Source organism: Podarcis erhardii, assembly GCF_964252035.2.
Source record: "Podarcis erhardii genome assembly, chromosome: 4".
Lineage (NCBI taxonomy): Eukaryota > Metazoa > Chordata > Lepidosauria > Squamata > Lacertidae > Podarcis > Podarcis erhardii.
In genome coordinates this window covers 92445944-92518032 of record NC_138508.1, presented here as the reverse complement: position 1 = coordinate 92518032, position 72089 = coordinate 92445944, and the positions used below count along the sequence as shown (strand labels likewise).

Here is a 72089-nt window from a genome sequence, read left to right as displayed (position 1 = left end):
GCGCCTATAGTCTGTTATGCATTCTCAGAGCTGCAATGGTGACCAATTCAATCTATCTTGGCACAGCTGTTATTTTTCACCTGAAAGGTTATTTACTGTACAGCGGAGTACAGCATAATGGTCACTAACTCCATAAGGATAGTGAGTGCATTGAAGGCTATGTGCACACTTCACAATGTATAGGGAAATGTCATCAATATTTTTGACAGCCCTCAAGGGCATCATTTACATCAAAACGCTGTGTAGGAGTTATTCTGAAATTACCTCAGATAGAGATAGTGGTTACAGCATGTATTTGTTCTGGTCTTGACATTTACACTTGTAAATGTTATTTAAAGATTTCTCCCCCCCAAGCTTCTTGCTGAAGGTGTCTAATAAATCTTGGCTTATTCAGCTATATCTGGAAAAAAAAGTTGATTATAACAATATGGTCGAGTAAGCATAATAGCTTAAGGGGTGTTGATTTCCTCGGCCTTCGACATGCATTTGGGTTAGCTGGAATTGCCAGTATAATCTAGTAGGGTTATTTTATCTGCAGTAACAATTGCTGCCATGGCGTTTGTCCCTATGAAAATAAATGACTACTTATTTTTCATATGGGCATTTCTGAGACCATTTTTGTTTGTTTTGGGCACCTATGTCAAGGCTTCTCATATCTACACAGGGCACCTCTCAATCAAAACTGCTTAAATATTATAGAATGATATGTTTTAACAATAAATAACAAGACCTTGCTTTGACACAATGTTTCGAGTGTTCAAATATTTCCACAATTCTTTCTGACTCTGCCCTAGGAGTTCAGGATGCATTGCAGTCTTGTCTCCTTTTAGCCTTACAACTTGATCAGATAAGTTAGCTGTTCAACATCATGGAGCAGGAGGGAGAGACTCATCTTTGAAAGCCCATACAGCCCTTGGTGAACTTCAAGGCACTCGTGCATTTTATCTTCTTTGGCGATCACTCGTAGCGGAGTAATATTGTCTTCCATAATCATGGTTTTAACAGTGAGTCCATAAGTGACTGTGGAGGCCAATTCTGGATCCACACGTCCTTCCACAGTGGGGTTATGGGTTTCCAGGTTGGAGTTGATCATGGTGAGGGTTTGCCAAGTATGCCTTCCTCTTAGCGCATTTCATCCTGTGTTCGAGCATCTTCAAAACCCCTGACACCTTTGGTAAAGGCTGTTCTCCGATTGGAGTGCTCGCAGACCAGTGTTTACCAGTTGTCAATATTTACAGTATATTTTTAAAGATTTGCCTTGAGAGAGTCATGAGATTATCATATCCCAAGTAGCAAACTCCCTTGATATGAGCCCTGTGGCATTTGCCCTCCTAGGTGGGTCATAAGGAAAGGGTTAAATGAGTGTGAAGTGATTGGCCAGTGCGAACCCAAGGGGAGGAGTTAGAGTTGGAGTTGTTTGGAAGTCAGTTGGGAGTTGGAGAAGGAAGAGGGAGGATAAGTCTGTGGGTTGGTCGAGTTGTGTGATGAGAGAGTGAGAGAAACTGATAGGAGAAGTCAGATAGACAGTTGGGATAATCAGTTAGCAGTCATTAGGAAAGGTATAAGCCGGTGTAGAAACTAAGATCAAGAAACTGACAAGAAAAATGATCTGAAACCATAAACTTGTTAAGGCTTATAAAATAAACTTGCTTATTTGATTTAACGTTAACAACTGTCTGTACGCTGTGTGGCAGCGGGAAAGCAATCACAGTGGTGGGACAGGGATCAATAGACCATCAAACGTCCGGGGACCCTGTGTGATCGCCACAAGCCCCTTCAGACAAGAAGATCTTGCAACGCCTACAAAACGTAGAAATGAAGACATCCTCATTGCTATGTCCAAAACAATCTGTAGGATCACAACGTCAAAGTCTGCCAAAAGGCGATCAAAGGTGCAAGTCGGACGTGGTAAAAGTCAGCCCATGCACCCCAGGGACCAGCAGCTCACAGTTAGTGGACTAGGGGAACTAGTCTAGTCTCCTAAAGAGTCCAAAAGCCATCCCACCTCCTTTCCAAAGCCTGCCTGGCTTTGAGAAGGAGGCAGCATGGCTTCAGCATCCTGTCAGAGACCTGGCACCTCCTTCCCAAAGCCGGGGAAGTTTCTGTCTGGCTTAAGGAGGAAGGTGCAATGCTCATACATATGACATCAGGACATCGTGACGTCATACATGCAATGTTGTCCCAGCCAATCGCCCTCGCAAGCTGGTGCCTCTGGCCCTAACTGTTCCCCTGTGAAAAAATTGATCACACACCACTGCCAGGGACAGTGATATGCAACAAGAAGGTTACACTGCTTTATTCCACATTTTTGAGGAGTTCAGTCTATGTCCTGGCTTTTAAATCCAGCACATTTGTTGTTGTTTAGTCGTTTAGTCATGTCCGACTCTTTGTGACCCCATGGAACAGAGCGCGCCAGGCATGCCTGTCTTCCTCTGCCTCCTGCAGTTTGGTCAAACTCATGTTTGTAGCTTTGAGAACACTGTCCAACCATCTTGTCCTCTGTCATCCCCTTCTCCCTGTGCCCTCAATCTTTCCCAACATCAGGGTCTTTTCTCATGAGGTGGCCAAAGTATTGGAGCCTCAGCTTCACGATCTGTCCTTCCAGTGAACACTCAGGGCTGATTTCCTTCAGAATAGATAGGTTTGATCTTCCTGCAGTCCATGGGACTCTCAAGAGTCTCCTCCAGTACCAGAATTCCAAAGCATCAATTCTTCGGTGATCAGCCTTCTTTATGGTCCAGCTCTCACTTCCATACATCACTACTGGGAAAACCATAGCTTTAACTATATGGACCTTTGTCGGCAAGGTGATGTCTCTGCTTTTTAAGATGCTGTCTAGGTTTGTCATATACATATACAACCATTAACCCAAACATGCTTTCATGTGTGCAGATTCATTTTATCTGTGTACAGCATAACATGTCCATAGCCCTGTAGTGAGCATTTTCAAACAGACACCCCACAATTTCAAGCATCTTATAGTGGTGTCCACAAAGTTTCTGGTAAGTGCTTTTCACTCATCAAGGTTCTTCATACCACAGACTAATAGTCTGTACTTCCTATTATTATTATTATTATTATTATTATTATTATTATTATTATTATTATTCCACAACTGCCTGGAAGAGAGAGAGAGAGATTCACATAAGCTCCCTTCATTTTCATCAAAAACTGGTACCTTCTCTAGAGGAAACATTCCTACGACAAAGAAATCAATCAAATCTTACTAAAAGTCAGTTCATCCCTAATAGTGGCTCTTTTAATTATCTTCATTTCAGCACATTCAAGTAGCATCTACCTATGCAAGAAAAGTGCATTAATAAAAAATAGACATTTGCACAAATGGGTTGTTAACAAGTATCTGAATCTTTACACCATTTCATTTCAATCTCTCTCCCTCTTCCTCCCTCTTTTTAAAAATCCATATGTGCCTATTAAGGAGTATTGGTTCTCCATGTTCTTCTAGCCAATACCATAACCAACATGTAAAGTCACAGAAGTCATAATTAAACTCGTTCCCGCCACTCTGAAGATCCCAGAGCCCTCTGAAGGCTTCACAAAGCAAATCTTCACAATGGGTTTTCCACAAATAGGTGCAAGCTCTCATGCTGCTGGGAAGGTGTCTTTTATGCTAGGGTGTTATGACAGGGGACATTTATTGCCACATATTCCAGTTAATGAACCCTGTTATAAGGGCTTTCTACACATCTCCCAAATTGGTTAATAAGGAAGGCTCTGAGCAGTGTGTTATGGCTGATGCCATTTGGTTTCCCAAGTTTTAACAGCCAGAAGGAGATAAAAATGGACTGAAATATAGTCGCTGCCTGCTTTTTCATAATAACATCATTTTGTAGTAGGTGAACATCTTGACAAAGGAAAGTGCTCTTTGAGGCTGAAGCTGTTAGGTCCATGCCTAGGAAAATCAGATGATAAGCCTCTGGTTTGTCAATTTGCCAAGACAAATTACCCCTTGTCTTTTAATGTTAATCTTACCATAGCTTTGAAATATGGAGACTTTTGACAGTATTTAATAAAAACATTTGCTCTTTTGATTGATTTTCCCCAAACCTGCAAGTTCTACATTATATTCTTCATCACTCAGGTTTTTAAAAACTCATTAGGTGGATGTAGCTCTCCATGAAGTCCATTGAGGTATGCAGTCGCAAGTCTATTGAGACCTTACCCACTACGCTAGAAATTTAATGATATGTGGGCCATATCATTATGGGCAGGACATATAAAGTTTCCTAACTTCGAAGGCTTTGTCTTGCTTGGTGTATTATGAATGAGAGGGAAGGGTTGAAATTCAGCTTCTGTAGTGGGCTCACTGGACTGCTGTGCAAAAACCAGTCTCCCAACCTCAAACAATGAAGCTTCCTTATACTGAGTCAGATGATTTATCTATCACAGTATCAAGTACACCCACTGGCATAAACTCTTCAAGGTATCAGGCTGGGCTCTTTCCCTGTCCTGGAGACAGTGGGGATTGAACATAGAACCTTTCATCCTAGAACATGCGCTCTGCCAAGGAGTGACATCCCTTCGTGACATCCCCTTTCTTCATCATGGATGATTAAGAATTTGAAAACAGGTCTCCCAAATGCCATATGAATCGAGAGGCAATGTATCTGAGCTTTGTCTTCACCTCTCTTTTTTGTGCAAAATCAAGTGGTAGATGGGATCCCTCAAGTAGTGTTAGATATTGGGAAGGGCAATTTTTAATGACTTCTCTGTTGCAAAAGTTAGTTTGTGCTCTAAAGGTTTTTAAAAGGTCTGAAGCAGAATGTTGGACTTCATGGATCTTATTGTGTTCCATCAACACAACGCTGTGTTTTCCACTCCTTATCACATTCCACTTTTCCATGTTGGAATGTACTGCCACCTATTGAAAGTAATAAATAAATAAGGCCCATGATCAGATTTTTGTAAAAACAAAAAAACTTAAATGGATATCAATTTCCTAACTAAAACATGAAAATACTTTAACTATTTTGATACAGTTACAGATAGGTAGCCGTGTTGGTCTGCCATAATCAAAACAAAAAATTCCTTTCAGTAGCACCTTAAAGACTAACTAAGTTAGTTCTAGGTATGAGCTTTCGTGTGCATGAAGAAGTATCTGAAAACGTGTGCATGCACACGAAAGCTCATACCTAGAACTAACTTAGTTGGTCTTTAAGGTGCTACTGGAAGGAATTTTTTATTTTGATACAGACTTCATCCTTCTCATTTCAAGAAAGAAATGTGCAAATGTTCCAGTCCACCCTCCTACACACACCAGTGTGGAATGATGTGTATCACACTGAAGTTGTAAATATCCCAAGTGTGTCAGTTGCATGCATTTTTATTGATATAGTACCGCTGAATAAAGTGGTTGGCTTGTCTAAAAGCTTGGGACCAACTGCCATTGTTTCTCATTCCCCTAAAGTCAATATTGAATTACAGCTTTATCATCATCATCATCATCATCATCATCATCATCATCATTCTGGTTGCAGCTATGTTCTATTATAGTTGTTCTCAGAATGAACTGAAATGAAAATTGAGTTATGTGTGTGTGACTTTTCTGTCTCTTAAGATAAGGTTCTATTGGCCCTGCGTTTGTGTTTAGGAATTAAATTGGTGAAAAACTTACTATGTGCATCCCCCCTCCCAGTAGCTCCATTCCAGAATTAAGCCGTTGTGGTAGGAGAAATCAATTGCTCTTCCTTTGACTAATCCAAGCAGGTGCTTCATGCTCTCTTCTCCCAAACTGTGAACAATTGGTTGGGCTATTTTTATGTGAGCTATTGTGTATATCCTTTGGAATGCAAACTTTGCCTTGCTATTGTTATCTGAGCCTCTGGCATCATTGCTAGAAGTATTGGGAACTGAAGGATCACACAGGAAGCGAGTTTATTTAAAATGCAGCTGCCTGTTTATTCAGAGCAACTTCCCAGAGAGTATGGCATGCCTGCTTCCCATAAGCCATGTTCGCTGCTAATGGCTGCCATGTGGAATATTCTGTGTGCAATACAATATAATTGCCTGGCTGGTTCCATGGAAAAAGAGACACAAAGTAGGTAGGCCAACACTTGCACGGGCATAATTTCTCTCGGCAAATATGTACACAGCATTCTTCTTCTGGTAAAAAGACAAGAGATAAAACCAATTGCATGGCAGGAGGGTCCACAGGCGTGTGAAGAATTCCCTTCAGAACTTCCTCTGCAATCCAAGAAGGTCAGGAATATAATTGCTGGGGTCAGAGCTGGCATACTCAGCTCCATCCACAATTATTTATGTCCACATGCACTGTTTGAACTCATGAACAGTGCTAAAAACATAAACATACCTGTTTAAAAACATTCAGATGCATAAGGACAAAAATGACCGCTTTCTGTACTCAAATTTGTTTTCCTCAACATGGCGCCCTGCAGATGTTGTTTGACTCCAACTTAGGGTTACAAGACGTTCCCAGTTCCTGGGGACAGTCCCCAGATTTGCAAATCTGTCCCCAGACAAATTCTTTCCCCAGAATGTCCCCAGATTTGCAAATCTGTCCCTGGGAAACATGGCAGCAGCATCCTCAGCAGCCCAGAGCCAGCCTGGTAGCACATTTGGCTCTGGCTGGCTTCAGGAGCTGCTCGCTGCCGCCGCCACTGCTGAAGGGGAACCAGGGAAGTCCAGTGGTACAGATCTCCTGCCCCTTTCCCCCTTTGTTTTGACAGATTGGGGGAGGCTCAGGAGTCACAGGTGGGGGGCTGTTGCCCAGGAGGGGTGCGGAGTTTTTTTTAAAAACTGGGCAACGGCGCACCGCCTGCCCATGATTCCCAAGCCTTCCCCGATCTTCTGCCCCCTTCCCCCTTTGTTTTGACTGATCAGGGAGGCTCGGGAGTCGTGGACAGGTGGCCGTTGCCCAGACTTCAAAGAAGTGTGACTAGCCCAAGGTCACCCAGCAGCTGCATGTGGAGAAGCGGAGACGTGAACCTGGTTCACCTGCTTACGAGTCTACCTCTCTTAACCACTACGCCACACTGGCTCCAGGAAGTCTGCTAAAAACCCTGTGAAGGATTTTCCAAGCTCCACCTCTTTTTCCAAAGCAATGGATTCATTCACTTGTAGAAGAGACAATGATTTGGGTTTGAGGAGAGATACAAACCATTGCTGAGTTATCCTAAGTTGCAGAAAGATGGAGATAGCCATAATAATAATAATAATAATAATAATAATAATAATAATAATAATAAAAAATTCTATTTATATCCCGCCCTCCCCAGCCGAAGCTGGGCTCAGGGCGGCTAACAACAATCAAAATAATCCAACGATTCTAAAAACATTTCATTATAAAAATTAATTAAAATCAAATTAATGGCAACCAATAAGCAAAATTCTATGCAGATTGCCAGAGGAGGGGGGTCAGGCTGCGCCCTGACCAAAGGCCTGGTGGAACAGCTCTGTTTTGCAGGCCCTGCGGAAAGATGTCAAGTCCCGCAGGGCCCTGGTCTCTTGTGACAGAGCGTTCCACCAGATTGGAGCCGTGGCCGAAAAGGCCCTGGCTCTAGTTGAGGCCAGCCTAACCTCTCTGTGGCCTGGGATCTTCAAGATGTTTTTATTTGCAGACCGTAAGTTCCTCTGTGGGACATACCAGGGGAGGCGGTTCCGTAGGTGTAAGAATGGATTAGTACGAGAGAGGGAGTCCAGAAGCAAGGCAACTAAAGAAAGGTGAACATTAAGCAGTGGACTGGAAAACATGAAACCATGGCTAGGTGAAGGAGAAAAGAGCTTGAGGAAAGGAACAGATGGGATATAGGGAATGCAAGCATGAAGAGCTAATGAGAGGTGGAGAAGTGAATTTTGCAATGATTTGAATCAGGGTTTAAAAATGTGTATATGTGTGTATGATTCCCATCCCCCACTCCAAAATATCTATTCCTGCACTGCAGGTGGTTGGACTAGATGACCCTTGATGTCCCTGATCCAACTCTACAATTCTGTGATTCTATGATTCGATTTTCCTACTTCAGAGCTAAGACTGCATATTTGGTGTGGTCTTAGAATATGTTTACAGACCACCCTTATGGGTTAATTGTTTAGAATTCCGAACCAGTAGCAATGCTTGATAACAGACATTATGAAGATTGCCATTCATTATCATGAGTGTCTAATCTCTATGGCTTAGTGAATGCTAATATGAGAAATTAGGGGTTTTGTAAGGTTAAACGTTTTCACCCGCTTAGATATCGTCCTGTAACGGAAGATAAATAATTCTCAGATTTAACATGAATACAGCATTAATTTCCCCTCCCTGAACCTCCAATTCACATTGCGTATCCATCATACAATTAGATTAATTGAAATAATTGAATCTCTGTATAAAGAGTAACTAGCATAAAGTTTTTGATGCAGCTCCTACAAGAAACAGTTAAGTGAATACTGGAATTTGTTGACCATAACACTGTTTTTGATGGTTACTATATATTTCTCCATTCATGGAGGATGTGTTGTATGATTCAACTGAATGTAAAATCTACATTTTCTACCCATGTCCGTCAAGACCTCCTCAGTGTGGGTAAACCAATGATGTAGAAATATTCTGAAATAGAAAATAAGTTACTCTGCTTGAGAATTAAAGACTGTGAATCACTATCCATATCGGGACACCTGGGTCTTTTTGCTCTTCTCATTTCTGGAATTCTACATGTATCAGCCAAGCTGTACTTCTTGGATCAATTGGTTGAGTTCCAAATCCACAGTCTCATTCAGTTCAGATTGATCTACAGCTACTTTGTGGACAGGAAGGTAATAGAAAGGAGGCTAAAAAGATAAAAACCAAAAAACCAAATGGGGCATTATTTCAACGTAGTCTCTTCAGCAACAGCAATTTCCCCTCTCTTTCCATTTGTTTAAACTATAGGGGTTTGTGTCAAAGGAATTAAAAAGGATTTTAACAGATTAAAAGGTTTTGAAGGTTTAAAGTCCTTACAATAAGTTTTAAAAATGTGGAGGATGTTTTAAAAACGTGGAGCCAACAGGAAACCAGGGTGGTGGCTGCAAGGCTGTTAGGCTTTGTTAAAACTAATTTGTCATGCTGGCTTCACAAAGTTCTATGGTGCAAATTCCTGGGGTTGTCCGAACACATAAAACAACCTTACCTTGGATAAGAGGGATTTTAAAAAGAACAAAATGGGGGGGGGGGAGAGAAGCCAGCAAAGCAAAATCCCATCATGTAAGATGCAGAACTCTGATAAGCACGTCTTACCTTGGCGCCATCTTGCCCCGGTCAAGATAACTTAGAGAATCACTTCTGTACAGAATGCAAATAGAATGGACCACCTTGTTTTGTTAACCTGTCATGGGGCATTAAAAAAATATTGCAAGCCCTTCAGTGGGCTTTTTGATGATTGCTTTCAAAGTGTTTGTTGCTTCAGGAAACATTTCCATTGCTGTCAGCTGAGTTTGCTTGTCCTTACGGATGTCATCCTGTGGCTGGATCTGCTATGGTTATGCAGCGTTGCGATGTCATTCTGTTTTCTCTTTAATTCCCAGTTGACTAGGAACAGCCATATAACTGATCTGGTAAGCATCAGGGATTTTTCCCTCCAGCCGGAACTCACTGGAACTCAGTTCTGACACCTCTCGAGTGTCAGAATGATTATAGCTGGATTTATAATAGGCATGATTGTCATTATACGAGAACAAGGGAGGCATTCCTGGTGAGTTCCGGAATCTCTTTTACAGCACTGCTCACTCCTATTTAGCCTCTCTTGTTCTCAGCGGTGTCTTTAGGTGGGTATGCTTTTGTTGGCTACAGAGCATTGCAATAGCATCTCGTTCATTACCTAAATGGAGGGACCAGTGTGGAGGACCCCCACTGTATACCTCACTTCATGGCAATGATGTCCTTGCTGCTTGCCATGAGAGAGAGAGACAAGATGATGGGAAGACCAGTGCTGTGTGGGAGCATTGGTTGGTTCCACCAGTGTGCCAGCAGAATGCTGATGTCCTGCTGCCTCTCCTCTGCTTTTCCCAGTAAGCGGCAGCAACAACCCTTCTGGGAATCCAGGTGCACAGCATCACGCCTCCTACTGCCCATTCCTGCTTATACTAAATCCAGGTAGGAATCACTGGAGGAATTATCCTTCTTTTAAAATCCATTGATACTGCAGCAAATTGAGTGAGGTGGCGGAGTGGCACTATACAGAATTATTTAAAAAGCTATGTTATCACAATTAAAAGTGTTTTTGTTTTGTTTTGATTTATTGGATTTCTATACAAGCCCGTCATCTTAAGATGTCAGGAGGGTGGTTCACAGAATAAAATACAGGATAAAACCAAGTAAATCAGCAAAACAAATCAGCAAAACAATACCCACCCCTACATCCTTTCCCACCCCACAGCAAACGCTCATCCCAGATGCAGCATTAGAATAACATTCTGTGCAGCTCTGAGCTTAAGAACAGGGGACCACCACAGGCAGAAAGGAAAATGGCACAGCGGTGAGAAGAATGTTGATGCACAGAATGAAAGAAACGGGACTAAATTACTTTCAGACTATTGTACTCTGTCTTGAATTGTTTTGCCTAAAACCTGCAATCAGGTTCCCAAAGGCTACAGTTGCATCAGGAGACATTTCTGACATTTTGCTTAAGGGCATGCAGTTAACGAAGCCTTTGCACATAAATGATATGTGATCAGCACCTGTGTCCACCAGCCCCATGCATCTTATTATTGATGCCACAGTGGGAGATAATCAAATGGGGGGTGGGGCTGGTGGTCTACTATCCAGTGTGCTTTGGAGCTGCCACAAATGCATCTTTTCCAGGTCCTGAGAGAGAGAGAGAGAAAGATGTGTCAGTTGTCAGGTGGCATAAGGGCCAGTAGGGTTTACCTGGTCCAGCGAACCTCAGATTCTTACCTGGTTCCATAGTCTTCATTGTACAGTGGTACCTCAGGTTACAGATGCTTCAGCTTACAGACGCTTCAGGTTACAGACTCCCCTAACCCATAAATAGTACCTCGGGTTAAGAACTTTGCTTCAGGGTGAGAACAGAAATTGTGTGGCGGCAGTGGGAGGCCCCATTAGCTAAAGTGGTACCTCAGGTTAAGAACAGTTTCAGGTTAAGAATGGACCTCTGGAACGAATTAAGTACTCAACCCAAGGTACCACTGTAAAGGCCAATGTACTATCAGATTTCCAGCTAAGATTTCTTAATGAACTCAACCTTTGTGAATTTTAACATGGACAGATCTCATGCACACCACCTCCAGATTCATGTCTCAGTCAGATCATAGTTATCCACTAGAACTGAATCATCTGATGAAGTTCATGGCTCAGATAAATAAATATCAAAATCAATTAGTGTATTTTGGCAGTTTTATTTTCAGTTCCTTTCCTAATGATCTCTGGCATGGATTTTTTCCCTTTTTCACCGCTGCCACACACTGGGTCAATGTCTTCATTTATCTACTACGACCCTAAGGTCTCATTCTTGGTCATCCATGGCTCACCTTCATGAGCATATAGGTGAAATTAAGTGGTTTTTTTGCCCCAACATGCATCACTTTACACTTGTCGAAATTTAATTTCATTTGCCATTTTACTGCCCATTCACTCAGTTGGGAGAGGTCCTTTTGGAGCTCTTCACAATCTCTAATGACCCCGAACAATTTAGTATCGTCAGAAACTTTGGCCACCTAATGCTAAAAGCAGCAGTATTTCTTTGCAGTGGAGGGAGGTGGGTCAAATAAAAAAAGCAAAACACGTGCAATTTCTGTTGCACACTGAGGCCCAATTACCTGGGACTAAGCCCCATTGAATTCATAGGACTTCTGAGTAGACATGGTTAGAATTGTGCTGTGTCAATCTACTTTTTGCAGTCTTCTGTTTTTCCCTCTTCCTTGCCAAAGAGAACAAGTGCTTATGAGCATTGATAGATGCCAAAGTGCAGCACGGAAAGAAATCTGGATGTCTTCATGCTCTCATCTGTTTGTGTTCTCATTTGATTTTATGCTTGCTTGCCCATGCACAGTGCGCTCCCTCAGTGCTTGCTTGTGCACATCAGTGAGTTGCTTAGCACAGTGTTGAGGAGAGACTGGAACAAATGGATGGAAATGAAAGAAGTGGCCAACTGCACATGTGCCAATCCAGAAATAGTTTTAGGAAGTCTCTGTGGAGGAACAGAAGGATGGTGAAACTGAACATTGGGCTGAGGAACCCAGAAAACAATTACAGAATGTAACTAGAGAAATCCAGCCATCTATCTGGAACCCAGTTTTTACAAGAGTCTGGAAATCTGGAATGAACTGTTTCTGGTGTCCTCTAATCTCCTTTTATGCCATGTTCCAGATCCTGGTATCCCAGTTTCACCTACTAAACTTCCCCCTCCCTGATACAGTGACAAAATAGAAGGATCTCGCAACACGCTGAGCCTATCAATGTCCATCCCTCCTCAGAAGCAGTCGCAGGTTCTACACAGTGACAGCTGCAGGAGCAACAAGGTATGAGATGTCTAATTGCAGCAAAATGCCTTGCGACTCCATCTTTGCCATTTGTATTCACTGTTTCCTTTGAGCATGAGATCAAGGCACTTGATCTCATCCTTTCTATGGGGAAAAGCGCCGCTACTGTTTTATTTCCCTTCTCCGTCTGATTAAAGTGTCTGTGAAGACACAAGATTTTTGACGGTGGCCTAGCTATCATTTCCCCATATGTTGGTGCATGCTTAATGAACCAGCCAGGTGCTGATCCTGCTGGTAGCCATCTGTCTTGTGGCAAGGAATTAACTACATTGCCAACTCTTGCACTTATAACTGGGAGTCTGTTGCTATTTGGAATTATTGTTCAAGTCTCAGGTGCCAAAGTCAGGAGCCAATTTTTCTCCTCTTTCATTTATTTGCAGGTGTGAAAGTAGTTTAAACAATGCAACATGAATAATACAAAGATTCAGAAGCCGCACTTTTATTTTAAAAATGTTGCCTAGCAATGCGGAATATCTGTGCTATATATTCTAAATCACTTTTAAATCTGGGGGTGGTTTATTCTAAGGTCTAAGCATGCTCACAGATCAAAGTTCTACAGCATAGTCCAAGGATTGTGTGTAACTATTTGAGCTGTGGATTCCCAGGGCTTTTGGTCTCTGTACAAAATAATGCAGAGAATTTAGCACCTAGGTGTGCACATTTAGACTCCAACTCCCCAGTGCTTTGGGTTTTGATCATTCCTATGTCATTCTTACCTGTCATTGACATACAAACATCTGCTATCATGTCTGGATCTTGTCATTAAATTGGAGAGAAATGGCAGAAGTGTGTTCTCATTAGATTTCAAAAACTTCTCAGTGTATTATACAACCCCAAGAATTCATAATCAGGAAGAAAAAGGTGCAATCATGGATGAACTAGACATAATGGAGATTTCACCTTTTATACTTGATGTTGAATTTGAGGTCTATGCAATACATTCAGAAGGGTTAAAAAAAATGTATGCACCTTAATTCAATGCCAATTAACACTGGTTTTTTAGTTAAATATTGTCTTATGTGCCTGTATTAAAACCTTGAAAGATAATTGTATACTCACAAACTATGTCTTCAGAGAAACTGGGAAAAGTTGTTTTGGGTTTTCCTTCCTTCACTCTTCTCGTGTATTGGGGTATTTATTATGTCCACTTTGAGCTGAACTTGACCTGGCACATATTTCATGGGGATGGCAGCCCAGAAGAAAGCATTCTCTCTGGTAGCTCCAAAAATGTGGAACTCTAGATGCCAGCAGAGGTCAATGATACAATTCCCTATTCCCAGCAGCAAAATGACACAACAATATATATTTGCCTACATGACATGGACTGGTTCCTTCTTGTACATGTGATTCCAGGGCTGCATTGTATATGAATAGCCCTCTTGGACTGGCTTTGTGGAGTGCATGTTGGGATCACTGTTTTATCTTGGTCCCTGTCCTACTGTTCAGGCTCAAGTGCAGAGAGCAGCATTGGGGAAATGATATTCACTCCCTTGGCATTTGTGTTATGGGATGCTGCATGCCACTATTTTGTCCCCAGTGCTGTTCAGCCTCTATATGAAGCAGCTGGGAACTGTCATTAGGAGATCTGGAGCTCAATATGTCCTCAATATACTAATGAAACACAGTTGTATGTCTTCTTAATATCTGAATATGGAGTGGCTGGGCAGGCTCTGGGCTAGGCGTAAAGTGCAGGGGTGGACTGGATGAGAGCCAATAAACTGAGCTTAAACCCTGGCAAGATGAAGGACAAGCAGTTCCTGTGCCCATAAATCAGTTACCCTCCAGCCCTCCAGGTGTAAGACACAAATAATATAATATAATATTTAGAGCATTCAAAAACTATTAAGAACATCGGAAAATGCTTAAGAACAACCACACGCCCTCACAGCTCATAATTTAAAGGTTGCCAGGAGCAGTGTCTTTCTTTAAAAAAAAAAAAAGAATTATATTTATTCGAAGTTTAAGAATTACAAAGAGAAACAAAAGAAAAAAAATACAAAATACAAGAAAAATATAACAACAACAAAACAGAAAATATACTCACTTAAAAAAAAAACAACAGAAAAAAAACCAAATTAAACCTTTGCATCACTTTCTTCCTTTACTTATTTCCTTGACCTCCTCACACCTCCCATTTTTGTATTCTAGTTCAAATCGTTATTTCTGGGGTGCAAGATATTGGACATAACATTATGTTTGCTGACTGGGAAAGGTTGTGGACCACCGGCATGAAATTCACGGCATGTAATGCCTTGAGAGAGAATATTATGAAAATGATTTATAGGTGGTACATGACCCCAGTCAAGCTTGCAAAAATTTACCACTTATCAGATAACAAATGTTGGAAATGTAAAGAAAATGAAGGTACATTCTTTCACCTTTGGTGGACATGCCCAAGGATTAAGGCTTTCTGGGAAATGATATATAATGAAATGAAAAAGGTATTTAAATATACCTTCTTGAAGAAACCAGAGGCCTTCCTCCTGGGTATGGTTAGCCATGTGGTGTTAAAGAAGGACAGAACTTTTTTTTATGTATGCTACAACAGCAGCAAGGATACTTATTGCAAAGTATTGGAAGACACAAGATCTACCCACCCTGGAAGAATGGCAGATGAAGATGGTAGACTACATGGGACTGGCAGAGATGACTGGCAGAATCCGGGACCAGGAGAAAGAGACAGTGGAAGAAGATTGGGAGAAATTTAAAGACTATCTTAACAAACACTGTAAAATTAATGAAGGCTAGAATGACATGGGTTTAAAAATCAAGTGGTTTTCAGCGGTGTTGATTAAGGAAAAGGAAAAGAAAGATCAAAAACTATGGGAAATAAGGGAGAGGATTTGCTGATTGGATAATGAAATTAGAATACAGAAGGGGGAGGTATGAGGAGGTCGGGGAAATAAGGTTTAAGAAAATAAGGATTGAAACTATACTTGGTTTTTTTTTTTCTTTTTTTCTTTTGTTTGTGTATGTTTGTAATGTAGTTTGTGTTTATGTGCATTATTGGAAAATTTAATAAATATCATTTAAAAACAACAACAAATCGTTATTTCTGCAAATTCTTCCAACCTTATTTTCATTAAATAATTTAATTTATTTCGAAAACCACTTTTACTTTATCCAATTTTAGCTCTCATCCAAACCTATATATCAATACTTATTCTTAAGACATTTCTCTAAGGTCGAAAAAAAATTCCCTTCCACGAATTTCCCAACTCTCATACAAAACAAAACAAAAAAGCAAGTTATATTATATACCCTTTGAGTTCCCAATTTCCATTCCACCCATACCCATACCCCCTTCCCGGTTTCAGTCCCCAACGTAAGTCCATCAATCTCAAGAAGCCCTCAGCCCGGAGATCTTACATCAGAGGCTCTCAAGTCTCTCTCATGTACCCTCTGCCAGTCTTTTTGATAGTCCTTAGTACTGAAAACCAAATCTCGGGGAAGCTCCAACCCAACAGCATCCACATTCCTTCCAGCCAAACCTCCGTGCTTAGAAGTAAGGCCTATGGGGTATTCCAAATCTTGTTTCATTCTCCTTTCAAATCTAAATGTCCCCAAAGCTCCAACTTCCACCTGAATCATATTTGTAATCCTAGGGTCATCTGATCTCCACATAAGATGATCTCTCCATCTTTCACTTTCCAATTCAGGCCAAACTTCCATCTTCAAAAATTTATTTCCCTTTGTTGTCATCATATCAGGCCTCAAGTTGCAGCTCTCCTTTCGCATCTGCAGGGTTACAGCTGCCAGGAGCAGTGTCTTTCAACCATCCCTATCTATGCCTGGGCAAACAGTGTATATATATATATATTCCACCTTAACATGAATAATTATGAGAGTTCACCAATATCTGGAGGGCCACCTTATGGAAAGGCTGAGAACATTGCCAGAATCTCCTCCTCTTCCTTTCCCTGCAACATGAGATGCTAAACATGTAAACATATCGAGTCACAGGAGCTCTAATTAAAAAATGCCGAGGTTTGAGCAGATCTGAAGAGCAAAACAAACCACAATAGAGTAAAAATAATAACAGAAAATGGAGGAAACCAGAGTACATGACATCTTGACATTGCACTGGGAAGTACACCTACCCTTGGGGCGTAAGCAAACTTTTATAAATCTAACTAGCATTTGCTTCAGTGCTGATAGTTGTTTTCACCCTAATTTGTCTCCTTCCTGAACAAGCTTTTGCCTCTTGGCTATAGCTTATGGTTCCAATAACTTTCCAGTCTCCTTTCGTATGAATTGTGGGAAGGGGTGGGGGGAACGGAGGAAGAGATGCAGTTCTTTTTTATGATCCTTCCCAGGCTCTGCCTCTGGAATTTAAAGGTAAAAGAGAACATGAGGAAGGAGCGTGAGATTTATTAGGTTGTGAAAAAGTCTCCCGGGGGAAGCAATAGAGCTCCATCACCTGCCATATTAGAAGAAAGGTGGTAAGTGCCTTGTTGGAGGCTGACTTGCACTGTCAGAGGGTGGACAGAGACTCCTGAAGTGACTGAGCCATCTTTAGTAACTGTAATTGAGCCAGAGGGAGTTTTCAGGTATACAGCTAAGCTGGCATTAGACATCTTTTGCATGGCCAGGACATCAGAGAGCAGACTTTAAAGTTCAAGCAGATTACTGACACTATTTTCACTTCTTTCATTCCTCTTCTTTTTAATAGAGACGAACATATTCCATGAAGTGTAATAGGAATGAATGAAATGTGTGATTCATCAGTGCTTCTGGAAAACATTACATCAAAATAGGGGATGGTGCCCTCATGGTCCTGCTATCCTATATTCATGTCAATTACCCTTTCACATGATCAATGTGAGAAGGGGGCTTTGCTAATCTCAGGAAACAGGGGGGATATTCCCCATCCCTGGTGTCATGAACTATGTTTTTTGTGGTCAGCTTGCTTCTGTGTGGATGTTTGTGAAACTATCTTCATAGAAAGGAAATAGATGTCTCTAAAATGTGCAAAACTGCTTTCAGAACTAGATAGTAGCCACTCATATCCCTGTTGTTTTATGCTATGTGTGTATCCGTTCTCATTTTATATCATTGTGCCGATGGTTATTGTTTTTAACTTGTTTTATAGCACCCTGTCCCTGGATTACTTTGCAATGAAGAAGTGTGGGTTCAAAATATTTTAAATAAATAATGGTCACTGCCGATGGAAGCTTACCGACCAATGCATTTCATTCAGTTAAATCCATTGCAGAGGAAACAATTTTGAGTCATACTAAATTAAGAGTGGTCGTCATAATTTTTACCTAACTCTGTTGTGATGGCTGTGCCCACAAACTACTTTTGTGCCATTAGTTTGCACCCTGTTTCTGTGACAGTAACATGCAAAAACACAGATATATTAATTATTGCATTGGTGTCTCTTATAGAGCATGCCTCAGGTTCTGGTCAAACCCAAGCAATCTAGAGTATCCATAAAATGGCTGCAATCCATCTAGTACAGGAATTTATCACAGGAAATAGCTGTGCAGAAGCTATTACGCCACAAAAGTACTGAGTAAATTGGGCCTTGGAGTTTAGCATTGTAAAAACAAGTGTATATCGTGATAAAATGTAGAGTGATATTTCAATTTTTACTGCATATATACTTCTAACGAAATAGATGACCTCATGTTGTGAATAAATAAATGCACATTGATAACTGATCAGGCAATTTAAAATGCTATAGCAGGTGCTTGGGAATGTGTGTGTAAGCATGAAGAAGCTAGAGACTTTCTATGTAACGAAGCAGGAAGCATCAGATGTGTTGCTATTTAATTATAAAATATGAAATATTTAGGAATGTTAATTGGTTCTTTTCCAATAGTGATAAGAAGAAAGAAGGAGAGGATTTATTTGAATAGCAATTCTATACTGTCAGGTTGATTAATTGTCCAATCCTTCTTCAGAAATAATTTTATGTGGTTTGAGATGAGAACCTGCAGAAATAATAGACTGCACCAGCCCTTTAGAAACTCTGGAAATAAACAGTGATGTATTTTGCTTCCGAATTTTAGCTGCGTCTTGTTTACCAATATTTATGTAGACGCAAGCAAAACTTTGGAAAGGTAATGTAGTCATATGTGAATGATAAGTAGACTGTATATTTAGTCGTAAATTTGGAATGGCTAATATGGACACTGAAGGGAGGCTATTTTTTATAAGCCCCAAGTCATCGCTTCGGTCAGTCATGGCAAATTCAAGGATGCCACCAGGAGCAATGATAACAAAGCACCTTCTGGTATGTAGGCTTAAAGAATTACAGCTGAGGAGCACAAGGTTAATGAAACATAAGAGGAGATATTAAAGTGAAGAACTGGAGATGCCCAGAACCAGAAGCTTGTAGGTCATGTTTACAACAAGGGGTACCAAGTTCAGAGTTAGAATCAAGAATTGTGCTAGTATTAGCACAGGTATTGAGCCAAGTGAGAATTTGTGATCCAGGGAAACATGATGAAGAATTGACCTCAAGCGTCCAGGAGAAAACAAGTGAAATTCAGAGGCATATCATGAACAGAGACATAAAAGAACCAATGGCTTTCAGAAACCATCAACAAGGTCAATTTCAAGTTTAATACATGACATCAGCATTAAGATAATACGTGCAATTGGAAGGTAAGAAGAAGGAAGGGGAATACTTTAGGGGAGAAAAGGGCAAGTGAAGATGAAAAAGGCTAAATAAAAGCTGTGTGAGGGAATGTGGCTCCTGAGACAATGTTATTCCATGACGTGCGGAAAGGCTGGGCAAGGGTTCCCACAAACCCATGAAATGAAATTTGGGAGATACATTTACTGGGTAGTATCCAGCTAAATAGTTCAAGGTGTTTAGCTGTACTGTGGAACCTCCCCATCCTCTGTACTCTCTGTGCCCCTATAACTGATTTAGGTAGTTGCATGGGATGGAGGGAGAGGGGAAGTTCTGCTGTGCAGTCAGCCCTCCGTACAAAATTTCCTTGTACCATTTTGAGTAGGACTGGCCTCTAGACCTGGCTGGCTTGTGCTCATTCTGCCCATTGCCCAAGGCCATTGGTACTAGTATTCATCCTCTTTGTTTCCTATGAGCTGGAAAGGCCACACTCTTAACAACCCTTCCCTTGACATTCCAAGCTCCCACTGTTTACAACTGTTATATAAATTTCACTGCGGGGCTATGCGTATTCTACGAGTATAGAAAAAAGGCAGAAAATGGCATTTGGCTACAGGCTTCAGCTTATGAAGAATATAGGGTTCCATTTTTAATAAAGCAGGTTTGCAGCCTTTGTAAATGTATGCTCACAAGTGTGTTGGCAGCACTTGTTAAAATCTCAGGGTAATTGGCTGAGCAGGTATTTGATGCCCTCCAGAAGCTCAGTGTGCCACCTCTTGATTAGCAGAACCAGGGAAAAATAATAATACGTAACATCTAAGGTATTGAATACTAAATCACACACAATGAGTGAAATCATGCCAATTTTGTTCTATCTGCATAATTTATACAGGGACATGGATGCTAATGGTTCAATATTCAGCCACTATTGTGAACTAATAATATGAACTAATTGAATACAATAGCACCAAATGCCGCAGTTCTTTTATCAACATGCAAACTTCTTGTATGAATAATGAGTAACACCCAAGTGAGTTTCCCAGCAAATCTATGAACTTCCAATAAACTGGAATGCAATAGGCAGCTTGTGCATCTGCCTATGTGCTGGTCCTGATCTTTATTCGTATAAGGTATATGAAAATAGGAGGGTGACTTATGAAGGTCATTCCAGGCTTGTAAAAAGCAGCATGCAACATAGACCCAGATCAGCTTTCATGCAAGAAGATCAGTGAATGTGAATTGATGTGAGTCTAATTGCTTCTTTCTGTTCAACTCTAGCAGAACCATGGACAGTTCCCTGGAGGTGAAAGAATGGTATAAGCCTGCCCTCAGCCTGCAGACAACTGGGTTGTAGCCTGTCAAGATTTCACATAATCAAACAAATTTAAAGCAGGCAACTATAAAAGCTATCACTCAAAGTAAATAAGATGTCACGACTTTCAGGCCTTTGAGCAGATTTCCTTTTGAGATGATTCTGCTTCTTAGATGTGGTGATTCCCTCCACCCCACTATATGTTACCAAGAACATCAGCCACCCCAGAAGCATATTCCTTTCATGCTGATATAAGTTTGGATTGAGTTCCTCATATTACCTGACAACAGCTAGTGATGGAGACAAAGCTCAAATTGGGCAAATTTGGAAGACAAACTCCTCTAAATTGAAGTTTCTCACATCCACACTATACATTTAACCCACATCTAGAACTTATGGATTTCCTTTAGGATTTGGTTTGTTAATAGTGTTGGGAATTGTAGCTCTGTGAGAGATAAATTACAGCTCTCATTATGGTTTGGGGGAAGCCATGTGCTTTAAATGTGTGCTAAATGTGCTTTTCACATTCACCCAGTGCTATACCCGCTGCACTGGCTCCCGGTGGGGTACAGGATCAGGTTTAAGGTGCTGGTTTTAACCTTCAAAGCCCTATACGGCCTAGGACCCTCGTACCTACGGGACCGCCTCTCCTGGTATGTCCCACAGAGGACCTTACAGTCTTCAAACAAAAACATCTTGGAGGTCCTGGGCTACAGGGAGGTTAAGGCTGGCCTCAGCCAGAGCCAGGGCTTTTTTGGCTGTGGCCCCGATCTGGTGGAATGCTCTGTCACAAGAGACTAGGGCCCTGCGGGACCTGACATCTTTCCACAGGGCCTGCAAGACAGAGCTGTTCTACCAGGCCTTTGGCCAAGGCACAGTCTGACCCCCTCCTTTGGTAATCCTCACAGAACTCTAGCCCAATGGATGCCATTAATGTGATTTTGAATTGATTTTAAAATGAATTGATTTTAGAATGCTGTGTTACTTTTAGTGTTGTTGGCCGCTCTGAGCCCGGGTGGGCGGGATATAAATAAATTATTATTATTATTATTATTATTATTATTATTATTATTATTAAAATATATGATGTGCCTGGGAGATTCCATTTCTTATCATGTTATTGTATAAAAGTGTATGAAACCTATACTATATCCTTTGCTATTATCAGTTGGATTTTATTTATCTTTTGTCCCAGAGCACAGACAATGTTCATATTCCTCCTTACTTTATTTCATACCACTGGCTTGATCTTCTATCCTTGTTTTTGCCAGTAGCGACTCTCTCTCTTCCTGGGCTACCCTTTTGGCTTCTCTGACGTATTTTTAGTACAACATGAAAACTTCTACATCTTAAGCAAGTTAGAAAACAGAAACACCACAATTGTCTCAATTATTGATAGTTTCTCGAGGGACCTTGATGTTTTGTTCATTCTCAAGATACGCAGCGGCATGGTTTTCCAGTTTCTCAACGCTTCTGTGAATAAAAATATTCAAGAAGAAGGAAAGGGGAGAGGGATACTGGTGATAAGTGAATTCTGTAAAACTGTCCTTAAATCTTTTAATTTGTTGCCGATGTTATGAGCAATAGCTGTCTTTTGTAACAGAAAGGGGGCTATTAAAAGGCAGCTGGTGTCATTATACACAAAACACTCATACCAATCTGCTGTGCAATTCTAGATGGATATCATGAATCTTGTACCAACAGCTTTCTTAAATTGTCATCTTATTTCATTTATTTTTTTTAAAAAAGGTCATTTAAAAATTAAGATGGTTTGAATATCTTAATGTATTTTGTTGCCCTTCTAAATATTACATGTTATAAAATGTGTTATGTCCTCAGTGAGCTATTTTTCAGGAGCCCTTTAACTTCTATGCCTCCTAAATATATTTATAACTGCTGAAAAGCTTAGGGTTCCCTCAAACCTCTCTCTCTCCTGTTCATAGGTAGCACCATCAGCAATAACACTCACAGCCTGAACATCAGAAATATAGGGAACAGTTGAGGTCCTGCAACAAAAATACGTTGCATTTGGGGTGGGGTGGGGGGAGGTGCTGTGGAAAATCCCAGATGCGCTACACTCTTGAATTTCTCCATGATTGTCTATGAGAAGCTAGGTCTTCTTCCCCTAGGGAGAATGTGGATGGTAGTGAATTGGGGCTTCTTTTACCGATACAAGGAAGTTCAGACTCCCAGGGGCTCTGTTGATATCAGGCCCCATAAGAGAAATGTGCAGGAACTAGAGGAGCTCTTCAGTGATCAAGTACATGCCGTATTTTTTGCTCTATAAGACTCACTTTTTCCCTCCTAAAAAATAAGGGGAAATGTGTGTGCGTCTTATGGAGCAAATGCAGGCTGCACAGCTATCCCAGAAGCCAGAACAGCAAGAGGGATTGCTGCTTTCACTGCGCAGTGATCCCTGTTGCTGTTCTGGCTTCTGAGATTCAGAATATTTTTTTTCTTGTTTTCCTCCTCCCAAAACTAGGTGCTTCTTGTGGTCTGGTGCGTCTTATAGAGTGAAAAATATGGTAGTTTCCACATTTTCCCCTCCTTTCTGAATGTGCCTTTAAGAGCCAGAAGCTAAAAATACAATTATTGGATTGATCTGCTGTATATAATTATGAGAGTTATATCCAATACTACTCATACTCAGAAAAGACCCCATGAAATTCTGTTGAATTCACTGGGTCTACTCTGCACATGTTAGATATCTTCCTGAGAGTTCTCACTCTCATTTGGCTATTCAGAAACCTACACAAGACATCTGAAATGGCCCTTAGCCCTTTTCTACCTCTATCTCAAAAGCCTGAGTTACTTGGATGCTAGTCCCACTTAATCCAATTGAGAATTCTTCCAAGTGAGCATACTTTTGTACCTTTAATCTTCTAACCAATAAAGAAGATTGAAAGCCCACGTATGTGACCCTTTTCGAATTTAATTAGAGAGATCCTTCCTGCGTTCATGTCATTTGCCGCGGTTACACACCAATTCATTCTTAGAGAAAAACAAACACAGACAATAGGAGGACAGAAAAGAAGGACAATTAAATGAACTCCATCTCTCTGGATTGCCATCCACTTCATTCATTCTTCATCTCAGTCTCTCTCTCCTCGTGGGCATGGACTTGGCAGCCGCTCTTACCACTTCTGACAGGGCTGGCAGGTTCCATTACCGACTCAGCTCTCTGCTGATATCCATCCTTGATTCTGCAGCATTGGCAGGCATGTATAAATGGCACTGGAGTCTTTTAGTACATAGCAAAAGAGTCTTAGCCTAAGTGCACACAGCTCTTGGAAGATAAGTCCATGATGAAAGAGTCAGCTGCGCATTTGAATGGTGTTAACAAACACAAGCATGGGATGGTGTCTGGGCTTGTACAACTTCACAATGCCCTGGGGTTGTTGCAGTTTGACCATGGTATCAAAAGGTTTGCGGCATTTATCATTGCAGTGTCTTACAGGAAAATGCTTAGAGGGATTGCAGGTTCCAGAGATTCGAAACATTAAACAGTTATTTTGTGTGTTTGAATGTTCTCACATTGTAAGTCCTTTCCTCCCCTCCCTGTTTCGGAAATATTTAAATATCCCCAAGGATGTTAAAAGACAATGGTTTAGACCTAAGATGTTAACGTAAGGAAATTCTGAAACAACCGCCCACCCACAGGACTCAGGGCTGTCCTGAACAATGGGGGATGGGTTGCCAGAATAGGAAGGAATTACTCAAAAGTAAACCTGAATATTAAAGTAAGTTGAAGGAAGGAAGGAAGGAAGGAAGGAAGGAAGGAGAAAGAAAGAAGAAAGAAGAAAGAAGAAAGAAGAAAGAAGAAAGAAGAAAGAAGAAAGAAGAAAGAAGAAAGAAGAAAGAAGAAAGAAAGAAAGAAAGAAAGAAAGAAAGAAAGAAAGAAAGAAAGAACCCTAAGCAGGGTATATAAAATAGTATAAAATAAATATTGATAACACAGGTATAACCAGCACAAATTTTAAAACAAGTACAGTGGTACCTCCGGTTGTGCATGGGATCCGTTCCAGAGCTCCGGTCAGATCCAAAGGTGTCCACAACTGGAGGTGCCTGTTCTGCGGCACGATAGAACACTTCTGCACATGTGCACACATATACTTCCGCGTTTTCCACGTGTGTATCCCGAAGGATCCATAACAAGATGGGCATGTAAGCAGAGGTACCACTGTGTACATAACTAAATTATTTGTCTAGGGGATCTTACTGAAATAAAAAGTATTTTAGCAGGTGTGTGAAATAGTTATGACAAGGATTAGGGCTTTTATTCAGCCAGAACTTGCCAGAACTCAGTTCTGGCACCTGTCAGATGGGTGCCATTGTCTTTCTAAGATAATGAGGAAGGTGTTCATGGTGAATTCTGGCACGTCTTTTTCTAGAAAAATGGCACTGATGAGGGTATAATAGATATGGTTATTCAAACCATAGGTGCCCTTGACAGAAGGCATTATCCACCCCTGCCAACCTTCTCCAACTGGCTCCACAAAGGTTCCTAGGCAAATAAAATGATCTCACTCTCATTCCTAAAAAGGATGCAGTAGTGTAGCTTATTTAGGCAGTGTTGCCCTTCTTCCCACTACTCCCCTAGCTCTTGCTTTATTGCTTTGTAATGATCCCTTCAAGGCCTTCAGAACTATCCGTAAATATCTGAGAGCCTCTGTTTATTCTAGCAACCCTCAGATGAGCCTGAGCGAACTTGACCCCCCACATACATTCACTTATGCCATGTTTTCTCCATGCTCTGCTTTGCAATTTGATATCTTTGGTCAGAGTGCTCTTTTAAAAAGTATTACTCCAGCTTGGCAGCTCAACTTGCTTTTCGCAGATAGTCTGCACTTTCATTTTCTCCTTCCCCTTGGCTTTGGGTTTACACAGAGGGGCGGGAGTTCCCTTTGCTCGGCAGGCACGTGCGGAAAGCAAATATAACATCTCATTTCCCTGAATGAAAGTGCCAAGTAATGAACTAAGTAATAACTAGTGTGATGTTAATCACAACAAAGACAAACAAACAGATAACAGCATTACAATAAATGTCATACTAATGAATACATGAATCCAAAATTAAGTTTGAAATATGTGCGCGTATTAAGCATATGCATATCTGTCATAAAAGGCAGCTTGAACTATTAAATTAGAAAACTTAGAGAAATTGCGGCGCTTTTGATCTACATCCATTAGTATTCCTTGAAGCTACAAAAGGCATATCTCCCCTACCTCTTTATCAAACTTCCCACCCTGAATCGCTAACAGCTCTTTTTCGCAATAGGAAGATTGCGGATGACAACTTGAGGAATGCATCAAAGGAAGTAATTTAGATGCTGCTTTATATTCTTCCCTTTGATTCCAGCTGCAGCTAAAGTCTCCCACTCCGTAGACCATAGTCTCTTGCAACAATTGATGCGCTAAGAAGCCAAATTGCTGCAACGTGCTACAACCGCAGCCTCTTGCGCTGCATGCTTAGAGAATTGGGAGGGGGGAGAGGGAGTAATCAGGGCACCAAGGCTTAACAAATAGCCTCAACTAAATCTTTCAAGCGCCAGCCACTATAATTAATTATAAACCTCAGAGGAAAGGACATTGCTAGGCTGGAAATCCTCCAAAAATGATGTTAGCAGTTATTATCCTTCCAGCCTTTTCACATGCATGACATTTCCCTTTCTAGTGAAACAAGAAAAAAACCAACCCATGATGTGAGTTTATTTATTTTCTATTTAAATGACTTTTGGGCTACTTTTCAGGATCATAGATTGCAGACAAAACAGCTTGTAGTGAAACATCACAGTGCAGTGATATTAAGCATCCCAGCAGTTCTGATGGAAACAGGCTAGGTGTCATCTGTGAGTGAGATAAAAGAGTCATGTCTTACAGCAGGGTTGTTGAACTGGCTGTGGCTGGCAGACTAGATCCCACCTCCACCCCCAGTAGGCCAAGATTGATAGGGGCTGCTCATCTGTCAATCACCTCCCATGACAGTAACCCCAGGTGGCCTGTTTTGTCCATTCGCTTTGAAATCCAAGTCCCGTGGTTTGCAAGTCCCATCCATCAGCTTTCAGTCCCTGTGGCTTAGCAAGTCCTGGTGATCAGCTTCAACCCCCTTTTCGGGTGCTCAGGTGCTGGCTGTGGCCGGAGGCCCTCTTTGCCAGTGTTGTCTGGTTCACCTTGGCTCAGCTATCTGTGCACTAGTGACCTCCAACCTGGATGACTGTATTGATGCCTTTAATGATAGTTCAGGAACTTCAGCTGGTGCCAAATGCAGCCACCTGCATTTTCGGGCCAGGTGGTGAGAACATATTACTCGTCTATTGAACTGACTGCACTTGTTACCAGTGCTTTTCCACGTCCAACCAAAAACTGTGGATGATTATCTTTAAAGCCCTGAATGGTTTGAAAGTGGGTAATTCAAAAGGAGTGCTTGCACCCATATCAGCCCACCAGGACTGGGCGAGATCTGGTTTTCAACATCACAATATATCACCAGCTAAGCATCGTGATATACTGATATATCACAATGTCTGTAATAAGGATGGATCTATGTAGAGGCACTGGCTGGCTTCACATTTTTTCCTGCATTGTGATTTTTGCAAAGCACACACACACAGCATGATTTGCAATATATTGCCAGGTCAAAAATTATGAAACTGATATCAAGATATGGGCTTGCAACCAGTTATATCGGTATAACGATATATCGCCCAGCCCTAAGACATGTAATGATTTGTGATATGTTGCCAGGTCTAAAATTATGAAACCAATATAACAATATGGACTTCAAACCGGTTTTGGACAATATATTGATGTATCACCCAGCCCTACAGCCCACTTGTGTGCTACAATTTGCTTCAGAAGCCTTGCTTAAATGCCCACATGCTAAGATAGACAGGCTCACAAGCACATAGAGCAATTCCTTCTTGATGGTGGACCCACAATTGTGCAATTCAATTCTGTGTGCAATTAGGCCAAATCCACTCCCCCTACTTTTTAAAAAATAAAATAAATAGTGCTGTTGTTAGTAGTGTTCTGAAATGAAATGGTTGTTTTGGCTCTTCCAATATTATACTATATTTTTTATTTTGGTGTATATTTCTTTTCATTTCAAAAGGTGGTCTACAGTTGGTTAAAAATAAAAATAAGTGTATTCTGCTGAACACACAATCCTCCCTAAAATTAGGAAACCTGTATTATAAGGCTTCATGGTTGTGAGGAGGCTTCTAAGCATTTTCAATTCTATAACTTTGTAGGAAGAAAAAAAATCATTAGGGAACAGATTCTCTGTATGAGAGATAAAGAGAGACTAAAAGCAGTTTGCCAATGTTTCTTATGATTTTTTTTCTCAGCGTCTCACCAAAATGACACATGTTGATGAGAAACTTACCATTTTAATGTCAAATTTCCCAGCGAGTTTCTCCAAGTTGACTTGATTTTAGACCCTCAGGGATACATGTTCAGCACCGTATCAAAAGACGTTATGTAACTTCCATTACTGGTAATGAGAGGCATGCAGCTATATCACCCTGTATTGTGTGAAAAGCATTTCTCTTTATGTTAGCTTGATGCAGTTTAATGTATAGTTGTGGGCTTTGAATTGCAGGTGATACTGAGATGGTGAAGCAGAAGAGAACTAAAAGAGACAATGAACTTGCAAATCTGGTGCGGAGCCTTTATAGATTTTATATTAGAAATCTTAAAAGTTCCATTGAACCAGCACTATTTCTCTCTGGATAGAAGGATAATTTTAAGAAAATATAATATGCATCATAAAACCAAGAAAATGAATAGAAATGTAGCTGAACCCAGGACAGCAAGTTTCTTTGCTTCTGCTTGAGTGTGAAACTATGACAACAGAATGAAAAAAGACGCAAGATGCACTTAGATGAGATGTAAGGATAAGTCTGACTAGGAATCAAAAGTCATTCAAATGTTACTCAATGGCAGTATACAAATGATTTTTTAAAAGAAACCCACACAATTGCTTGATCAAGTATGAAGAGAATAAAAGCAACGAAGAGAACTTGAGATATATTTTCTATGATATGTTATTACAGAAAAGAAATGAGGATTTGTTATGCAGCTTTTGAGAAGGGCCCCTTCCCTTCCTAGGTTTCACAGTCACTTTTCTGATTCTCACCATCAGGGGTGACACCTTGAATAAAATATTGGGGGGAAGGGGGGAGGACCAGGTAAGCTCTGCCCCACATAATCAATCACAAGATGCGGCACTCAAACACCTTTTGGAAGACAATGCCCATCAAAGTTTGGGGCCCTCGGTCCCCTCAAATATTATAGGGGGAGCTGAAGGGACCTCAGCCTCTAGAAGTTGGCTCCTATGTTCACCATAACCATACGTGGGAAGACAGGTGAACTAATGCCAGTGTACTGGAAGAAGCAAAGATCACCAGTGTTGAAGCAATGATTCTTCAACATCAGCTTCATTGGACTGGTCATATTGTGTGGATGACTGATTATCGTCTTCCAAAGCAACTACTCTACTCCGAACTTAAAAATGGAAAGCATAATGCTGGTGGTCAACAAAAAAGGTTCAAAGACTCTCTCAATGTAATCTTAAAAAATGTAGTATAAACACCGACAACTGGGAAACACTGGCCTGCGAGCGCTCCAATTGGAGAACAACCTTTACCAGAGGTGTCATGCGCTTTGAAGAAACTTGAACTCAGGACGAAAGGGAGAAACATTCTAAGAGGAAGGCACACTTGGAAAACCCTCACCGTGATCAACTCCCACCCAGAAACCTATGTCCCCACTGTGGAAGGATGTGTGGATCCAGAATTGGCCTCCACAGCAGTGGCGTAGCGTGGGGGTGCAGGGGGGGCCGGCCGCACCACGCGCAACATCTGGGGGGGCGCTCGCACTTGCAGCTCTCTGCCCCTACTAAAATCCACGGGTTAGGGGGCGCAAATTGCTTGCCTTGCCCCGGGTGCTGACAACCCACGCTACGCCACTGCTCCACAGTCACTTAACGGAATCACTGTTAAAACTGTGTTCATGGATGCCAGTCTTACTCGGCTATGAGTGATCACCAAAGAAGAAGAGGAAGAAGAAGAACGTGCGAGGGGAAGTCATGTACCAGCTTCACCTCCAAATCCCATTGCCCTCCCTCCCATAAGTTGGGAGAGTGACCATCTGAAGGGTGAAACTTCCTATACTCAAAGGGATCCTCTGCCCTTGGGGAAGATTAATAGAATGATGGTGGGAAAGTAATGCTGGTGCATTTGTTCCTCCACTCCTCTTTCACAAGTTTCCTCATGTCTTTGAAAAGGGCTTAGGAAGAGGCTTCTAGGATGCTGACCACTGACCCTCACCTCCTTCCCAGCTGCCAGGACAGCCATTTTAAAAAGAAGCATGGAACAGTAAAGATCAGTGACATGTACCAGCAAAAGACAAACACAAGAAGGATAAGAATGTGCTTATTTTTAGGTAGAATTTTGGAATTTTGTGATTGAAGCACCCACTCTGAACCTAAAAATCAAGCCATACTTCATATTACTATCCCCCACAAACCCACACGCACACGCACACCCACACCCAATCATTTCTTCTTTTTTAAGTTCTAGAAACCATAAAAATGATCTGGGGGCAGTTGCAAAAAGCCACCACCCAGAGGGTATATAGAATATATAAGGTAAAGGCAAAGGGACCCCTGACTGTTAGGCCCAGTCGCAGACGACTCTGGGGTTGTGGCACTCATCTTGCCTTACTGGCCGAGGGAGCCGGTGTAGAGCTTCCGGGTCATGTGGCCAGCATGACTAAGCCACTTCTGGCGAACCAGAGCAGTGCACGGAAACGCCGTTTACCTTCCTGCCAGAGCGGTACCTATTTATCTACTTGCACATGCTTTCAAACTGCTAGGGTGGCAGGAGACAGACCGAGCAACAGGAGCTCACCCCGTTGCGGGGATTCAAACCGCCGACCTTCTGATCGGCAAGCCCTAGGCTCTGTGGTTTAGACCACCGTGCCACCCGCGTCCCATATATGGGATATATACTACTGGCCAAAGGGCTACAAGATTCAATGGAAGATAGAGATCACTTCAGATATGCTGACAGAGCACAGGGGGATTTGAACCAGTGGCAAGCACATGATCTGTGTGGGGGAGTCGTCACCCTGTAGCAAGCACAGGGTGATGTTGCTCAGCCGGCTTCCCGATGCTGATCATTGCTGCCAGGAGTCAGAGGCAGGTGAGAGAGGTGATGAGGAGCTAGGTGCAGTCTGGGTGCACAGCAAAGCCAACTGAATGCACCTGCACCACAACAGACTCAGCACTGGGATGCCAGGTGAGCAATACTGCTCCAGCCACAGCACCTCAGTTGGCTGAGCCACCTCAGAGCCACCTTTTGTGCAATAACTGCATTGCAAGGCAGTTGCAATAGGGTATCTAAAGTTGGCATGTGTCAGAGCCACCCGTGGTCCCAGCTCACAAGAGACCAAAGTCCAGTCCGGCTTATGTACAAAAGCTTTTATTGAAGAACATTCTTAGCTTTACATCCGAGCTCCGTGACTCTACGTCTGTTACGCTTAGACCGCTGAAGTCCCCTCTGAGTCAGTCCCGCCTCTACACCAGTTTAAGAGGCTTGTACTGGTCCACCTCTTCCTCTCTTTCCTTTTCCGCAGGGTCTTTCTGCCCCCCTGTGTTCTCTCCCTTCGGGACTCTCCAGAGGCTGAATCCTCTGCCGCCTCCTCCCCCCTCCTTCGCGCTTTGGGACCAGGCTCCTCCCCAGGACTCTCTTCACTTCCGCGCGCCTCCAATTTTGAACTTGGCGTGCGTACGTTGCTTCTGACCTTCCCTCCGACCGTTACACTGCTCTCGGTACTACTCTCCACCCCTTCTGGCAGGACGTCTTGCCCCGATCTCCTTCCCCTCTCTGCTTCCTGTTCTGCTCCTTCTGACACACTGGTCACTCCACCCCCTTCACTCCGTTCCGGCGGAGAAGCCGGTCCCGATCTCCAACTCCCCCTGGGGGTTCCCCCTTCGTTCCCCTGCTCCTGACTGCTTCCCCCTCTAGCTCCCCTTGGCTTGCCCAGGGGGGCTCCCTTTTGGGAGTCCTCCGATTCACTGGACGGACTCAAGGACAATCTTGGGTCATTGTCATCCTCTTCCTCGTCACCCTGGAATCCTTCCCCCTCACTCTATGTCTCCTTCCTCATCTGCGCCTCTCTCCTTGAACCCCTGACAGCATGTTTATTATAACATTACTCCTGTGCTGCACAACAACTTGGAGCATGTGACACGTTCTCCTTCTGTATCTCTATCTGGGGGTAAAATATATATTTGGGGAAAGCTCCCTGTTTTGTCTATCGGATGGCTATTAAAAAAAAAAACCAAAAACCACCACAACCACTTTTACAAGATAGATCTGGAAGGGTTCTTGTCCCTGTTCCTGTTCTTTAGTCATTTATTTTAAATCTTCCATCTTGAGCAGCAATTAGATATCACAACTAAATCCATTTTTTTTTTAAAAAAAATAAGGCACTGATCCTAAACATATCCATATAGATGTACATCTAATTGAAATCAGTTTATCTACCTTATGAGTAAATACATTTGCAATCAGAAATTATGTGTGCAGATTATTATAATTTACTATTTATACTGTCCTGCTCTATTTGGGACAGTTCCATGTGCTTTATAATTGCAGTGGTTTTATTTCTTTTTATAATTGTATACTTTATTGCTATAACCTGCCCTGGGACTTTATGGTGAAAGGCTGGGTAAATAAATGTTATAAATTAGTGTACAAACACAGTGAAGCTTCTGTTTTGGGAGGTTCAAGTAAATTACGGCTTGCCCCATTCAGTATCTGGTTTGCCATTTCTTTTGTCTCCTGTTTCTGGCTCTATCCATGCTTATCCTATCCATAAAGATTGTTCTTTTGAGTTTTTCAAGAACCATTTCTATTTAGCTGTATCCGAGACGTGTACGTGAATATTATTGTCTTACTAGTTACAGTTATGTGTGTGTTCATGCATTTGTGTGCTATGGCAAACTATTCTAATAATTATTCAGCTGAAAGATTCTTGCCTTGGCCTAACATCCTGATCTTTCAAAATATGACATAAAATAATTGTACAAATAGAGTTGCTCAGAAGATGTGTTCTTTTGCTTTCATCTCGCAAAGGTCACTAGCTCATCCATCAAAATATTGGTTATAATTTCAATCTCTCTGTTCTATTTTCATCTCTTTTGCCTCCCCTGCCATATTGTGTAGACACTAGCTATAGGGTAATACAAATGATGCTAACAGCTCTTCACTTCTAGTACTTCATAACATCAGACACCTATTCCTTCGAGGTAGCTGGCCATAAGCAGTCTTTCTTATGAACTGCTTATTTCATCCTCTTAGTGCTATAAGGGCATGAATCTGTCATGCATTATGTGTCAATACATCCCATGGATTTCAATGGACTCATGCATGAGTAACTGGGCAAAGGATCAATGAATGCAGAAGTCCTTGTATTCCTAGTAGGTTGCTGCTACGTACTGAGTTGAATAGGATCCAAAATGCAGCAGTGTGATTGGTCCTAGAACAATAGGATCCAAAATGTAGCAGTCTGATTGGTCCTAGAACAATGCAGCAGTATGATTGGTCCGCAGGAGCCACCAAATCCAGCTCCAGGTGGAAGTGAATCCGCAACCTGATTGGCCTACAGGACAATCCCGGAATTAGCCAATCACGTGCGGCCCATTGTGTAAATAATGTATATAGAGCAGATATTTTGGGAAAACTTTCATTCCTCACTACTATGTGCTGAATAAAGAGCATGAAATCCACACTCGACTCCGAGTATATTTCAGTTGCATAGAAAGGTATGCATGTTCTCCTTGTTTGGAAAACTGGCATTTTAAATTTATCCAGTTTCATTTTGGAGCAAAAGGACTGTGACCTCAATTCAGTTCTGGTACCTAAAACAGATTCGTACCATAATAATAATAATAATAATAATAATAATAATAATAATAATTTATTATTTGTACCCCGCCCATCTGGCTGGGTTTCCCCAGCCACTCTGGGCGGCTTCCATAAAAACCAAAAATACACTAAAATATCACAGATTAAAAACTTCCCTGAACAGGGCTGCCTTAAGATGTCTTCTGAATGTCAGGTAGTTATTTATCGCTTTGACATCTGATGGGAAGGCGTTCCACAGGGCAGGCGCCACTACCGAGAAGGCCCTCTGCCTGGTTCCCTGTAGCTTTGCTTCTCGCAATGAGGGAACCGCCAGAAGGCCCTCGGCGCTGGACCTCAGCATCCGGGCAGAACGATGGGGGTGGAGACGCTCCTTCAGGTATCCTGGGCCGAGGCCGTGTGCTTGGAGGCACCATGGTCTTTTCCCCAAACTTTAATTCTTTTGCACCAGGCTCTGGTTAGTTGATTGTGGGCTTCCAATAAAAAGCAAAGTAGGTCTGGCCACTCTAAAGTCTGTGCACTCCTGTACAAGACTGACAGCAGTCTGCCTTGTGACAGAATAGAGCCAGAGCCACAACAGGAACAGATTCCTTTAGCACATGAGTTGTTTGTGCTCCAGAAGGGTTTATTTCCTTCTCTGACCCAGTTAAGCTTATGGTTTTAATGGGATTACCACATAATGGGAGGTAAATAACCTTCAAATCTCTCATTTTGCCATTCTAAATTTAATTTGATGGGTGTTAAATCCAAGTTATCCTTGCTCAAAAACGCCTGGCATCACTGGCTGCTAAAGTTATAGCTGCTACTGAAACCTGCCCAGCACAAGGCAAATATGGAAGTTCCTGCATAAGCAAAACCACTAATAATTTCCAGAAGAACTAAAAGAGTTTCATTAAGGCAAGCGCCAAATTGATGAACAATAAAACAACATGATAAACATACCCATGTAAGAAGATATACCTGGCCAGAACTTAAGCAGGGGCCTTTCTCCAGGTTCTCCTGCCTAATGAGATCAGTCAGCTGGTTATTAAGGAGAAGGACTTTTCAGAAATGGTACCCCAGTTGTGGAATATCCTCACCAGAGAGTCTTGCCTTGTGATCCATATTAGGTCTTATTTGATGCTTCCAGGCATTTAGATAATTGAGGTTTGGTGCATTTCAGATCCCTGACCAGTTTTGCCACTACCACTTTGCTTTCATCTAACTTGCGTCACTTCGCAATGGTTTTGCTCTGATTTGATGTTTATATGCAGTTTCTGTAAGCAATAGATTGGTTTTGGTTTCGCTATATTTGTATTTTATTGATTTTTTACTTTTAAAAGGATTGTAAATGGCTCAGGGAACATGGTTAATTGGGCAGTATAGAAATGTTCAAAACAAACAAATAAACAAAATAACCACAGCATGACAAATCAATTAAAAGCTCCTTTACTCAAACACTATTGACCCCGGATGATAAATACAGAAAGAAGACCCAATGAGGCAAACAAGCAAATGAAGAGAAATCGCATGCTTGGAGTAGCCAATCAGCTTACAAGTTTAAAAAGTTCTGCAGCCCTGCAGCAGAAAGTAGAATTTGTGTGGTTTCTTTTTCCAAAGCTGTCTAGGAGGATTTACTAAACTTTTGCTTGCCTCTTTCCACCTACATGTGCTTTCTTTGACAAGGGTAAGAATGTTCTCTTTTGGTTGGTGTGGAAATTTCTCTACTAAAGATGTCTTCAAAAGCTTTCATCATGCTTGCACCTTGCTCTGATTAGTTTAGGCTGAGAAATGTTCAACAGAAGGACGGCAAAGCCTTCTATTTGTTGATTACCCTCACTTTCTAATAACATTTCTCAACAAGCAGTGACTGCCTATGTATGCTGAAAGTCAATAGCTTGCCGAAAGTTAATGAGAATTTGGTCTCCATTTAAAATGTCAGCCCCACTGGGGATCCACTATAAAAAGTGCACATTGGGGTTAGCACATCTGTTTGCTTCAGCTCCACTTACTAAAGCTTGTACATATGAAATATGTTCTGGGTAAATATTCCAGGAAACAGTTTGCCTAACAGTAAAAAAAAGAAAAGAAAAAAGAAGTAACTTTGGAAAATAATGCAAAGACCCCTGGAAGTGAAAAGTAGCAGATGTTTATTGTTGATGCCAGTGTTGCTGGCTGCTGTCAAGATGACACATGAGTGTCTTGCTCTTTCTCCTTCAAAATCAAAATGTATCATTCTGACGATGCATGCATTTGCTCCTAGTCTTGTGACTCTACCCTGAAAAATCTCTAGTTGCAAGGAAGTATTTCTTGTGATGTTTAGTTGATTGATCGGATCGAAATCCTTGTTGTTGGCTAAAAGGGTGCAATAATTAATCAGAAAGTTTTTATTAAATAATATTTTTGGTACAAGTATTTCTATCTGGATGTTACAGGCAGCCCCGTTAAAAGGGGGAGATAAAGCAATAGACTCACAATCAAATAATCAGCAACTTCAAATTGAACATCTACACTGTCTTAAAACTACTGATGGTGATCCCATCATTTAACCATTGGACATATCACCTTCAAACTCAAGAAAAGAACTATGTGAAGAGATATGTTTTCAGATGGTGAAGAAAGGTAAAAAGAGCCAGCACTAACCATACTTCAGAGAGGGGGGCATTCCATAAACCAGGTGCCACCACAGAGGAGGCCATTGCTCAACTTGCTGCAATATGTATCTCCCCTAACAATGAGACAAAGAGAAGGTCCTGTTCGAAAGATTTTAAGGCACAGGTAGGTTGGGAAAGAGTAACATTCCTCCAATTTGGGGAGTCTGAAGGTACTTAGGGCTTTATCAATAAAACTAGGGCTGTGCATCCTGTCTGGACAAATCCCAGATCCTGAAGTGAATCAGGCCAATCCAGGATTAGTCCAGAACAGGTTGAAGCAGTCACATATTGACACAGATCAGCTTCAGTCCACCCAGAAGGACCCAGAGCTGTCAAAAGGGGTGATGGTATTAAATATCTGGTTGGGTGCAGGAGCAGAGGAGATGATGCAGGCAAGATTCTCCTCCTGCACTCTCTGCTTCATTCTCGCTCCCCTGCCCCCTGACCCTAGGGATTTATAGTCTCCCCGATTTTAGGCAATCAGTGCAGATCCTTCAGGACCAACATCACAGAATCCCAAAATAGCCAAAAGCAGTTTGCTTTGGGAGAACTTTTGGGATGCATTTCAGGTGTCCCCAAAGGCCTGTTTTTCATGCCTAAAGCTTTTGGTTCAGTCTATCAAAGATGGGTTTTCCAAACAGAGGCTCTGTCCTTCCTCATTTTGAGATGGGTACTTATTGTCAGAAGGTCCCACACATGAGTAGGAACCTGGCAGAGACACATGCATGACTGGCATGCTCTCTCCCTCCTGGTCATTCGTCCGGGAGCTTCAAAATCTTTCTCCAGCCCGAACACCACAGCGACTGATACCAAGAGGCATCAGCACACTTTAGGATCAGCAGAGTGTGTGCAGTCAGCGTACAGACTCAGCAGCGCAGCATTTTGGCTAAACTACTTTATTTACACTCGGAGCATTCTAATTCAGCTCCTTCCCCATCAGCATGAAACAGCAAAGAGAAAGGACAAAGGACAAAGAGTCCTACATCATGGAAATACAGTAATACAAACATCCTGTCTCCATCACTTCCCACAATGTGGAATGAAAACATACACCGTCATGTGCTAAAAACAATCCCATGACTGCAAGCACGGGAAAAGAACCCTATCTTGCTGCAATATATATCTCCCCTGATAATGGGACAAAGAGAAGGCCCTGCTCAGAAGATTTTAAGGCACAAGTAGGCTTTAGGCATGAAAAACAGGCCTTTGGGGACACCTGAAATACATCCCAAAAGATCCCCCAAAGCAAACTGCTTTTGTACACTACATTGCTGCTCAGTGCTAGTCAGGTGTAGTGTCAGTGCCCTTTTTTACCACTGTGTCAGGGACCGCGCTGAGGAGTGCTGCACTGAGGAGGAATGGTGGGAGCCTCCCCCCTTCATGCTCCTGATTTGGATTCTGAATTTTCCCAGGAGCAGAAGGACAGTATAGATTTGGAACAGTGGTTTGCAGAGGGACATAGTTCAGAAGGCAGAAGCTGGGAAATACTGGATGGGGAACAGCTAGCAGAAGAAACACTGGAAGTGAGAGTGTGTTAACAGATTCACTGTCTCTGGAAAGCATTTCTCCGCTCAACCCAAGGTCAAGAAGAGCTGAGAAGGTGGCAGAAGACAAAGCACTCAAAGCACAGAGGGTACGAGCTCAGATTACAAGAGTGACATGAATTTATAGGGACGTAAACGGGAGTAATCCTTAATTGGGAGCATCGCCATTTCTAGGATTTGGGTTCTTTGTTCTCTTGCTGAGATTATTAAAGTTTCTAACAGGTAAGAAGACTCCTTTTCCTTTGCTCTGCTTACCTATTGCCATGGGGGGAGGGAGCTGATTCCCTGAAGCTTTACAATTGGTTTGCCAAATAATAGTGATGCCAAATAACAATTATGGGGCTCAACACAAGCCCCTCCGCACCCTGAAAGAGTGTTTGGACAAATGGTCTAGCCCCATTTGCCCCCCCCATTATTCCCCATCCACCAGCATGTGCCTCTGCCATGCTCCCCCAATGGCTGCATGCTCAGTAGGGCAGTTCATAAAAAACTTTTTGTTGAAAATGCCTTCTCCAAAGGTCTTATCTTACTACACTAGGGATTATATAGCTATATCTGAAATTTCATGCCTATCAGTTAATATATTGACCCTGCTCCACTGAATTGAAATTTCAGCCTTCACGACATAGGAAAACGGCCAAGTAAACAGCTGTTTTCATGGAGGAGGGTCAAGATATTAACTGATATGCATGAAATTTCAGATATAGCTATATAATCCCTAGTGTGGTAAGATAAGACCTTTGGAGCAGGCATTAAAAAAAAAGGTTTTTTTTTATGAACCACCCTAATGCTCAATGGACATTGGAACTCCACCTTGCACTGAGAAGCTCAGCTTCCATACACTTTCTGATGCCTGTCAAATTAATGTGGCAACAGTGGCCTCTGTGCTTTCTTTCCAAGCAAGAGTTCATGAGAACCCCCTGCTTGTCACGAAGGCACTCAGGACTGGGTAAATGGAAACATCCCTGAGAGGAAATGAAGCCAATTCAGAGTGGTAAAGGTAAAGGGACCCCTGACCATTAGGTCCTGTCGTGGGCGACTCTGGGGTTGCGGCACTCATCTCGCTTTATTGGCCGAGGGAGCCGACGTACAGCTTCTGGGTCATGTGGCCAGCATGACTAAGCCACTTCTGGCGAACCAGAGCAGCACACGGAAACACAATTTACCTTCCCACCAGAGTGGTACCTATTTATCTACTTGCACTTTGACATGCTTTCGAACTGCTAGGTTGGCAGGAGCAGGGACCGAGCAACAGGAGCTCACCCTGTCACAGGGATTCGAACTGCCAACCTTCAGATCGGCAAGTCCTAGGCTCTGTGGTTTAACCCACGATGCCACACGTGTCCCAGTTCAAAGTGAGGGTGTTTCTATTAATAAAACACTGTGATGGATATTTTAAAAATCCAGGTTCTTCCAGACTGCTTCAACAATACAAATTAAAATCAAGCCTATTTTAAGCATAGGAATTCTTGCTTTAGTTTCTATAGAACTGGTGGCTTTTTCGTGAGAGAAAAATGGAAATGCAATTATAGAAACATAACCAGCTAATATGAAATGAAGAGTGAAATTGACATGAAAAAAGAAGACAGGTATGTCAAGGAGATGCCAACATTTACTTTTGCAGTGGAACAAATCAACATCATTCCTAATAAAAAGAACACGGACAAAGCGTAGCAGGTTAATAATAGATACATAACATAAGGTAAGATCTTTCATTACCTCACATAAAAGAGTACATAAAATACACGTAATTGTAACAGTAAAAGGGGTTTTTGTTTGTTTGTTTCCAGTGGGCAGGAATCTGTTTTCTTAAAACATAACTGAAGAACTAATATTATGTATACAAAGCGTATGACTGGAATATGTAAACTCCATATTCAGTTTTCATGGAACAAAGATTATAACGGAACTATATACTACTGTTCCCTAAACTAGACACACTAGAGAAGACAATTTTTTTATCAAGTAAAATTTGAAGTGCATTTCAATATTATGCTCAAACCGATATGTTATTTCTCTATCAGCTCTCAGACAGATATGCAGGCATCCTCCTTGCAACTGCAGGCCAGACCAAATTTTCCTCTTGGCACCTCACTTTTTCCCTTTCTGATCAGGCAGGGTTGAAGAATAGGATATGCCAGTTTTGCTTGCTGGATGTGGGCCAAATTAGAAGTTTGTGGGGATTATAATAAGCCTCCTCTTCCTGGAGGTGAACATTAGGAGTCCTGATTTTTTTTTTCTGCCTTGGTTTAAAAGCCAAGTGAAAGAATAATTTCTGATTTAGTCACAACACCCTGAGAGCTTCCCTCCACTTCACCTGCTGGGCACTGATAATAATAATAATAATAATAATAATAATAATAATAATAATAATAATAATTATTATTATTATTATTATTATTTATACCCCACCCTCCCCGGCCAGAGCCGGGCTCAGGGTGACTAACACCGGTAAATTACAGTAAAAACATAATGGGGGGGGGGATACAGTTTAAAATGCAGTTTAAAATGCAGCCTCATTTTAAAAGTAGCCCATAGATCAAAACCATAAGGGGAGGGAAACATGAAGGTCAGACTGAGTCCAAACCAAAGGCCAGGTGGAACAGCTCTGTCTTGCAGGCTCTTTGGAAAGATGTCAAGTCCCACAGGGCCCTAGTCTCTTGTTACAGAGTGTTCCACCAAGTCGTTGTGGGGCCAAAATGGCGTCCGGCATTCTTCTTAGCTGCGTCACTGCTGCTGTCCGTGCCGGTAAAAACCTCTTCCACCTTCCTTAGCTCTCTTAGCAGAGTTTACACAGCGGGGAAAGCTGTTGCTTTGTGTGGGTAATAATTCAGACTGCAAAGCAGGCTTTTCTCTTATCTCCAATAGCCTTTAATGAGTAGCATAACAACATAAATCAGCCCGGAGAATTTGCTGCCATCCCTCCGCTTTCCCGTCAAAGCGAAAGAAAAAAGACACACAGAGAAACACTCCCCTATGTGAACATAGCCACGCCTCAGAATGTGAGACGTCACTCAGAACTGTTTAACCCTGTAAGTTCTGATTCTCCTCACACACCCTCTCGTCTCGCATCCTGAGGGGAACTGTGAGCACACATCTACAGACCTCTTTAGTTCAACTCCTTTCCCATTGCCTCTTGCCCCTTCCTGGCTTTTGTTTCAGGCAACTGTTGAACCTCCTCAAAACTTTCAGGTTCGCACTGTGTGAAACCAACCCTCATGCTGGTGACCTGAAACATCTCAGGTGGTACCCCCTTCGTGGAGCGTGCGGAACGTCTGAGCACTGTCTCAGGTGCTCCCTCTGACCCACTGGAGCCAGCAAGTGTTTCACTGGTACCAGAAGGCTCCCCCCTGACTTACTGCATCTTCGGGCCTTCTGAACTTTGCTAACGGGAGACGAAGGCTCACTCTTGGGCTCTCTTTTAACAACCTGTGGAGATGCCCAATCCTGTTCTTGACCCTGGTCAGCGACCTGGTCCTCATCAACAGGTTCAGCTTCTGCCTCTCCCTCCTCCTCAGAATCAAGCAGACATTCTGAGAGAACGTCAGGATTCGCATGGATCCTTGACCAACCATTCTGCTCACAGAACTCAGCATTTCTGCTGACTAGAATCCTGGACTGATCACCATCTGGATATGCAAACCTCCACCCCTTTGTCCTAGGCTCGTACCCACAAAAGATCATTATCCGGGACCTCGGGTCATCTTTCTTTCATTGACCCTTTGGCACAAGCACCCACGCTTCACAACCAAAGACACGGAAGAAATGCACCTGCGGCTTCTTTCCGTGGAGCAAGAAATACGGGGTGTCACTTACCACTGAATTGTAGGACCTGTTCATCGTGAAATTGGCTGTCTTCACCGCCTCCCCCCCAAAACTCTGAGGCAAACCAGAGTCAAACAGTAAAGCGCCAGCTGCTTCAGCTAGTGCCTTGCTCCTGCGCTCCGCCACACCAATCTCCTGAGGAGAGGTAGCAACCGTCAACCAGTGACGTATTCCCTTCTGGCGGAAGAAACTCTGCAGAGCAGACCCAGTGAACTGTGCGCCTCGGTCACTCTGAAACCCCTGCACCTTGGTGGAAAACTGTAGTTCCACTACCGCAACCCAATCTTTGATCAGTTGCGCTGCCTCGCTTTTCTGTTTCAGTGAAAAAACCCACCCATTCTGGGTAAAATCATCTGTCAGCGTCAGTGCAAATCTGGCCCCGCCCAGACTCTCTGGCATGGGCCCAAAAAGGTCTGTGTGCACAAGCTCAAAAGGCTCTGTGGTTACCCTCTCCAATCTGGGATAACTGCACCCTTTTACCTTTGCCCTTCTGCATGCCCTACAATCTAGGGATCGGTCACATGCTTTTATCCTGCAACCTACAGTGCACTGGGGCAACTTCTGGATACCTTCCCAACAGTCATGTGACATTATCCTGTGCCACAAATGAGCACATGAATCATGAGTGGGAACGTTTGCACACTTCGCCTGTGCTTCCTCAGTCAGGGTCACTACTGAAAAGGCCCTGGCCCTAGTTGAGACATTCTCACTCTTTTCTTTACATGGCACTTGTCAGGCAACTAGCACTAGTAGGGGCAAAGAGAAAGAGAATGTGGGAGGTCATTTCTCTAGGTAGACCATCAGAAAGCATAGTTTTCCCAAGGACTACTAGAGTGTCACAAGAACTACTCACACCTTTTGACCAACCAGCTGGAGAAGGGAGGGACCTCCATAATTTCCTATCCATGGGATAGGACCACTTTGGCTACTGCTGACTTGACTTAGCAAGTCTTGTTTTATAGGGAAGTGGGGGTTGAGGATGGGGCCCAAATTCAGATGAAAAATAAATTGATCTGTCCCCTGCTTGTGGGGAGATGTCTTGTTGTTACACCAATCTGTCACAAGTTAGTTTTGGACCCTCTCTCTAGACAGAGCTTTTAAAATTCCTAATGCATTTGGTTCCAGTTCATAAACTGGGTTGTCGTTGCTGCTGCTGTGTTGCTGTTGTTGTGATAATAATAATAATAATAATAATAATAATAATAATAATAATAATAATTTATTTATACCCCGCCCATCTGGCTGGGTTTTTCCAGCCACTCTGGGCGGCTTCCAACTGAATATTAAAAACAGTACAGCATCAGACATTAAAAACTTCCCTAAAGAGGGCTGTCTTCAGTTGTCTTTTAAAAGTAAAATAGTTCCAGTTACAGATAGGTAGCCGTGTTGGTCTGCCATGGTCAAAACAAAATAAAAAAATTCCTTCCAGTAGCACCTTAAAGACCAACTGAGTTAGTTCTAGGTATGAGCTTTCGTGTGCATGCACACTTCTTCAGATACACTGAAACAGAAGTCACCGGACCTTTCTATATAGTGAGAAGGTGGGGAGGGGTATTACTCAGAAGGGTGGTGGGAAAATAAAAAGTAAAATAGTTGTTTATTGCTTTGACATCTGCTGGGAGGGCGTTCCACAGGGCAGGCGCCACTACCTGATGCACTTGTGATGCATTTTATTGTTGTGACTCATCTGACAAAGGGTGTAATGTAAGTTTTATAAAAGAAACAAAGTGCACAAATGAAATTCGGAATGTGAAAAATATGGGATAAATTGAGATGCAGCAAAATGTGAAAGCATGTTCATTAGTGATAAAAGGAAAGACTGAGGTGGAATCTACACACATATAAAAAAAGTTGTGAAAATCTTTTTTAAAAAAAAGCGATTTAAAAAATACTTTTAATTTTCCATAAGGCTTGCCATCGCCATGTAGAGTCACATTGTATGTTGCACTTAAAACACACTTAAATCGTTTTATTTGCAGCTGTATAGCCAAGTCCTGTGTTTTATCAGGCCATCAGTGTTTTTCTGTTCCTCTACAGTTCGACAGGATTACTCCTGTAACATCACCTGACCTAGCTGAACACCTGATGTTTACTTTCTCGTGGGTCATTAACCAAAAAAACTACTTGACAGCATCTGCTGAAACGTTACTACCATGGCAATGTTTACAGATCTAAATTATATCCTTTATTTTGCTCTTCTAACCTAAAGTGGCTAATTTCTTAATCTCTGCTTCATAGCATATCTAGGATTGATGGGAAATCATATGCCACATGGGGTGTTACAGCCCACCATAGAGAATCGTTTCACTTCCGCACCCTTTGGATCCACATGTGTGCCTTAAACCTGTTTATGTTTCAGTGTTCATTTTAAGCTCTGACGAATATTCTGTCCAGTTTGGTATCTCCGGTTGCCTTGTGTTCCGTGAAAGAGAACTGGATAGAAACACAGCAAACTCACTCTCTCTCACTCTCTTTTCGTCTGTGTGTGTTTTTAATGTGTGTAAGTGAAAGCTGGACCATAAAGAAGGCTGATCACCGAAGAATTGATGCTTTTGAATTATGGTGCTGGAGGAGACTCTTGAGAGTCCCATGGACTGCAAGAAGATCAAACCTATCCATTCTGAAGGAAATCAGCCCTGAGTGCTCACTGGAAGGACAGATCGTGAAGCTGAGGCTCATGAGAAGAGAAGACTCCCTGGAAAAGACCCTGATGCTGGGAAAGATGGAGGGCACAAGGAGAAGGGGACGACAGAGGACAAGATGGTTGGACAGTGTTCTCGAAGCTACTAGCATGAGTTTGACCAAACTGCGGGAGGCAGTGGAAGACAGGAGTGCCTGGCGTGCTCTGGTCCATGGGGTCACGAAGAGTCGAACACGACTAAACGACTAAACAACAACAACAAATAAGTGCCTACACTTCGGCCCTATTCTGCGCAACAGTTTTTCTCCCCTGCACGAAAGACAACCAAGGAAAAATATCCATAGGATACGCTGGTACAAAAATCTATTTTCCTCAGGTATTTGTGTAGCATTGTTATCTCATGTAGAGAGCCATGATCCAGCAAAGAAAAAGCAGCTGCAGAACTGTTGGCTTTCCTCTCGTTGGTTATAGACAGACTATGCTGCTTGAGTAAATGTTCTGTTTTGCTATTCTGTTGCCAGCAATGGAAAAACCTGCATGAACAGACTTTAGGACTGCAGTCCAAGGCTTAGCAACACATTTTGACTATGCTGGCTTTCATCCCTCCCCCCCTCTGTTTCATCACCAGAAAGAATGTAACTAAATGACAGACTTGTATCTGAGATGTTTCATCATGTATTATAGTCACTGATGTAAAGTTGCAATTTCTAAAGGCATAAAAATGATGAAAATGTAGATGCATGCATTTCCCCTTGAAATAAAATTTCTTCCATATTTACCTGTCTAATGCTGAAGGAGCCCTAGAAAACAAAGAAGAAATTAGTGATGCTCAGATACAGAAGTAACTGGAGAATAATAATTTGGAGAATAACTGTAGAAATGGCACAATTTGCACACACACAGAAAAATGTGAATCCAAAGCTTCTTTGGGCACCTGCAGAAATCATTGTGTGAATAAGAAAACACAGTGTAGCACAAGGCGAGAAAGGAGAGAGAGACGAGAATGTGAAGAAGAAAATGCAGCGAGCTAACCACTTATTTCTATTAAATGTCCTGACTGTTCATAAAACCTCTATTGCACATTCTCACGTACAGAGCAGGCCTGAACATTTTTAGCTCCCGTTGCCAGTTATATAAAGCCAAATTTATTATTTATTAATTAAATCCACTTCCAACTCTTCCAACAGAAAGAAGCAATTATATATAAGCCCCACTGGCTGTCACTAAGTCGGATGAAACCTGCTTTACTTTAACAATGTAAAATCACAGGGCCTGATTTTCTCTCTCTGAGTGTTTCTCTCTCATATATGAGATGCATCGTAATAACTTAATGATATAATTATAATGATATAAATTTGCATGTAACTTTTTTGGGGGGACTGGCTATGAAAAAGCAGCTCAGACTCAAGCAGGAGCTTCAAATAAAAGGCAGTTCAATACAGGCACAGCTTGATCAAGTTGGAACCACCAGATTCTGTGTACAAATTGATTCAACACTGATTCCTCCCTTGTCTGTACAGCTGAATCACTCATATAAAAAGGAAAGTATCATGATGTTAAATTAGCTCTTCCCTGGAATCCATTGCCCTTTTGTCTGTGTGTATTGGCGTCTCCTTTCCGATGCATTTAAAAACATTTGAAAATGGTCAACATATCCACCCCACCCCCACCGGAAGCTTTTCTTCTGGCTAAATTTTATGAAATACCTTCATGTTATCATGTGTCTCCTTGCAGACCCTTTATTATTCTCACAGCTTTCTTTGGCTAAACTCTTATTACAAGTGGGAAGGTAGAGTCTTCTGGGTGATTACCTGCTTGTATGAACCCATTTTCCTTTAGGTGCATGTAAATTAATTGTTGATAGATTGCTTTGATATCTTCTTGTTTCTGTGGGTCTGAGACTCTGCCAGGTCTATATATGACCCCAAATATAATAGCAATTGGCTCAGAGGTTATATCAGCTAGAATCCTTGGTCTCATTGCTCCTCTATAGGTACCTCATCTATCAGTTTTCTCTCACACGCTCTATGCAAAAACAAACAGATAGCTCCAGATGGCTCTAACAAAGCCTCCGGCATCATTACTCAAGATGACCCTTCTGAAGACTCCTTCTGGCGTCTCCAGCAGATATTGAACTTACGACCCTTACGTCTCTTGTTTTGCTTCCTGTCTAACAACCCTCCCATTCGCAGACTCCTCAGACTTATTGGATCAGCTCCAACCTCTTCCGGGTCTGAGAGGCTGTCTCTGAGTTTATCCATGCCTGATTGTGCTTCTGACAAGCTCTGGCTGTGTTCTAGCCTGCTCTCAGCTACTGCCTTATCAGCTTCTCTGTCAAGGTCAGGAAGAGCCGAAGTCTGCAGCTGCCGGCTCTCCCCTGTCTAACTAACATCAAAGTCTCTCTGTTCCTGGCTGCTTTCTGCAGTTGACTGCAAACCTTCACTGGGAGCTGGCTCGTTCCTGACACCAGCTTTGCTGCTGGCTTCCCCAGCCTGTAGAGGCAGGAAGGGACTGGCAGCATAGGTCTGCAGAATGCAGAGGCGGCACCTTCTGAGGTACATTGAGGGGGCCCAAAGTGACATGATGTGTTGATGTCTCTTGCATGATGTTGCATGATGTCCTGGAGTTGTTCTGTGCCCAGCTTTGTGTTTAGCCTCAACAATGGAGGCACCCACCCACCCTTAAAAAACTGAGGGGCCGCAAAGTGCCTCAGCCCCCAGGAGTCAGCACCTAAGGCAGAATGCCTCTCTTCCTGCCAAGTTAGTGAGAGGGGATGCAGTCCACCATCCAGCTTTGCCTTCTCCCCAGGTGCTAAAATGCCTCAGTCCACCCCTACTAGAGACCATGAGTAGGAGAGTGGTCCTGCACTCATGCCTTGCTTGCAGACTTCCCATAGGAATCTGGTCGGCACTGGCCACCATTAAAATATTAAGAAATGAATTGGATAAGCATTAAGTCTTGACCTAGCAGGGCTCTTCTTTTAGTGTGCTCTTAAGGGACTGAAATTTGAAGAAACCCCCACATTCATTTTGAATTTCGCTTGAGGCAAAATCTGGTGCTTTCACTAGCATTCATCAAATATTCTCACAACGATCAACAAACAAACCCACAAACAGGATCCGAATTCAACAGCATTCTCCCTGAAGACTGGGAATCTCAGCAAGTTGTGAATTCTGGTAACAGGGGAGGCATAACACAGCCATTTATTCACTGATATTCAAACTGATTTTTTTCTTCTCTGCTTATATTTTGTGAATGTTGCATTGTGTTTTTAATGAAAAGTTGTTGCATTGTTTTATTACTGATGTTTACAGCCCGGGGGGGGGGGGTGTACTAATAAAAGTCAGCATAGACACATATTTAACAAACAAACAAACAATGATAGAATGAGAAAAAGGGTAGATGAATGCTAATCAGAGTTGTCTACATGTCTCAGAAATAAAACCTGCCTTACTTCATGCCTATCCAAAGTAAATTATGGGGATACATAAATGCTGCCCCTTGATTTCCACATATATTTCTGCCTTCCACCAAGTAGGGCAGTATATTTGAGACAGTTACCTGCTGAAGTGAATCTGTATTTTTTCACAATTAGCATTGCAGATTCCATTTGCATTGCACTGTACTCTTGTACGAAAGGATAATGTTATACTCTTTGTTTTCCACAAATGGCATTGTTTCTTGTCCAGTTGTTTCTACGGAATAGCTTGATTTCAAAAGCAGAGATATGGATTTCGATGGCAGCAAACTTTGCTAACATGTTCTCTTTTTGCCCCCTTAACCTCTCTGATATGCCAAGGAAGGAGGAAAAATATATTAAGCCAAAAGCAAGGCAATTTGACAGATGTACTTGGAAATTAGACTCTCCAAGAGAAACCAGCCCACTAGGTGAACAACACAAACCTCAGTATGTGAACAGCTGCATTTCCTGTGATGCTGTAAATATTGCTACTCCTACAACACGCCTTTTGCTTTTGCCCAGCAGATGGGTCACTACAAGTGGGTGGCAAAGCCGACCACAATGCATCTTTTAGATGGCAGATGGTTGTATTGCACAATTGTTGCCAAACCATGGCGGTGGAAACAGGGTCTTATGGGGCATGTTCAATTTGGCTACGCATAACATGAAAACAGATCAGGCATTAGCATGAGAGGAGGCTGAGATGCAGCTCATTTTCACATGGTGAAATAGCCAAGATACCAGCTAAGTGCACATCAGCAATCAATAAGTCTAACCAGTCATGCATCTCTAAGGGGCGATAGCTAATGTTCCTCATACATTGCATTGAAATCAATTGATTTCACTGGGTATATTCGGAGGATGACTTAGACTGCAATCATAATCCTACTTACATAGGAGTAACACCCATTGAATTCAATTGAACATACTTCACAGGTTGCCTGTTTATGATTGAGTTGTACAGCACCCATTATTTTAAGGGGGCTGAAAATAAAACATGAAGCATCAGAATGCCTTTGTATATATCATTGGTGCACAAGAATTTAAAATACTATGTGCAGTTCTGATTGCTTCAAGCCATAAAAGTTATCACACATGGAGGGGGGGGGTACTGGAAATAGCAACTAAAATATGACCTTTAAATAGAGCCATTTGGACCAGCACAACTATCACTGTGAAATTAATCATTGTGGGCATTCATTCACCTTGTTTTTACATTTCTGTTCCACAGTGGAGTATCAAGAGAATAGTTAGACTGAAACAATAGCACACTGATTATTGTAAGAACTGCATTTGGTGATGACTGTTCAAAGGGCGGGAGGGGATGTTGTGGGTGGGGGAAAGAGAACAGAAACAAGGGCTAATCTATCAAAACGCATGTCTGAATGAAGATTAATTTGGGGCAATCTATCCAAACTTTTATTAACAATTCATCAATAAAACATAAGGACATAATTTGGATCTTATCTTCTCTCATGTTTCTGATCTGGAAGTGGTGAAAAAGGAGAATTCACAGGGGAGTGGATACTATGTGATAGAAATTCACAATAAGACGAGCTTTTATGTTTGAAAGAAATCTAGTGACAAAGAGAATGTTGAGAACTTTTGAGCTGAAATCCATGGACTGTTCCCAGGGCTAGTTCTATTCAGAGTACCATCTTATTTTCATCCCTCTGTGGGGGCAGCCATGTTTTTACTCATGCAAAATGTCTCTAGGAACAGTGGGGCATCATCAAGTCCTGTTTCTTCCAGGTGGCATTGCAATATGCAGCAGGAGACCTTGTCCTAGAGGTAGATTTAAGGCAGTGCCAAGGAAACACCTTCCCACCTCCTTCCCACCCGAGAGCCAGTGTGGTGTAGTAGTTAAGAGCGGTAGTCTCATAATCTGGGGAACCGGGTTCGCGTCTCCGCTCCTCCACATACGGCTGCTGGGTGACCTTGGGCCAGTCACACTTCTTTGAAGTCTCTTAGCCCCACTCACCTCACAGAGTGTTTGTTGTGGGGGAGGAAGGGAAAGGAGAATGTTAGCCGCTTTGAGACTCCTGAAGGGGAGTGAAAGGTGGGATATCAAATCCAAACTACTACTACTACTACTACTACTCTTCTTCTTCTTCTTCTTCTTCTTCTTCTTCTTCTTCTTCTTCTTCTTCTTCTTCTTCTTCTTCTTCTTCCCAGCTCTGACAGGATCCCAGAGTCCTTCTGCTTCCTCCCAAAGCCTAGTTAATGCTCGCCCAGCCTGGGGAAGAAGGTGGGAGGGCTCTGGGCTCCTGTCATGCTTCCTTCCCCAAACCCAGAGCCTTCCTTACTCAGCTTTGTAAAGGCACAGTGAGGTGTGTGTGTGTGTCAAATTTTGACCTTGCACAGGGCACCATATTACCAAAGTCTGCCCCTGCTAGCATGCCACTTGTCTACAAAATGCAGAGAGGCAACCTGCAGACCACCTAATACTTGAAATCTGTCAGTGACATAGGAATTTGCCAATGTGCAGGTTCAAAAGGTTAGAAGTGAGCCACTCCTCACATTGGTGTGGGCCGATGATATGAGATTCACTTTAGAAACCCAGCTCATTGGATTCCTATCTCATCCATACTTTGGTCCAGCCACCTTGCAGTTCTTTGCTGTTGTGTACCTCGGGTCTTTTTTTGTTGTCTACCACAATGTTCAACATCTGCATGAAACAGTTGGTTCAGGTCATGTAGTTTTGGGGAGTGCAGTTGGGGCTCGCTTTTCAGTAAAGATGTACAGGTTAGGAGGGTTCATTCTGTGTCTGTTGTATTGCTTTTTCAGGCTGTTATTGTGTGTCTGCTGGTGCTGTTTTTGTTTTGATGTAGTTTAGACTTCTTTTATTTTTTCCCCATTATAATTTATGTGAGCTGCTCTGAATGATAGTTATCCAAAGTGTGCCATACAAATCCTTTCAATAAATTAAAATGATAGTATATGGGCCTTGCATCGTCAGATGGTACCTAAGCAACAAGGTGGTTTAAATGACCGCTCCCCGCTTAAAACGGGGGGCGCCCTTTGCGTGGACGCATGCAGCCCCTAGATCTGGAGTGGTCCAATCAGCATAGGCTTGGCTTTGCCTTCCCTCAGGTGGGACACCTGGAGGTCTCCGCCTACCTCAGTCAGTTGTCCAATCCCACCTGGGGGAAGCGTTGCCAAGGAGACCAGGCCAGGTAGGGGAGGGATTACCTGTCCACACAATAGAGGGAAGATCTTACCTGGGAATCCTCACTTGGCTCCAGAGCTTCTACCACCCTACCCACCCTCAGTTAAGTCTTATTTTGCAGGTTAACTTTTCTTCATAGGTTTTGCAGGTTAACTTTTCTTCACAGGTATGCGGGCGCTGCTACGCTAAGGTCGCTGTTAAAGGTCCGGAAAAGAATTTCCCTGCATTGGCAGGTTTCGCCTTTCCCGTAGCAAAACATCACAACTTTGGCGGTATCAGGCCTTGGGCGGAATCCTTTAGTCCATCTTCCTCTTTGCGGCAGCGATACCAGGGTTCCCCGTTAAAGGGGTTTCTGAAGGGAGGCTTTGACCGTACGCCGAAAGGTCGTCATTGCTCTCCCCTGTGGTGGCAGCCTAACGGGGGCGGCTATCTCTGCTTGAACATATGTTCTCCAGAGCCGGCCCTTCCCCCCCCCCACACTGGATAACCCTGGAGCTCTCTAGGCCCCGGCTGGGGACTAGGGAGGGAGAACGCCCAATGCCTGAGCCAAGGTCTACCCACATTTGAAATTTAATAAAGTTGTGTCCAATTTAATCCCATAGCATGTTGTCTTGAGTCGTTATTCCACATGACGGGGGGGGGGGGCGCTCAGGATCTGGGGACTCCGCCTGTCCACACAAAAGCGCTTGGCTGTATTTTACATCCATCTGTCTTAGCCTTTCTGATAAGTGGAAACTCATGATTCCCTAATATCCAGTGAAACCACAACTGCTTAAATGAACTCCACAACATTGTCATTTGCTCTATAGCAACAGAAACAGTTTGGTGACCTAAAATGAAGGCCTTTTGTGCGTGAAATTTAAAATGCATCAAAGCTCAGTTATAACTCAAAGGATAAAGAATGGAGTTAGTCAATGAAGAGTTTTATTTGCAGGTGTTTGATAGAGAAAATGAGCGATAGGCATATGACAGCCTCTTGCATTCAGGTATCTGAAAATGATATGTTTTTCTCTCCCGCTGTGCATTTGGCACATCCAAGGACAGGAGTGAGCAAAGCAAATGTGGGGAAATTGCAAGAAAATTCAGAAGAAATGGACAGAAAAGTAACTGAAAGAATGACTGTAGGATGGCATTTCTCAAGACGTGGAGCCAAATCATGTCTTGTTGCGCACAACATAGTTAGATGCGTTGTTGGAAAGGAAAACCAATACAAATGCAATTCCTCTTCATTTTGTTCTCATAAATTTTATGTTATTTCAGAGAAATGAAATCTGTGCACAGCTTGTCGAGACAAAATGTGGTAAAATGAAAAAATAGATCATCCCCACAAGAGAGTGGACACACACCTACAAAATGTGTTTTCTGCCTTCTCTTGTTCTATCAGTATTATGTACTGGCTCGATACAGTCACTAAAAGAACTTGTAAATTATATAGAAAATAACACGCCACATTTTTAGGAATGGACAAGGGTATGCAAAGATAAGACTAACACCAGCTATGAAGCCCAGTGAAAAGGGGGGATCACTTTTCCCTGCTACAGTAGTTTAGATAGGAAGTTCAAGTGCAGAACTTCTGCACCTATGAGCAGTCTTGCCACAACATTCTGGACTAGTTGCAGCTTCCAGATAAGATGAAAATTCCAGCCCCACATAAGACTCAGCTACATTAGTAAAAATGGAATGTCATAAATGTATTATAACCCCGTGACACCAGACGGCACTATAGAGATGGAAATCGGAAATCAGTGGAATTTTCCATTGTGAGGTTTAATTTTTTTTCCCAGAGGATCTTCAGAGCGTTTTATTTTATAACTGTGTAGATTCAGTCTTAAAGTGTGCCCAAACCTTCCAACATTTCCCCCATGAAAATAGGGTTGTCCTATTCCATACCCTCCAACATTTCTCCAATGGAAATTGGGATGTCCTAAGGAAAAGTGGGACATTCCAGAATCAAATCAGAAACTGGGACGGCTTCTGTAAATCGGGGGCTGTCCCAGGAAAATTGAAGAAACAAAAAAATAGGTTGCATGATGAATCAGCATACAGTGTTCTGGGCCTCCCCGCTCCCCAAAATACAGTGTTCTGAGCCCCAAAAAATCCTTTTGGCACCCCTGCTCCCCCTCCTGCAATGTATGAACACATGTACAGTGGTGCCCCGCAAGACGAATGCCTCGCAAGACGAAAAACCCGCTAGACGAAAGGGTTTTCCATTTTTTGAGGCGCTTTGCAAGACGAATTTCCCTATGGGCTTGCTTCGCAAGATGAAAACGTCTCGCGAGTCTTGCGAGTCTTGTGAGTCCCCCCCCCTTTTTCTAAGCTGCTAAGCTGCTAATAGCCATTTAGCCGCTAAGCCACTAAGCCTTTAATAGCCGCTAAGCCGCTAAGCCGCTAATAGCGCTAATCCGCTAAGCCGCTAAGAGGGGTGCTTCGCAAGACGAAAAAACCGCAAGATGAAGAGACTCGCGGAACGAATTAATTTCGTCTTGCGAGGCACCACTGTATCTTCGAGGCCAAAGGCATAGTTTTGCATGTAGGAAGCACTCACACATCAGGGAACCTTGTAAAAGAAAGGTTGTGTGAGGTGCTGCCAACACATGCATACACATTGCAGATTTTCCCACCAACATCGCTATTTCTAAAACTTAGTTTCTGACGAATGGATTTCTCAACTTTTAGGTGTTAAACTCCGAAAACAAATGAAGTTTCTAAGTCCATTTAGTTCCTTCTGATTGTATCAGCACTGATATAAAAGGTTGCTCTGTATTTTATCTTCCTGGTTGCTCTAAAGAGTTTTTCCCTCTGCTGCTTCAACAGATGAAACTACATTTATATAGGGGATCATTTCAAGGATATATGAATTGCTTTGGAAACGTGTTATATGGATGTAAAAGCCAAATTACACCATGGTATTCTCACCTGGAACAAACTGAAGCTTATAGTCTGTGAATCTCCTGGCAAATCACCAGTTCTTCAGTGTTAACAATTGTTTCTGTTGTACATTTAATTTTGTTCCTCTACTCCTGAGCAGTTTTTATTTAGAATGGACAGGTTTTAGTTTCCTATCAGGTAGAAACTCACATGCCTTCCAACATTTCTTTGATGAAAACAGGGACAGCCTATTCCATAATAATAATAATAATAATAATAATAATAATAATAATAATAATAATTTTATTATTTATACCACACCTATCTGACTGGATTACCCCAGCCACTCTGGGCAGCTTCCAACATATCTAAAAACTTAATAAAACATTAAAAAAAACCTCCATATACAGGGCTGCCTTCAGATGTCTCCTGTAGGTTTTAAAGTTCCTTATCTCCTTGACTCAGGGGTCACATAACTTCATACCCACCAACATTGCTCTGATGAAAATAGGGACATCCTATTTGCATCCCCAGTTGCAAGTATTTACATTTGAGTAAATCTAGGTGTGATTGTTGGAGCTACAAGCAGTTAACTATATGTACCAAAATACACATTTTAAATAAGTTAATACAAACTGCATACAACCTGTTTATTTGATTTGTTTGAGGGAAAGCTATACAACGTTGCATCAAGCAATTTTACCCCACATTTCCCAGTGCAATTCCACATCACTTTGGTTATTGCAAGAAATCCTTTGGGGGTGGGGGGTGGTGTGTGTGTGTGTGGAGTGGGTTTGTTGCTCATCGGCACCAAATCAACATTAATCATGCAACATAAATCTGACAGTCAATGAGTAAATCTGTCAGTCAATGAGTAAATCCCATCCGAAAACAGTGACAGTCTGGAAGCACCCACAGTTTTCTTTAGAGACCACAGGTAGGATCTCATGCTGATCACAAGCTTGCAGACAGTGGATTTTGTTTCTGGACCGATCTTTAAACAATATACTTGCAATTAGTGACTGCCCTTTTTTCTACCTGGCTGAGTTGCCAATGGCAGTGGTGTAGCGTGGGTTGTCAGCACCCGGGGCAAGGCGAGTAATTTGTGCCCCCTAACCCGTGGATTTGTGCCCCCTAACCCTAACCCCCAGATGTTGCGCCCGGTGCGGCCGACCCCCCCCTGCACCCCCATGCTACGCCACTGGCCAATGGTCTCACCTGACTCATCTGGAATGGAGAACCATGGTGTCCCTTCCATTTGTCTATTGTTTTTAGCCCTCCAGATGTTACTGGAGCAATTTCCGTAAGTTCTAGCCAGCATAGCCAATGGCCTGGTGTGATGGATATTATAGTCCAGTAAAATCCACAGGGCCACAGGTTAGCTACCTCCAACTTAATTTGTTTTCCCATTGCAGGCAGGTCTCTAATCCTGTTGCTATCAGATCCTTCATAGGACTCAGTTAAATTCGTAAAGAAAAAATGTTTTATGTTTGTTGTACATGCATGATAACACAATGACACCAGATAGCACTGTGGAGTCCCATCTTTCCTTACTGGATTTCCCTGTATGAGTTTACAATGCGCTTCACTGAATTGCTTCTTTGGCGTGTCTAGATCCAGCTATAGTTTGGCTTGGATACAATCTTAAAATGCTAATCTATCATAATTGACAGCAAACTGTGCATTAACCTTTATCAGTTGTTTGAGATAAGGTACGTGGAGGTCTATCCTTCACAGTATTCCTTTGGCAATCACTGCTGTTGCATGAGCTCATACTGATCTTCTAGGAATTCATCCCACAGTTTGAATGTTTACAACAGCTCAAGTCAAGGTGAAATAAGATGTGCCCTAAAAACTAAGAGCATCTCACAGAGTTACAACGGAAGAAAGCTGTCATGGTTTTGTCTGTGCACATGCTCGAAATAATAATAGGCGCTGCCAAGCCTGCTTCTTCTCTGAAATACAGCCATATGATTCAGAAATATGGAAACTGTTAAAGGCAAGTAACAACTCTAATGATGCTAAGTGAATTGTGATGGTTGCATAAACAATATGGGTCTATATTTGCTTTTTTTAAAAAAAAAAAACACAGAGAGGGAATGGCATATGAGGAGCTGTCTGTATTAGCTGAATCTTGCTGAAGATTGAAGTGTTTCAAAACTTGGCAACTGGCAATCGTGTAAAAGTCTTGGGAGTAGCCAGGGGTGCCAACTTGAATAAAATATTTTGGGGGGTGGGGCAGGCAAGCGCCGCCCTGCATAATCAATCACAAGTCATGGTGTGCACACACAATTTGAATGGCAATGCCTATCAACTTGGGGGGAGCCTGACTCCCTAAATATATATATATTGGGTGGGGGGGCTGAAGGGACCTCAGTCCCTGGGAGTTGGCTCCTATGCAAGTAGCTGTAGGGTGCCATTTCAGATTTGGATTCAGGGTGGCTTGAGAGCACCTTTTTGGGGGGAGCAAAGGCAGCACAACATCTGAAGCAAAATCCTATAGTCAGAGTTTTGTGCATTTACCTGGGCAATTCAATGTTTGCAGCAAGAGAAGCTGGCTTCTGAAACCTGTCCACATCATGCCAGTGTGGGGAATTTGCAGCTAATAATAATAATAATAATAATAATAATAATAATAATAATAGGGACGCAGGTGGTGCTGTGGGTAAAACCTCAGCGCCTAGGACTTGCCGATCGTCAGGTTGGCGGTTCGAATCCCCGCGGCGGGGTGCGCTCCCGTTGCTCGGTCCCAGCGCCTGCCAACCTAGCAGTTCGAAAGCACTCCCTGGTGCAAGTAGATAAATAGGGACCGCTTACTAGCGGGAAGGTAAACGGCGTTTCCGTGTGCTGCGCTGGCTCGCCAGATGCAGCTTGTCATGCTGGCCACGTGACCCGGAAGTGTCTGCGGACAACGCTGGCTCCCGGCCTATAGAGTGAGATGGGCGCACAACCCTAGAGTCGGACACGACTGGCCCGTACGGGCAGGGGTACCTTTACCTTTACCTTTAATAATAATAATAATAATAATAATAATTTATACCCCGCCCATCTGGGTATATACTTTGTTCTTTAGCATAAGTTGTTTTGATTTTAGACTATTTTGCATGATTGTTACAAGAGGACAAACTCGCTCATCATATGAAACCTAAAACTCCATAACCTAAAAGGAGAAGATCAGATGCAGAAAGGGCGTATATAAGTAGAGAAAAGGAGGAGGAATAAAAAGAAGGGAAAGCTGGAATGGAAAAATGAAGCAAGTATAGAGAAGGATAACATGGTCATTAATGTGGTTACAGATGTACAAAATACATTTATCGACAGCTTTGGGTTCATTTATTCTAGACATGTGTAGGATTAGATATAAGGATTTTGTCTGAAGCTCTTCCAACATTTTTGAGAAATGTAACTTGAAATGCATGTAACTTTACCAGGTAGTGGTGCATGTCTACATTTAAAGTACTTGCTACATTCAAATCCATTGAGCAATTTTACTTAGGGACAGACAGCTGCTGCTCAACTTGTCTCATGGGAAGGGCCAACCCTGGCCCTGAAACGACTACTAGGACCTCTCTTTAGTGTGAGGCTGAAATGGCAGCAAAAAAAACCTTTTGCCATTGCTGAAGTTGGTCTAATATTAACATAAACCTCTTCTGTCTTTGCATCATCATCATCAGAATACGTTAAGCTTGGAGTTCTTTTCTTCAAACTTGAAACACTCTCTATTGGTCCAATTAGAATGGCCATAAATTTATGTCATAGATCAGATATGACCAGTGCTATTCTTCTAGAAAAGGAGGTGCTGAAATTCACCATGAACACCTCCCCCTTTCTTTTAGAATGGCAATGGCACCTACCTGAGAACTGCTGGAACTCACCTAAAAGGTTCCAGAACCCACCTGAGAGGTGCCGGAACTGAGTTCTGGTGAGTTCCCTCTGAAAAAAGCCCTGACTATGATCTGTTTCTCCTGCCAACCTAGCAGTTCGAAAGCACATCAGAGTGCAAGTAGATAAATAGGTACTGCTCTGGCGGGAAGGTAAATGGCATTTCCATGCGCTGCTCTGGTTCGCCAGAAGTGGCTTAGTCATGCTGGCCACATGACCCGGAAGCTGTACGTCAGCTCCCTTGGCCAATAAAGTGAGATGAGTGCCACAACCCCAGAGTCGGCCACAACTGGACCTAATGGTCAGGGGTCCCTTTACCTTTACCTTTTATGATCTGTTAATCACCATTGGGTCATACACTAGAACAGGGTTTGTGATGGCCATCTTTCCATGACATTTGTTGGAAATGCAAGAGGCAAAATGGGGCAAAGCGACAACTGTAGGTTTTACCTTTTGTACAGTAAAAAGGTAAAGGTACCCCTGCCCGTACAGGCCAGTCGTGTCCAACTCTAGGGTTGCGCGCTCATCTCGCTCAAGAGGCGGGGAGCCAGTGCTGTCCGGAGACACTTCCGGGTCACGTGGCCAGTGTGACTAAGCGGCATCTGGCGAGCCAGCACCAGCGCCGCACACGAAAACGCCATTTACCTTCCCGCTATAAAGCAGTACCTATTTATCTACTTGCACTTAGGGGTGCTTTCAAACTGCTAGGTGGGCAGGAGCTGGGACCGAATGATGGGAGCTCACCCTGCCGTGGGGATTCAAACCGCTGACCTTGCGATCAGCAAGTCCTAGGCACTGAGGTTTTACCCACAGCACCACCCGTGTCCTTTGTACAGTAGGAATAATAATAATAATAATAATAATAATAATAATAATAATAATAATAATAATAAATTATTTATACCCCGCCCATCTGGCTGGGTTTCCCCAGCCACTCTGGGCGGCTTCCAGCATAATATTAAAATACAATGATTCATCCAGTATTAAAAGCTTCCCTAAACAGGGCTGCCTTCAGATTAATTTCTACACACATGGAGAAACACAAGCACATCCGAATTTTCCAAGCAAGCAAGATGCATTGCCAGAGTTCAAGTACACCTTCCCTCCAGGCAAGTTGGGGCATCAAGCAGCAGGACCAGTGAGAGATGTGGGATGGGGAGAATTTTGAGGGCCAGAAAGAAAGATATGGAGGGTAACATTTTAGTTCCTGGGCAGAAGTTTGCCATCCCTGCTCTAGCTTATCAGTCTATCCAACTTTCCCCCTTTCCTCATCCCAAGCTAGTTTACAATATCAAACCATTAACAATCTAGCCATCTGGTTTTAAAGCAGTGAATCCATAACAACAGGTGATTAAGGCTGGATCTCAGTGGCGTAGCGTGGGTTGTCAGCACCCGGGGCAAGGCAAGTAATTTGCGCCCCCTAACCCGTGGATTTGCGCCCCCTAACCCGTGGATTTGCGCCCCCTAACCCGTGGATTTGCCCTAACCCCAGATGTTGCGCCCGGTGCGGCCGGCACCCCCTGCACCCCCCACGCTACGCCACTGCTGGATCTACACTGACGTATTTAACATTATTTCCCTCTATTAGAACAATATTACATATGTCATTCTAAAATGTCACAGGGCATACTTGTTAATGAAAACTTTTTAACCTTGGTTTCTTTCATCAAATGTAAGCAATACGCGGCCATGCCATTTTCCAAAATGCTGTTTCTTTCCCTGCTGCTGGTCACTGGAGTCAGCATGGTGTAGTGGTTAAGAGCGGTAGACTCATAATCTGGTGAACTGGGTTCGCTTCCCCGCTCCTCCACATGCAGCTGCTGGGTGACCTTGGGCCAGTCACACTTCTCTGAAGTCTCTCAGCCCCACTCACCTCACAGAGTGTTTGTTGTGGGGGAGGAAGGGAAAGGAGATTGTTAGCCACTTTGAGACTCCTTAAGGGCTGTGAAAGGTGGGATATCAAGTCCAAACTCCTCCTCCTCCTCCTCCTCCTCTTCTGGTTGTTCTGCTCTTTCCTCTGGTGTCATGTTTTAATTCGTCCTCCCTCCCTCCCTGAACACTGCCCCTTGAATACCATTGGAGTTTGAATGCAGTAAAAAAACTAAAACACTACTACTACTACTACTACTACTACTACTAATAATAATAATCAAGTCAAGTCAAGTTTTATTGCAGCAAAAGCCAGCGACACAGAACACCACAAGATCAAACAAAAGGAAATCAACAACATCATCAAGAAAAAAAAAATTACACAAGGGAACTTCGCAGTGTGCCATTCAACAAAAGAGATTTACGCTTCCTGATTGCTAAAGTGCAAAATTTGGCCACCTCATATGATATTGAGCTTGAGGAATCTTCCAGAAGGTATTTTCGTAGAATTTCGGGGGAGGATTCCAAATAATGTTGAAGGGGTATAAATTTTGATAAAAGCGGCAAAATAAGTTGAACTCGTTCTTCACTATAGAATTCGCAAAATAGAAGGATGTGAGTGACAGATTCTACCTTATTAGACATACAGGGGCAGAGACGCGTATGCATTGGTACCCGCGTAAATTTGCCGTACAGCACTGCTGAGGGCATTGTCTCAAAACTACTACTACTACTACTAATAATTTATTATTTATACCCTGCCCATCTGGCTGAGTCTTCCCTAGCCATTCTGGGCAGCTCCCAATCAAGTGTTAAAAACAATACAGCACAGGGACATATGAGCAGTTTTTCACCTATATAGTAGCATAAAACAATAAAAAATTAATTGATAAAAAGGCAGGGTAATAATGCATTATGAACATAAAAAAGTAGGATGTTATGTGTCCATCTATGTTATGAAAACCATTACTTACCTCCACTTTGACGTTAAAAACCATAAGTGTATATTGGCCCCAAGTAAAACAAAGAAAACTTAATAACAACTCTAGATCTCAACCATCAGATTGTGCATGCCTGCTTCACAGATGATATCTTTCATTGGAGCCAATCCAGTGGTGTTTTGCTTGAAAAGCAGCTTTAAAATGCAAAGATTCTCCTAAAGAATAGCCAATGCTGTTTCACAGGTTTAAGGGAGGGGTAAATATTGTATTACATGTGAATTATTCATTCATTCATTCAATTTTGCATTCTTATAGATGGCTACCATCTCCTTGCTATGAAAACAAAATGAGGTTTCTGGGCAGAAGGCATGCATTGGATTAGAGTTCAATTAATAAATAGCTTCTCTGGGCTCATTTAGCGGTTGCTAGAAGCAACTTTTAATAAGTAAAGAATCCTGGGCAGAGGATTTGGAAACCTGCAATGCAAATGTGAATTGAATGACTGTGGTGTTGATCAAGAATGTGAGAGACTTGGGCTTAGCAAAGGCTTAGCAACTTGGGACCAGTTTTAGAACATCTGAATATTGGCTCTGGAAAAGGTCCATTTGTTAAGTCCAAAACTGGCCGAAACACGCGAGCCAAGGTGGAAGAGATTGGCTTCCATAATAAAATGGCATAGAAATGAAGTTATACTTGGCATAGTACACCTAACATTTAGGTTAATAACATTTTTGTAATAGTGAGGATACCATGCAAATAGATTTTGCATTCCCCTGCCAGCTTGTCCAAACACCATTAGAGCCAGTGATTTTAATGGATTTTGGTTCAAATCCTAATTAAACATAAAACTTATACCAGTAATTAGTCTGCATGTTTTTCATATTAGTGAAGCCGTTTGCAGCAATGAGGAGATAAAGCATTTTAACTTCAGCAGCTTAGACATTAGGTAGAAGTATAAAGAAATAATTTAGGAGAGCTCAATTATAACTTTGGTTAAAAACTTTCCTGAAGTTTCATTATAATCCTGCTTTTGAAAAGTTGATTCAGAGCCCCTCCGGATTGGTGCTAGTTAATAATAATAATAATAATAATAGGTGTTATTCTGCAACATGATGCAATAATATGCATTGATGGTAGATTTATCCTAGACTGTCCTCAGATTATTCAGCCTTCTAAGTTGTTCTGTGATGCTTCCCCTGTTATTGCCATCCTAAGGGGCTTTCTTGCACTATCCCGCAACAGAAAAGGGACAACAACAACAAAACCCAGAACATATATTGCATAAAAAGTTCCAGCATTTCAGCCAGAAGCTATAGGACCTGCACCAATTGGAACAGAGCAGTATGTCCACCCCAAAACTTCTGCAGGTGGGAACGTTATTGAAAGTGGGATCATAAATACCTGCCCTGACATCATCATGAGCACAACCAATCACAAATGCTCGATAAAAAGGAGGGGCCATCAGAAAGTGGTTCATTTAAAGGGCTATGAATGGTTTATTTTCCTGTTGTCTGTCTAAAATCGATCCCTTGGGCGGTTGTCTGGAAACAAATGGAAGCTACACAGACTGCTTTTCATCTAAAGAAGACTTATTCAACCTTCCTCTTGACTGTACACCTTATGTATTTTTATTTTTATTATATTTTAATTCAAGAAGTTTAATTAGTTTCCTCAAACAATCACACATACAGCAATCCAGGAAGGGGGGAAGTGATTAAACACCCCCCCCCCATTTTTTCCTTTTTTATTTATGATTTTCAGTTTTATACATTTCAATCATTTTACAATGATTTTAACATTTCAAAACTTGACTTCCTTCCCTCTCTTCCTGCGGCTCCTTATTATTTTTTTTATTATTTTCTGCATAATCCAAATTAACTTAATTTACTCATGTATTCATCTACTTAAAATATATACTCTTAAAAAACTGCAAGCTATGACGATAATCCTGCCAATGTTCTTATCTGTTTTCAATTTTTTTATTGTAAAAAAACACAATTTTTTCCAGACTAGTGTGTTGTTTTTTTAAAGAATTAAAGTAAATATAAGTTGATTTTTTTATTATGTAATATCATCAATCTGAGATAGATAGATATATAGATAGATAGATAGATAGATAGATAGATAGATAATACTTTATTCGGCTATAAGCCCACAAGGTAAAACAAATCAATAGATAAAAATAGCATTTTACAATCTAAAATATCAACTAAAATATTTCAACGCATAATCTCCATCACACTACTTACAATCTCTAGATGTACCGTATTATGGCCTTGAAGATAAAGATGGTGCATAGAGTTTACTAGATTTTTCATAGTCATGCAGCATTCCATCAATCTGAGATAGAACAAGAGCCTGGAATTCCAGCCATTGCCTGGACACCCCACAGCTCTGGTCATTCAGGTTCATAGCCTTAGGGAGCTCTGGGATTCGTTGATGATCTTGTATATCCAGGGTTCAGGGGTGGCCAAGAATGCTTTCTATCAGCTCCACTGGACAAAAAGACTTTTAATTTCATACGCAGACTGCTTGCCATTTATTAATTCAAGTCTGCATTACCAGAACACACTTTAGGAGAGGTTGTCATTGCTTGGTGTCTACAAGAATGCAAATGCAACACGCTTGCTAATAACTGCCAGTGAATATATAATCGATTACGATGTCATTCAAAATATACGGATAAGCCACTTCAAAATAATGTCTACATCATACAACACGTCTCACAAAATATACAAGTAACTACAATTTGTTATATGCATCAGAGTCAAACAAAGAATCAAATCAATGAATAGCGAGGAACGCCAAGCCGTCTCTCAAAGGAAGACGTCTCACAAAAGTTGCAAAAGAAGTCATCTCTCCCTGAAGAAGTCTCAAAAGGACAGTATTTACTGTATTTATATTCAGTGTTAGCCGCCCCGAGCCTGGTCTTGGCCAGGGAGGGCGGGGTATATATTATTATTATTATTATTATTATTATTATTATTATTATTATTATTATTATTAGTGTTCAGCAGAGCCTTTCCTCCTCCCAGGAGGGGAGGGGTTGTGATCGGGAGATGATTCCTGTGTCATGCAGGGGGTGCTCCACCCCCTGCTTCAACTCCAGGGCTGGCGCCACGCCCCTCCCCAGTTGGGCACCCAATAGGGAAGCTCGGCGGGGGCGTGGTTTGCTGCTCAAACGCAGCCGCGCCAGCTATCTCCACCATTGCACACACATTTTCTTCGAGGCAAGGTGTGGCCATCGCCTTCCCCGACAATTTTGGGTATTCTGCTAAAGGAATTTGGCGGTCGTGGATCCTGTCCGATGCCTGTGTGGCGGGGGGCCATGGCACAACCCTCGGGGACATCAGGAAGAGAGCCTATAGTTGGATTAGCATCAACAGGCTTCCCCTACTGGTGGTTAACCCCTCCTCAGACTCACCCCTCTACGAGTGGGTGGAGTCTAATGTTCCGTGGTCCAATGCCTAAGCCAATACCTTCTCACATGCTGTAATCAATAAAGTTGTGGCCTTTACCTTACCCATTAACCTTACATTCTGTGTCCACGTGTCTTTATTCCCCAAGCGGGGATCGGGTCCTCGAATCACAACTTCCACTCACTTGACAACACTGACCCTAAGAGAAGTGGGTCAATGGGAATGCTTTATATTTTGCACTCAAAAAAAGAGTGTTTCCTGCATTTCAGGGGGTCATACTAGATGTCCCTTCGGGTGTCTTCCAACTCTACAATTCTGTGAATCTGTGTCATCCATTTTGTCCACATGATCAGAATTATCTGGATCTACTGGAGTGGCCTTAGATGCAGCCAGAAGCAAGCAACAACTGAGTAACATAATTAAAAACAGCCCAAAGCCCAATGAATTATGTATGAATTTTGAAAGCTTTCTCCCAGTATTTTAAATAGTTTGTTCAATAAAGGATCTTACTTGATCTCTGCTTCTTCTTCTCTGGGACCAACACAGCTATCAATACTTTCATGCAAGAATGGCTAATGACAGATTAATTTACTTTAAACATGAAAACACTCTTGACAAGAGATGTTACCATATCCTGTAGCTTTAGATGAATGGGATGTAACAAAGTACTGTTTGGAAGGGGGAAAGAGGTGAGGAGTTCTTAATTTTATTGAAGTCTTTAGTAATTAATTAGGAGGCACATAATGAGTACAATTCTTAAGTTGTAACGAAATAATAGGCTTGCCTTTTCATCTTTGAACATCAGAAATCTGTAAGCAGAGACAAGTAAGCATAGAGTAACTAGCTGAATCTCTGGGAGGCAGAGGGAGGGGAATGACTGACTGAATCGGTGGCTGCATTCTTTCAAGATATTTTGACAATACTTAAGATGAAGGCTTTGAACAATTCTGTATTCAAAGCACAAAATGCCTTTTACAAGACTAGGTGCAACGCCTTTACCATCTGGGCAGAATTCTAATGCTATCTTACATTCTTGTTCCATGGGACCCTCACATTTCTGTCATTTCAGTTGTCAGCGGCAGTCCTTATTATTGGAAAACATTCACACTTGTCATACAATTGCCAGTGGAATTCCATAATAGTAGACAAACTCAAACATGGTCTCCTTGACCTCATGAAGTGGTTTATAATATGGTTTTGTGGTTTGGATAGCTTTTGACAACCGCATGCTTCATCAAAAGCCGTTGTTGCTATGGTGGCGGTGGTATGTTCTTCAGTTGGTTAGTTAGTTTCTCAAAGCCATGCCTTACGGAAGGCAGTATCAGGTGATGGTGAACAGGACAATCCAAGGAAAAGCGTCTTGCTTCTCATCAGTAGGGTTGCTGTGCTTACAGGGAGGACAATGTGGCAGGAAAGTCCATGTGGCTCAGGAGTGGTGGTAGGAGCACAGAAATGGCTCTGCCACTGAACTTGTGCTGATCTCCCTGCCATCGTACTTCTCCTTCCACTAAGTGCGGTGGGAAGCCAGCTGCCCATGGAAAAAATTATGGAGAAGGAAATGGGGAGTCTGTGGGTAAATGGGGAGCAAGCATAAAGGCTCTGAGTTCGGCTGGTAGGAGAATCAACTTTTGAACCAGCCCTTGCATTGTCATAGTGTAATTACCATAGTTCCCCCTTCTATGAAAATTGTTACATAACACTTTTGGCAGGCCAAGCTGCCCTTAAAGGACATGGCACAGCAAATGGAGGTTAATCAGACACTCCGCTGATCTGCCTTTCAATCTTCAGTTGCCTCTTGTGCTGATGTATCCACACTTCTCTATGTTGGGCACTTGTCATGATGAGGCAATCAGTGATGGGGGAGAGATTTGTTTGGTTTATATTTTAATGTGGCCTTATAAATTTTCACTTTCTGAACCAGTAATGAATGAAAAAAACAGCTCTTCTTTGAAATCCACCTCTTTGAATTTTGCAGTGCAGGCCTCCAACCAAAGTGTGCATATTAGGGGTTTTTTTAAAAAGAAAAGAAAAGAAAAAAAATGCACAGAGATTTATTTTCACTAATAAACATATCTTCACTAAATTTAGTGTTTTCACTATTATACTTATTTGCACTAATATGCATACAGAAGTCCGTTCTATAAGGTGGGGGGGGGGATTGCCTGTGCAGGAAAAACTGTATAAAGAAATGTGCATTTTAGGAGAAATGCATACAAAAAAATAAGTGCAATTTCCTGAGCAGGCTTTACAAAAGAAAAAGGTTGGACCAAACTGGAAACTATGAGAAACTAAAATTGACAGATTAGCCCATCCTTAAGAGAAGATGGGGACTGGTGTCCTTTTTCTACAATGCACTTAAACATTCACTTAAAGTTAGTTATGGAATTGAAGCAGCCCATTGAGTGTTTTAAAACATCATTCACTGTTAACAGTTATTGGAGCAACAGAGTTGGGGCAAAGCAATGCTGCTCGTCATTTATTCTTTCCATGAAGGCCAGATCCTTTTGAGCGATGACTGAAAGATTGTTAACTGTGAGAACCGTGCTACCCAGGGCCAAGGAAATGTCCATAGTCCTGTTGCTTCAGAACACTGAAGTCTCCAGGAAACAGGCCAGCTTTGGACCCAGCAGTTCCAGCACTGGTCCTGCCCATGTAATGTTCCAGTTTGAAGCCATACTATGGTTACTGCTGATGAAAACACCATCGGTGGCTGTATCTGCTCCATACTTTCAACAGTCACAGTGGGGTCCTGAGTATCAGCAGAGTCATTCTCCCCCTCTTTTAGTGGAGTCTGGTGGAAGGACTGCTCCACAGGGTCCTAACCTCCCACCAACATCACATACTGGAGATTAGGATGGCTCTGTGTGTGCTGTGTTTTAAAGTAGATGTCAGCTTTAGGTAATTGATATTGTAAAAGGAAAGGAGATTCATATTTAGGAGATGTGTCACCATGGTTGATTTCTAATGGTGGCTGTGTCCATTACTTGCCATTGCTATTTATCCCAAAATATAGGAAAGTGTTTATACTAATTTGCTCCATTGTTCTCCCTTCAGATATTTTGGAATGAAGATTTAATGGCATTCTATATGTGAATCTTGTGTGTCTGTGTAGCAGTTACTTATTTGCCCTTTGTGCCATTTGCAGGAAAGTCTCTAGAGTAGTATTCCAAGCTATATATGGACGCAAATCGGTCGCAAAGTTTGCATTCCAAACTATAAAGATTTGCAGACAACTACCGAATTGTTAAGGGGTGCTGCTTGTTTAATTTTTGTTCTATCTCTGCTTTCTTTTTAAATAACGAAAATGCATTGTTTGTGAATTTTCTTGATTTTGGAGTTCTCTGCTTCATTGTGTGGAATCAAATATATGTGTGAGAAATCTGAAGGTCTTTGGACAATTAATAAATCTAAAACAAAGAAACTGTCCTTGCTATTGTCCCAGAACACTTGTCCTTTGCTTCCTACTCCTGCCAATAGAGAAAAAAATAATTTATTAAATTTAAAGAGAATGACCATTTCTTCACTGGCAAAGATTCTCTCTATCAACTTATTTCAACACACTCCTATATGAGGATATTGCCAAGAGGTTTTCAAGGGCATTTTTGGTGATGTCTACCATTTCCTTTTATTCCTACTGCCAATTCCAAATAATAATAATAATAATAATAATAATAATAATAATAATAATAATAATTTATTTGTATGCCGCCCATCTGACTGGGTTACCACAGCCCTCTGGGCAGCTCTCAACAAAGAACAGTAAAAACACAACACAACATTGCACAGTGAAAACTTCCCTGAACAGGGCTGCCTTCGAATGTCTTTTAAAAATCACCTAGCTGAATATAATTATATAAATATGGTTATAAAATGATAATCGCATATGGAAAGACATATTGACACAGTTTGTGTGTTCAAATATACATGCTTGCTTACATGTATGTGCAAAAACAGCACTAGAATTTGCACATGCATTTCAACATAGCTTCTGCAGTGTGGTGGAAGCCAGAAGTAGAATGTGGAAATGCAAGGGGGAGACAGAAGGTCTGAGACTAAACCTGCTTTGTCACCTGAGACTCATATCAGCCACTTTCACACCTTACCCCAAGCTACACGTACATTACTTATTTCTTCAATACAACTATTTTGTATTACAATTGGAAAACTGCTTAGATGCAACAATAAAATAGGATTCTTTCCCCCAACCCAGCAATGATATTATTTCCAGGTTATCAGGACAAATTAATAAGGAAGACTTTCATAAGTAGTTTTTTGTCCATTTTCCAATCAGGTAGAGGAAGACCTGGAGGGAATTTTAGCTTTTGTGGAACATCACATTGGTGGACTAAGATCATGGTCCTGAAATAACATCAACACCGAAAGTATGCACTGTTTGGCATGAAGGTCAAAGAAATCCCACTCCTAGTATAAAATCAATATTTTAACCATAACATTTAGAAATGAGAATCAGCCATGAAATTCAACCATGACATTATGGTGCAGGAAGAGCAACACTTGCATATATTATCTCCACTGTGATGGAACAAGCCTTGCAATTCTGCTGATGAGGCATTTAAAGAAAGTCCAGCTCTAAGGTAACTCTTCTAATTAGCCTCCTGCAGGCAGAGTGTTACAAGGCAATGCAGAATACTTTTAACTATTTCTCAGAAGTGCATGTGTGTGACCCATACCTTGTGGCAGATGAGGTACTTTAAGCATTGCTTTTTGATCTGTATGTCACTCTTCCCTACATAATTGTGTCTCTAGAGGAACTCTGGGGGGGAAATGAAGATGCAGTGAAATATAATGATGATATCAGATAAAGAGAATACAGTTGCTTCAACCTTTCTATGCATGACAGATTTGTCTTGGTTTGTATAAAGCTTCTCAACTTTCCTCTACCCCTGTACGTTAAACTTTTTTCCCCCTCTAGAGGGTTCTGACAACTTCCTGTGAATTTTCTTCAGTACTCTGTGTGAGGATGTGATTTAGCCAAAGTTAAGCACTTGAAAGCCTGGCGGATTTAAGCAGGGGAACTCAGCATATTCTGATGACACTCAGCTCTCCTTCTCCTTTAGGTGAGGCAGTAGAAAAGCTGGATCTTGCCTCAATAATGGACTGGATGAGAGCCAACAAACTGAAACGCAATCTCCATTAGATTGAGGCACTGATCGTGGGTGGTTCCCTAGACCAGATAGCTGGGAGGTTGCCTGCTCTTGGTGGGGTTCCACTTCCTCTGACGGAGCAGGTTCGTAGCTTGGGGATAATCCTGGATCCTTTGCTGTCACTGGAGTGCCTTACATCAGCTTCAGCTGCTGGCCCACCTGTGCCCTTATCTGGACAGGGATAGCCTAACTTCTGTCATCTATGCTTTGGCAACCTCAAGTTTAGATTACTGCGATGGGTTGCTTAGGATACAAGCTGCCTCTGAAGACAGTTCAGAAATTTCAGCTAGTGCAAAATTCAGTGGCCAGGTTGCTCACTGGGCAAGACGGTTTGAGCATGTTACACCGATCCTATTCTGACTGCACTGGCTACCAAGTAGTTTCCAGGCCCAATTCAAAGTGCTGGTTTTGACCTCTAAAGTCTTAAATGGCTCAGGACTGCCCCCCCAAGGACCGCCACTCATATTGGGAAGCAAAGATAGTGAACAGCAAGTAAGAAAATGCTCAGAAATGAGAGCAGCTGGGGGAAAGTAAAAGAGGAGAGTGGCTGATGGATGGATGGGTGTGTACACGAAAAAATGTGCTGAGTATGAATGGGATGGTTGAATGGATCGGTGTGAATGGCCTTGCCCATCACTGCCTTTGGTCCTGACCTCTCCTGGCATGCAGCACTGAAATTATGACCCAAATTAGAATGTGGGCCTCTGACTGGAAAAAGTTCCTCACTTCTGCCCTAACCTTTGAAAGTTATTTAAAACCAGAACTTTGAGTTGAGTCCAGTAGCAGTTCTGCTTGCTTCATTTTTCATGTTCTTTAAAAATAACAAATAAAATCAAACACACTTCACTTAAATTGAGACAGGAACATTTTTTGCAGGACAAAGCAGAAACCTCAGCAACGGGAAATATTTTTTCTTAGAACGGGTATTCAGCCACCAGCCAACCTAAAAAGGCAAGGTAAAAGGAGACTGAGTAGCTTAGGTTAAAGCACTTCCCTTTGGCTGCTATTTCAGTGCACACCAAGTCTCGCAACAGAAGCTAGCAGACAGGATAAAGCCCCCTGAGGCTCTTAAACAGCATCCAAATCAGTGTCCAGAATGAAGATAAATACCACACAATTTAACATTAGCTTCTCTCCCCACCAGCACCCCAGTCTCCTGCATCAAAACACTGCAGTACACAGTGCAATATAAGCGCTTAGCGTATCCCAGGGCATTTTCTTGCAATAAAATCATTATGGAAAGATCGACCTTAAAAGGACAATTGAAAGTCAGCAATAGGGTAAATTAAAAGGGTAAAAAATTAGCCTTGCACATAAATATACCAAGGGGGAGCCGGAGCGCCTCAGGCAGAGTGAACAAAATAGCATAGAATTAAAATAAGAAGGCCTTGCAGTCTTGGAATTTGAATAGATATATGAAACCAGCAGAGAATACTAGTACCTCGGCAAGCTTTTACAAATCCCGAAAAGTAGCTTTAAACAAATAAAAAGATCTTCAAGCAAACTTTTGTTAAAAGTAGCAATTTTATATATCTGAGATTTACAGCCCATGAAAAGGCTAATAGGAATAAGCTAATAGGACTTATTTATCTCATCTAAAACAGTCAATAGTCTCCTCTTCCTTGTTCCTGAAAAAGAAAATTTGGGGATGAAATGGCTGTAAATGAGTTCAACTGAGATGTTACAAATTTGTGTCCGGTTTTCTAAGAAGAGCTGCAACCAAAATGTTCAGCCATTGAAGAGAATGTAGGATTGCCTGCACAGATAGAGATGGAAGTTTCTTTCAATACGAGTTCTCTCTGTTTCTCATTTTTCTGTTCTTAATATAATAAGATACAGTGGTGCCCCGTAAGACGAATGCCTCGCAAGACAAAAAACCCGCTAGATGAAAGGGTTTTCCGTTTTTCGAGGCGCTTCGCAAGACAAATTTCCCTATGGGCTTGCTTTGCAAGACGAAAACGTCTTGCGAGTCTTGCGAGTTTTTTCCCTTTCCCCCCTTTTTCTAAGCCGCTAAGCCGCTAATAGCCGCTTAGCCGCTAAGCCGCTAAGCCTCTAATAGCGCTAATCCGCTAAGCCGCTAATAGGGATGCTTCGCAAGACGAAAAAACCGCTAGACGAAGAGACTCGCGGAACGGATTATTTTCGTCTTGCGAGGCACCACTGTAATGCATTTTTGTATGCTCTTTTCACCAGTACCTTCATTTCATGCATACTTTTCCCTAAAATGTGCATTTTTGTAAATATTATTAGGTTGGAAAATTGCACTGCCAGATTTGGGTGTGTGAGTTTCAAAGGTTAGCTCATGTGTGTTTGGGGTCGTTTGCCCCTAGCAAGCTTCCCACTTATGCATACTGGTGGAAATGGCATTAGGCAGGATCAACATAGCAAAGGAGGCCCCCACGGGAAGGCTGGCAGGGAGAGATATTGGCCATGGCATGCCCTAAACATGGATTAAGACTTCTGCATGGTTGATAACCTTCACCGCAGACACCCAATGGCACCCTGTGTGCCTAGCTTGAACCACACCAGGGCTCAAGACAGGGCAATCCCCATGGGGTTGGGGCATTTTCCAACCCTCACAGAACAGCATTCCATCAGCTGTTCAATGGGATCTTTGTCCTACTGCTATGCCAACCCTGCTTTCTATTGATTTCAAAAAGATTTGGCTTGATTTTTACCCAACGCTGCGTCTTCTCTGATTGTTTCACCACTGCCTCAAGACCCCAAACTGTCCCTGCCGGTCAGGCAGCAGAGGAACCAACCCTCACGGCAGGTTGCCAGGAATGGATAAGACAAGGAAAAGTCCTAATCATCTGGTTTTTATTCAACATTCACAGAGAGAGGCTTGGGAATGCAGACTTTAAACAACAGACTAGAATAATGGCATTGTCCTGAGTGAGTTTCCACCCCCTCGGTCTCTCCCACTTTTTCATGCATCATTGCTACAGGTGCAGAAAAGTGCCCTCTGCTACTTTCAAGGCTCACCAGGTTCCGTGAGTGGGGGGGGGGGCGTCCTGGAATGCTTCTAAAGACACTGTGCCCATCAGCTGTTGCCCCCCCCCCAGTGCTTCTTTTTCTTCCTCTCCCATTATTTTCCAGCTTTCCCCCTCATCTGCCTCTGAGCTGTGATCTCCCTCCAACCCCTGTTGTAATTCTGAACTGTCCTCTTCTTCTCTGGAAGGGTCAGGCTGGTGAGGTGGTCTCCACCATTCCTCCTCTGCCCAGTCGCTGACATCATCAGGGCAAAGCTACCTTTAGAATGCTTCACAATCTTTTCTTTCTTTCTTTCTTTCTTTCTTTCTTTCTTTCTTTCTGTCTGTCTGTCTGTCTGTCTGTCTGTCTGTC

The 72089-nt window shown here is 42.2% G+C and overlaps 1 long non-coding RNA gene across 2 annotated transcripts; it reads right to left on the bottom strand.

Moving 5' to 3' along the window:
- Positions 1–34740: 34740 nt before the first annotated feature.
- Positions 34741–47751, bottom strand: LOC309339935. Of its 2 annotated transcripts, XR_014155674.1 has the most exons (4): positions 47527–47751; positions 45783–45872; positions 44624–44678; positions 34741–35651 (listed from the first exon to the last, which is right to left on the bottom strand). It is a non-coding gene; the product is annotated as an uncharacterized lncRNA (long non-coding RNA). The 2 variants fall into 2 exon arrangements; XR_014155675.1 differs by lacking the exon at positions 44624–44678 and having other exon boundaries at positions 34741–35662.
- Between the last annotated feature and the right edge of the window lie 24338 nt (positions 47752–72089).